Source organism: Magnolia sinica, chromosome 4, assembly GCF_029962835.1.
Source record: "Magnolia sinica isolate HGM2019 chromosome 4, MsV1, whole genome shotgun sequence".
NCBI classification, from domain to species: Eukaryota; Viridiplantae; Streptophyta; class Magnoliopsida; order Magnoliales; family Magnoliaceae; genus Magnolia; species Magnolia sinica.
Window position 1 is genome coordinate 108,393,062 of NC_080576.1, and position 72,089 is coordinate 108,465,150.

The following is a 72,089-nucleotide window of genomic DNA, read 5'->3' on the forward strand; positions in this document are numbered from 1 at the left end:
GTTTACTCAGGCGTTCGACAAAATGGGGATCGAACGATCCATGCTACGCCCGATCGGACCCCGTTAATCGGTTTTTCCGGAGGACAAGTACGCCCGAAGGGATTGTCTCGTTACCACTCACCGCTGGTAGTGCTCACATCAGACGACGATGATGGTCAAATTCTTGGTCGCACTACTATCCTGGTACAACGCAATACTCGGCCGACCTTCATTGAGTCTCCTCCGTGCCGTGGTATCCACATACCATCTTTCATTGAAATTCGACCGAGTCGGGAGTAGGAATTGTCAAAGGAGACCAGCAAGATGCGAGGCGTTGTTACATGATAGCTGTAAAGGGAACCGCCGACAAAAGTCCAATCAACATATCAACGATCGAATCATTGGACCCTTGGGGCGAGAGTCATGAACGAGGGCAGCCGGTCGAAGATCTTATCTTAGTCCCCTTGATCGAAACAGATGAATCCAAGACGATATGATCGGGATCGACCCCCCTTGAAAGAAAAGCTGATAGCCCTGCTCCGTAGGTACGCCGACGTATTTGCCTGGTGTCATGAAGATATGTCCGAGATTGACCCCTCTGTGATGACTCACCGACTCAACATCGATCCGTCATATCGACCGATCCGACAGAAGCGACGACCGCTCGGCCCTGAATGATACGCCATCATTGAAGAAGAAGTCAACAAACTCCTCCAGGCTAATTTCATAGAAGAAATACACTATCCAGAATGGGTCGCGAATGTCGTGCTTGTAAAGAAATCCAACGGGAAGTGGCGAGTCTGTATTGACTATACTGACTTAAATAAAGCCTGCCCGAAGGATAGCTTTCCGCTTCCGAGGATAGACCAGCTAGTAGATAGTACCGCCGGACATGAGCTCCTTAGCTTCGTGGATGCATATTCAGGGTATAATCAAATTGCAATGCATCAAACAGATAAATCAAAAACTACCTTTGTCACCGACAAAGGCCTTTATTGTTACCGAGTGATGCCATTTGGTCTGAAGAATGCCGGCGCAACTTATCAAAGATTAGTTAACAAAATCTTTTCTCGGCTTATAGGCCGAACCATGGAAGTATACATTGACGACATGCTCGTCAAAAGTATACACGCGACAGATCATGTGAATGATTTGGAAGAAATGTTTCTCATCCTACGGAAGTTTCGGATGAAGCTGAATGCCAGTAAATGTGCTTTTGGGGTGGGCTCTGGAAAGTTCCTCGGTTTCTTGGTTAGTCAGCGAGGAATAGAGGCAAACCCTAAGAAGATAAAGGCTTTGATTGATATGGAATCCCCTAAAACCATTAAGAACATCCAAAGGTTGACTGGACGAATCGCAACACTTAATCGGTTCCTATCCAGAGCCACGGATAAATGTCTCCCTTTCTTCAAACAGTTGAAAGGAAGACAAACAATGGGTTGGACGGAAGAATGTGAAGCGGCATTCCAACAATTAAAATCATATCTCGGTTCTCCACCTCTCTTATCAAAACCCGAATCAGGGGAGTCCCTGCTCCTTTACCTAGCAGTATCCGAGGCAGCGATTAGCTCGGCTTTGATACGAGAATCCGAAGGAAAGCAACTGCCGGTTTATTACGTCAGCAAAGCGTTATTGCCAGCAGAAACGAGATACCCAAACTTGGAAAAAGTGGCCTTGGCTTTAATAACTTCCTCTCGTCGACTCAGGCCGTATTTCCATGCCCATACCATCATCGTGATGACCGATCTTCCGCTTCACCAGGTATTGCAGAAACCAGAAGCTTCCGGTCGACTCACGAAGTGGGCTATCGAACTGAGTGAGTTTGACATTCAATACAGACCGAAGGTAGCAATCAAAGGGCAAGCCGTAGCTGATTTTATTGCGAGGGAACACCACCAACCGAACTCCCGGTCAACGATATGCCAAAGGATGTTGCAGTCCCAACAACAACCGCTCCCCCGACCCTACCCTGCCATATTCCCTGGAAACTGTTTGTCGACGGTTCTTCCAACTCGAAGGCAAGTGAGGCTGGGGTTGTGCTGGAAACCCCCGATCATACCTATATACAGTATGCCTTACGACTTGGATTCCAAGCGTCGAACAATACAGCAGAATATGAAGCATTGTTACTCGGCCTCCGACTCGCCGCTAGCATGGGAGTCACGCACCTAAGTATTTTCAGCGATTCTCAGTTGGTTGTTAATCAAGTTACCGGTGTATACCAGACACGGAAAGACCAATTAAGAGCATACATGGAGAAAGCGAAAGAACTTATCAATGGATTTCAACTCTGTCGTGTCACTCGGATCCCTCGTACAGAAAACGGCAAAGCCGATTTATTAGCAAAGCTCACCTCCGCCGATGAAGATGATATAACCAGGTCCGTCCCTGTCGAATACGTCGATAAGCCGAGTATAAATGAACCAATTAGCGAGGCCGTCAATACAATCGACTCGGAACCATTCTGGATCGATCCAATCCGCCAATACCTTGACAAGGGAAAGCTGCCTGAAGATCGTGCCGAGGCTCGACGAGTTGAGATCCGAGCCTCCCGTTACACCATACTCAACGGAACCCTCTATAAGAAAGGTTACTACGCTCCATTGCTGCGGTGCCTCAAACCCAGTGAGGCGAACTATGTATTACGTGAAATCCATGAAGGAATCTTCGGAAACCACTCCGGAGGGCGATCTCTCGCCCACAAGGTCCTACGACAGGGATATTACTGGCCCACTATCCAACACGACGCTCGCAAGCTCGTCCAAAAATGCGACAAATGTCAACGGTTTGCGGCAATTCCGAGGCAAGCCCCCGAGGCACTGACGCCGATGACTGGTTCCTGGCCCTTCGCACAGTGGGGTGTCGACGTCATAGGTCCACTCCCTATGGGAAAAGGTCAGACCAAGTTTGCTGTGGTAGCAGTGGATTATTTCACGAAGTGGGCCGAGGTAGAGCCATTAGCTAAAATAACCGAGCAGAAGATCACCGAATTTGTATGGAAAAATATTATCTGCCGATTCGGAGTACCCCGTACCATTATTACAGACAATGGAAGGCAATTTGATAATAGGAGCTTTCGCGAGATGTGCGACAACCTCAGAATTAGAAACGTTTATTCTTCACCTCATCATCCTCAAACTAACGGACAAGTTGAGGCGGTTAACAAGATTATCAAGTAACATCTTCGGACCAAGCTTGACCGGGCCAAAGGAGCATGGGCCGAAGAGCTCCCGAAAATTCTTTGGGCTTACCGAACTACAGCTCGAACCGCCACAGGAGAAACTCCCTTTTCACTCGCGTATGGCTTGGAAGCCGTCACTCCCGTTGAAATCGGATTACCTTCGGCTCGAATCACTTCGTTCAATGCGGAAGAAAATGAAGAACTCCTTACACTCGGGCTCGACCTTCTGGACGAACAAAGGGAAGTGGCGCGGCTGCGCACGGAGGCACGGCAACGACAAGTGGCTCGGTTCTACAATACCCGAGTTAAGATCAGGAGGTTTCGAATGGGAGATATGGTTCTCCGAAAAGTATTTTCCAATACCAAGGAATTTGGATCGGGTACGTTGGGACCCAATTGGGAAGGACCCTATATCGTCTCGGGCACCATCCGACCAGGAACGTATTGGCTAGAAGATCTAAACGGACAACCATTGCCTCATCCTTGGAACGCTGAGTACCTCAAGATTTACTATCCTTAGCTCGGTACTCAATGTTTAAAGACTCTGAACTAAGAAAGATTAAAGCCAAGTCAAATGAATAAAACTAAGCGCTTTCTTTCATTCATCAACCACATGCGAGTACAACATGTGAATACATCGATTTAAAAAAAAAAAAAACACAAGGGGCCCTGGTTACTGTCCTCCGGTAGGAACGGTACCCGAAGCGTTCTCGCATGTACCGGCTTCATCCCCAGCAGTGACTTCAGTAGCGGCGTCTGGATTCTCGGATTCCGAGGCTACTCCGCCCTCGAGTTCTGAGAGATCAAGGTCAGGAAAAGATTTTTTTATGTCTTTGACACATTCCAGATATCCGCTTTGAAACAAGCGATCCCTCTCATCCTCGAACTCCGCTGACTCAAGGAAAGCTTGGACGGCTTGGTCCCTAGCCTTCTCAGCCTCCCGAGTCTTCTCGTTGGCCTGCTGAATTTGCCCCGCCGCCTCAAGCTTAGCCCGAGCCAAGTCATCTGCACAAGAAGCATGGACTGCGAGAACTCGTCGGTTCTCTTCTTCAGCTCTGGAAAGGAGAGCCAATACCCGAGTAACCTCGGCTTGCGCTTCATCAAGGGCTCTCCTGGAGAAAGCCGCCTCTGCTTTTGCGTCTTCGGCAGCTTTCCGGGCAAGGGCCGCCTCGCCTATCAGAACGCCGACCCGAGTTTCGGCATCCTCGCGTCGCCCTTCGGCTTCCGACAGAAGAGTCCGCAGCCGATGAGTCGAAGATAACTCTTTGCTCGCCTTAACCAAGTAGGGAGCGAGTTCAAAAAGCACCCTTGCTGCATGGCCAATGGTTTCCGATGAAGGAGCGTTGTAGAGACTGATGAACTCTCTTTCGCTCCCATGGGCTAAGGCCCAGGGAACCATCCCCGACACCACCTTCTGCAGGACGGACGGCCCTTCTTGGTTCGTTTCCTCCTCTCTGGAGGATACAGTCCCCGTCTTTTCTTCCCCTCTGGAAGACGCAGCCCTAGTCTCTTCCTCCTGTCTCGGAACATTCGTCGCAACGTGTCCCGAGTCGGGCGCCGCCTGAGGTTCCGAGGCTGCGGCCACCGTCACTTCCACCCTTTCTTCCGGGTCAGAAATTACGACGACAGTAGGGGCAGAAGAACTCGCAGGCTCCTTCTCCTTCCGCACCACTCTTTGTCTCTTCGGCGGCCGAGGCTCCGACAGAAGAACTGATCGTGGAGGAGCCTTTAAATTCGAAACCGCCCTAAGAGGAGGACGAGCTCCAGTCATTTCCGAGGGGGCCGATTCGGGAACAATCCTGAGATGGGGTCGAGCTTCGGGCAAATCTAAAAATAATAAAAAAAAAAACGAAGTAAGTCGGGAAAAATTCAGAAGATACATGAAGATACATTTTCAATTACCTGTGACGGCCGAGTCTAGACCTGCGAGATGAAGACGCTCCGGCTGTAGGAGCACCTTCCAGGACCTATCTGCTGGATCCAACGTCCTCAACTCTTTGATCCGAGCTAAAGCACTGGAGCCGAACTTTTGCCGCTTCTTCTAATATCTATTGTTCTATCCGTCAGACTCAGAATATTACAAAAATAAAGAAGGGCAAGAGAGAAGACCCAAGTCACCTGCTCTCTGGAACGCCCGAGGAACACGAGCCTCACAGGACCCGGACTCAGCCGTCTCCCAGCGACCGCAGGCCCAAAACCAACGTTCTCTCCAATGTTTATTGGAAGTGGGAGGGTTAGTTATTAGGGAGCCGCCTCCGCCCCGCCAAGCAGCGAAGACATAAAAGCCGGGGTAGTTCGGGTTCACGCGCACTTGGTATAAGTGGAGAAATTCGTCGGCTGTTAGCGGTGGCTGTTCCATCTCAGCCCACAACACCGCACACCCGAATAAGTTCCTCCACCCATTTGGAACTATTTGCCCCGGGGCAATCTGAATACGAGATAAAACTCCCCAGACAATGGCCTGAAGGGGCAGACGCAAGCCGCATTGCATCGAGACTTGGTAGATCGCGACCGCCCCAGCAGGAGGACGATCCGGCAAGTCATTCGGACGGGGGAGATAAGTGATAACCGATTCGGGGATGTGATACCCGATTCGGATTCTGTCTAAATCCGCCTCAGTTAAAACTGAAGGAACCGGACCGCTTAGATCATCCCCTGATCCTTCTCATTCAGACTCGGCGTGTGCCGACTTATCAACAGGAACCGGCCCAGAGGTTCCCTCGGTAATCAATATTTCCTCTTCCTCCTCCTCTTCTTCCTCCATGTCCCTTGGAAAATTAGGCCTTCCTGGGCCGGTTATTAAAGACGACCCACCACGAGAAGGATCAACGGAAGCAGGGCGCTCCGCCGGAGCTTCAGTGACCCTCTCAGAAAGAAAAGCAGCGTTCGCATCAACTGCTATCTCTGTCAGTAAGGAAGGCGATTCCGCAACATTCCAAAGACGTTGCGCTTCGCCTTCATCTCCGGAAACTCCCTCCTGGGGACTTCGAGAACCTCTAGCCGCCATTATCACTAAATAAAGAGGAAGGGGAGACTCACTGGAGGGAGGAAGGCAAACGAAAATGGCGAAAGGAGCCGCTGACAGTTAAGAAAGAGGAAAGGAAGAAGACGAAAGACCGAAAAAGCTCCAAAGGAAATGCAAAGCAGGAATGGCAGTAGAAGTCCGAAATGCGGGACTCCCACCATTTTATAAGATTGCCATGTGGCGGAAGCAATTAATGGAAAAATGATTCGACGCCTGCATCGACTCCCCCACTCGACACGTGGCGCACGTTGACTGATGACAATAATGCCCTTGCTACGTGTCCAACCCTCATTGGCGGGATGAGCGATTTGACGGCTGTCGGTGCATGCGATGTCAGAAACTGAACCGTCTCCCGTCAAAGGCGACACAGAATGCATTAAATGACTACTTATTATATCACACTTGTGCAAAATTTTTAGTCATCCAATTTTCTTTAGAAAGAATCAACTTCCTCTTTTCTTTCTTGTTGGGGACAAAAGATACAGAGTTCGGAGACTCGGACTTAATGCCTCGGGTCGCCAAAGGATGTGTCAGATCCGAGGCATGGTTCACTAAACCGAGACAGAAGTTAAGTCGGTTCGGACGACACATCAGCAATCCGGGCATGCATCGGGCCGATCTTCTTATCAGATCGGCCAGCCAAGATAAAGCCTCATCCCGAATATCTTGGGATAAGATCCCCGACCCCGAAGCTCACGGGATCGGATGAAGGCTGGAGATGGGCACGATCCTGTCTCCGTGATACCAGGAGAGGATCCCGCCCACGATATCAGGAGAAGAATCCTCGTACGATTAAATGCTCCAGCAGCTATAAAAGAGGAACCTCCATCGTCTTGTGAGGTAAGGCAAAAATTCTTTCTCAAAACCCCTCAATACATTTAGACCCAGAATCCAGGCCTGACTTTGGCATCGGAGGGTCCTCTGCTCAAGCCAGGGTCTCCTTTGTCCTCTTTCCGTGCAGGTATATGAAGGTCTAAGAGGACGAACCAGATTTTTGCATCAACACTAATAGTCAGTTGCATTTCGTTTCAATCACACTGCAGTTAATTCGCCAATTACACACGTACAAGACATAGCCGAATTCTAAACCAATACATTAGTGATGGACGGTGTGGATATCACCCACGCGACTCTTGGTGCACGAGGTATCCAGCTGCCTCGTCCAAAAAACGTTATTTCAATATAATCTGAATGTAATCGGCGAAAGATCACCACGTTCCGAAAACCGTGGGAAGCCTCTCATTCAAAAGTTTTCCTTTTGACTCAAATGGTTAGGATGATATGTTTGTCCACTTTCTTTTATTTTTCTCTAAAAAGATATGGGACGTCATCCTGGGCCTTTTCATGGATGGACTGTATCCCAGAAATCTCACCATTAAGGACGATCCAGTCATCCAAGCCATTCATGGGGAGGATTTGAGGATCTAAACTGGATGTTACATTACACATCCCTATTGGACAGTTCTCGCCATCCGTCCATCAATAATTCGATTACAAATGTTGTTTGTGAAAGATCTAATCTGTTTGAAGGGCAACATTTGGATGGCTCAGATTCTCCAATTGTCTGAAATGTGATCCCTCAAATGAATGGTTTGGATCATTGAGGAGGTTATTTGTGGCAAAACCCTCCAAGATATACCAAATTCATCTGATGGGCCCGTTGTGTTGGCCAGATATACAGTGAATCACAACCGGCCATTGTTTTCACGCAGGCCCTCCCCTAAAATGGACCGTCCTGATTTTCTCGTATGCATGTCCGCAGGAGCCCGACCTGGTGGCCGACGTCGGACAGCTGTGCTACGTGGGCACGCGAATGCACGACTAGACTCTTGCGTCTGCCTTCGCGCGAATAGCCGTTTGCAGAATAATGGTTGGAGACTTCGAGGCAATCCTATTGAAACGGTCAACAGCCTCAGACGGCACGAGTCGCGAGTGCCAGCGCACTGCAAATCGCACGTGGGTGTTTACTGTGCCCGCGGCGCACAATAGCTTCCTTTATGGACTTCCCGGCGCAAGCTGGCAGACGAGGACCCGGTTTCGCTTACCAGCCAACGGCTAGTGGTCGGTGTTCCGTGGACCCCACCATGATGTATATAGTTCATCCACTCCGTCCATCCATTTTTTCCGATTATTTTATGCTATTATTTAAAAAATGAGGTAGATTCAAATCTCATATGGGCAATATCACAGGAAATGTAGTTCATTGAACGTTCACCATCAAAAACTTCCTGGGCCCACAGAAAGTTTTGGATTTAGATGATAATTGTTTTTTTTTCCCTCCATCTAGATATGTATGACCCAATCAACAGATTGGATGTCAAATAAACATTGCAGTGGCATAGGAGGTTTTTAACGGTGGACATTCAATCACTATTGTTTTCCTGTGGTATGATCCACCTGAGATTTATATATGTCTCATTTTTTATATGCACCCTTAAAATGATCTTAAAAAATAGACGGACCGTGTGGATCAAACAAATACATCATGGTGGCGCCCACAGAGAACCGACCTCTAGCCACCTAGCCAAACCGCGTCCGGTAGTCTCAACCACCCGAAGATTCGTTACCCGTTAGACTCCTGTGTTAGTTTTGCACCATCTTAAAAACGGTGGTGAGTATTCAAGCTCACATATGTCACAATTTTATAGAAATCCAGACCATCCAATTTCCTTAAACTTTTGTAGATGAAGCAGAACCATCTACTTCTTCTTCGAATTTGATCAATCATTTCTTTTGTTCTAGCGACTAATTCGATGGCACCTATTGAATGGTTAATACTGCCTTATCAATTCCATTTTATAGATATAATTCATCCACGGTAAAACAAAAATTTGAATGGTCTGGATAGTTTTATATCATCAGTGCATGCGAGGAGGATGAGTCGCCAACAATTGTTAAGTGGTGTAAAACTAGCATATGTGCCCAGACAGTCGTTGATTATTAATCAAGCAGTTCGATTTTTAATTACTTTTTGTTTTCTTACACTTGGAGCTACTTTAATTAATATTGGATAATTAGCTTAATCTCCGGGACTGCGACTTGAATGTAGCTATGGTTACACAGCTCCCCTACAATCCAAAGCTCTGTGGGGCCCACCACTATGTTTGTGTTATATCCATTCTGACCATCATTTTATTCAGCTCATTTTAGTTTGTGAACCCAAAAATCAAGGAAATCCAAAGCTCAAGTGGACCACACCATAAGGAACAGTGTGGATGGAGACACCCGCTGTTGAAACCTTCTTGGGGCCGACCACAATGTTTAGATTCCATCCAACCCGTTCATAAGGTCATTCCCAACTGGATGAAGGTAAATTACAAGTATAACCCTGATCAAAAACTTTTGTGACCCCACTAAGGTTTCAACAGTGACCGTTCGATCCTCACTCATGTTGCCCAATTTATTTTTGGCTCTCCCTGATGTTTGGGATGATATCTTGAAATGATCTGAAGAAATGGATGGACGGATTTGGATATAACACAAAACAAATCTTGGTGGGCCCCACTGAACTGCGGATTACGGAAGAGCCGGTGTAACCCCGGGAATAAGGAAAGTTGCGTGCAGATTTAGAAGTCAAACCATGTATTATTAAAAAAGGGTTATACCTTTCTTGCCGTGGCAGGAATTAAAAAATGAACGAAAGATTGTCTGGAAGCGATATACTAAAATTAGGGTGTATTGTCGGTCTCGGTCGTCCAATCCAGTAGCGGTTCCCATCTATTATTTTCAGTGGTCCATATCGTTGATCTTATCGTCCCTATTGTCCTTAGAGATTCCTGACCCTTCATTGGTGGCCCATAAATAGATAATTCAAGGGAAAATACAGCAGCAACTTAAAAAGTTCAAGTATTTAACGGCTGATATATTTGAACATGTATGGTCTGGATCGATGATCAGTTGGCCTCACTTGTACGAAAATGCGTGTAGATGGATACAACGTCTCGACTTCAAATTATCCTCACCGTCGAATTAAGGGACCTTTTGCTGGATCATTGCACATGAGTTTTAACTAGCGTTCACTACCAAGCTTCCATTGAACGGATAGGATTATCCAATGGAGTGGATTGGATGGTCGCGATTGATTCGAGGACATCCGTTGGTAGGAATGGGCGCCTGTCTGGGGCAGAGGGAGTTTATACACTGAGGTTCAGTGTATAACTATCCGAACTTTTAAATATATTAAAAAATACAATCCAAAACGAGAAAAAAACCATATGATATATTTTTCTGAACGGTTTGCTTTAGCTGATAAACTGGAATGAGACTTTTCTAGAGTCCATGTTATGACGTTATGACCGTACCGTGTGCTTACTGGGCTTTCTCAACTGGGCCCAACGGCGGATTTTTACTTTCGATCACGACCGTCCAAATGGGCCTAATCTTCATTATCAGGGATTTCGTTGTTGGGCCCATGCCTGTCTGATCTTAGAGTTCCTTTATCAACCCAGTAGCTATATCATGCTTTTCGGAGCATGGTCCGAAAGTGGGCCCCACTGCTATTGTTTCAAGATCATGATCTCAACGATCCATCGAGATCAGGTCTGAAAAGTCTGTCAATAACGTGGACATGATAGCCTCTTAAGTGCAACTTTCCGCCGTTGATAGTTAGCTCGTTGAATATTGTCCGTCCAAAAAGTACACCGTATGCAACCGTACCTTGGGCTTTTTGTCAAGAGGATTTGACAATCCTAACCCTTTGATCGGTGGTCTGGAGTATGGGAAACAAAAAACACATAAATGGTCCACATTAGCTGTCTATAATCTTTCGACGTCGGGGATTTTAAGGGCATGATCAAATAAAATTGGGCCCATCAAATCAACGATCTGGATCACCAAACTATGGTCCCTGCATTTGATAAGGATCGGTAGTTTTTATCCGTACATTCTCAAGCCCGGGCCCTCTAAGTTCCCCTTCCAAACAACACAATGACAAAAGCCCGGTCAATCCCTACAGAAGCCCAGCTCCACCGTCCCTTTCTGTTACGTGATAATAGTTCTAGCTAGATTTCCGCCATCCTCGATGAACGGTATCAATACGCCGTCCATCTAAATCCGACGGCCAATGACTACTGAAGCCGCCACCAGCTCCATCCACCTTCAACTCCCCCAGAGACTGCGAAGCATCCTCCCTCGCATGAGATAAACATAAAGTCTTCGCGGTACACGTGCTGAATGAGACATGCCTAAGATATCCAATCCATTCATCAGACGTTTGACGCTATAGTAACTCATACTGACAGTTCTGATATCATTTAGTATACAATCGTAAGATAAAATAGATGGTTAATATAATGAATAATGGACCATAAATGAATAATGATCCATATTATTTTTATAAGGAATAATCAGATATCTATCTGATGAACGTCACGGATCTCTAACAGGTGGTTCATTATGTCACGTATACTGCGAAGAGTGATGGTCCATCTCACGTGAGCGAGCAGGTTGGTGATCACACGTTCTCTCCCGTTTCCCAAGACCGCGTTGAAATGGCCAAAACTATCCACGAGGATATAAAAAGGAGATAAGAAGATGAGAACCAAGACCATCGCCCGCCATCAAAACTCCTCTCTTTCTCTCGCTCGCTCGCTCGCTCGTCAGGTCAAAGCATAGGAAAGCCCTACCATCTCTTTCTCTCTCTGAGAAGCTCCGAATCTCAACAGAATCATTGAATCAGGACCTAAATCCACAGCTTCCTCAGCTCGAGTTCTCCAGATCGAGGTGATTTTTCTTGTACTTTCTACTTTTTAATTCGTTTCTGGTTAAAGCATTCAATTCCGTGGTCTGAAGCCCTACTTTACGGAAAAGCGATTTTCCACAACACATCTTTGCTTGCTTTCACGGATCTGGTTTGAAACCCTTTTTCTTTGTATTTTTAGGGAGGAGGTTGGTGGGTCAAATCGATTTTGGAGGGTTTTCTTTGGATGGGGAATTGCTGGAGCACTCGGATCAAGGCGGAGAGTCCTTTGCACAGTGATCCGACTTCAGGTAGCGGTTTTCGATGCATGATTTGGTGATTGATGGTTGAGATTTTGTCGGAACTGATGATTTTGTCCGGTCCTTTTTTTGAAGTTTGATTCGATGAATTTGTGCATTTGTGGTTCTCAGAACTGAATTTTGGCAGGATTTAGTGTTTTCAAGCTGTTTGAGCTGGTTTAGTTGAGATTGTGCTATCTTATTTCCAGCTTTTGTGAAATTTGTGGAATGTTTTCTTTTCAATTTGATTCGTGATCTGCACTTTGCTGCAATTTTTTAGTTTGATTTTGCGTAAAGCTATAGATTTTGTTGTGTGTTTCAGTAGCTGCTTCGTTTGGTGAGGTTTTGAGTTTGATGCTCTGTTTGTGCATTTTAGCAGCTGCTGGAGCTGTATTTTTTAGGATTTTGGGTTTTTTTTTTTTTTTTTTCCAGCAGTTTGAATTTCATTGGCTGATATTATGCTATTTTGCAGTGATTTTGATCTTGTTTTTCGGTCAAAATGTTATATATTTGTTAGTTTAATTATTTGAAATCATATATTTGGCAGTAATTCTGTTGCAGTTTTCATCAGGTTTGCCTGGAGCTGCTGATTTCTTGCTATTTTGTGTTGCCCACTGAATTTGTTCATTTTGCAGCAATAGGAAATCAACTCGATTCTTGTTTCTGCCCTCTTCGGTTTGATTTTTTTTTTTTTTTTCTGCCGTCTTGGATTGGTTTGAGTTTGATTTTGCAAAATATTACATTTTTCTAGTTAGATTTCTCCAAAATTCAGCATTTGGCAGCGATATGAATTCAGTTGTTGCTAAGAATTTGTGAATTTTGTTGTAATTTTCCAGGGATTTTCTTGGAACTCTGGATTTTGTTGGATTTTCTGTTTTGATTTGCTTAATTTTATGGCTGTGACAGACTAATTTCATGGACTCCGGTATTGTTTTGATGATTCAGCTTTGATTTACTGATTCTTCATTTTGGAGCAATTTGATGTGAATTTTCCTAAAATTTGGCATTTGGTATTCTTGTAATGGTTTGGTTTTGATTTTGGTGAAGATCTGAACACTTTATTGTGACTTTCTTACAATTTGCTTTGAACTACAGAATTGATGTGGTTTTTGAGTTTTATATGTTGAATTCATGCATTTTATGACAGTATCAAATGTACTTTCAGATAGTTGTAAATGTTTGCCTTGTGCTGCCACAATGATGATGAACATGATTTTTCAGACTTTTTTGTTTAATTGATTGATGTTTTGCATATTGGTAATCCAAGTATGTTATAGCAGAACTCTGTGGTTCCATTACAGTTCTGTAATGTAATTTAATTATACGAAGCAATTCATGTATGGTTGAGTAGGATTTTCTGTTCTTTTTGTGGATATTCTTAGGAAATTGACTCTTTTATCAAGTAGTTGAGATGTATGTCTCAGTTGGACTGTTGCAAGAAAGCTAGTTTTGTAGGATTTGTTTTGGATTTGCAGCTACAAGGATTTGGTTCCAGTTTTTGTTTCTTTCTTCCTTTTTTTTTTCTTTTGAAAATTGCAATTTCTAGTGATTCGAATTCAGTTTGTTAATTTATTGTGCCTTCAAGACGGATTTTTTTGAAAATTTCCAATTTTGACATGGTCAGGGCTTTCTACTGTGAAAGTGAGGATCACTTATTGCCCCTCTCAGATCAACTGAAAATTGTTTATTCTGTTTCTGACCTTGCAATGTGTGATAGAATTTCTACAACTTGATATATTTGTTTCTTATATCGAACTTACATTGATTTATTCTTGGGAGGTCATCGATCTGGTTATGCATTGATATGGATTACGAGTTGTGATGTGTCAATGTTGGCTTGAGGATTTGAAAATTCTGTTTTTCAACAGATTTTACAGGAATATGTGGATTTGATTTTCATTTTGTGAGGTTTATTCTGCAAGTGTGGCCTTTTTTACCCATTGTTACTGAAGTTGAGATTTTGATCACGCTTTATGCTTCTGTTCTTGGATTGTGTAGGGGTCAATTCGAGGTATGTTAGCAGAGATGGAAATGATACAAGTGGTTCAAGCAGCAAGGTTTCAGTAACGCCTGTGCCTGCGACTCCTCGAACCGAAGGCGAGATCTTGCAGTCTTCCAATGTGAAGAGCTTTTCTTTTGCCGACCTCAAAAGTGCCACCCGAAATTTCCGCCCTGACAGTGTGTTGGGAGAAGGTGGCTTTGGTTCAGTCTTCAAGGGTTGGATTGATGAGCATACATTTGCTGCAACAAAACCTGGCACTGGCGTGGTTATCGCTGTGAAGAGGCTCAACCAGGAAGGTTACCAGGGTCATAAGGAATGGTTGGTGAGTGCCATCTGCCATTTCTTGACATTCTTTATGTAGTTCAGTTTGAAGAATTATAGGATCCCAAATCCTGAAGCATCAGAGCCTGTAGTGTCTGGAAAAAAGGGTTAAAGATTGGATGCCTATGATCATCCAATCATAAAGAATTTTGGGGCGTCCTTGATCTTTGGTGGGGCCCATTAGATCAATGGTCTGTATACCAAACCATGAGCTCCGCTTGTACTGTATGGCATATCAGGACTCTTTTCGCACCCGGTTGGGATCAGACCACTGGCCCAACACCATTGTACAAATCTATGGCTTTCCAAATTACTGTCAGTTCTGTAATCGAATTTTCATATGTGGAAATTGTTTAATCTTAGTGGTATTTGTGATTCCATAGGCAGAGGTGAATTATCTGGGCCAGCTATACCATCCTAATCTTGTGAAGCTGATTGGCTACTGCCTAGAGGATGAACAACGGCTACTTGTCTACGAGTTCATGCCTCGGGGAAGTTTGGAAAACCATCTTTTTAGGAGTAAGTTCTCTATATTCTTCTCTAACCAGCTTTTTATACGCATCTCTCGTGTTTCCACTAGTCCTCTTATGTTTTCAATGACAACATGGATGCAGGGGGTTCTTACTTTCAACCTCTTTCATGGAACCTCCGGATGAAGGTTGCTCTGGGGGCTGCAAAGGGTCTTGCCTTTCTCCACAGTGCCGAAACAAAAGTCATATATCGCGATTTTAAGACCTCAAATGTGCTGCTTGATTCAGTGCGTGACTGAAAAAATCTTTTACTATTTAATGGTGATTTATGCTTCACGGTTCTCTCAACCTCTTCCCTTTTCTCCTTCAAATTACAGAATTACAATGCCAAGCTTTCCGATTTTGGGTTGGCAAAGGATGGTCCAACAGGTGACAAAAGCCATGTCTCTACTAGGGTCATGGGGACCTATGGATATGCAGCTCCGGAGTATCTTGCCACAGGTATTTTTCAGACTGTCCTGGCCCTTTTATTATAGCCACATTTGCATGCCTCCATGCATTTTTTCTTCAAGCATGCCTGCATCTGTGTTCGTCTCTCCGGCTTCCATGCATCTTCCTTTTATCTTATATTCTCCATTTTCATCGGCTATGTTTATGCAGCTTGTGAAAACACTGATTTTTTAAACCAGGGTTGAGATTAGGAATTGGGCTAGAGTAGTGAATTAAGTCTTGTGGCTAATTTTTCAAGGAGAGCTTAAGAAAGATGAAAGGCTGTGCTACCTGCTGAAACAGCCTTAGTGCATGCTGGACATGAAATGCAACACACGTTAGATAGATTGCACTTTATAGCTAGGAGCAATAAAAAGTATGCAGAACCAACATGCCACTGGGGCCAGTATACAGTGACAGTGCACTAGTGATTTTTGAAATGTTAGTGACTCATCTCCTGTCCCTGTGGCACACACTCATGCAGATCCTTGTGCTTGTTGGGGATAGAGAATGGTGCAAAAACCATACTGATTGAGCAATGCTCACCATCTGATTTTCTCATTGAATTTTAAACCCTAAACCATAATATTTTTAGGTGCCAATGTGATAGACACCAGGTCGATGGTTGAGATCATCAATCAGCACGATTTTGGGTGTTCATCCCGATACAGTAACAAAGCCCAGTACTAAAAGATAAATGATGGGCCCTATGATTTTGGATGGCCTGATTTACAGTGGTCATCTGTTACCATGGTCTAGCTCCACTTAGATTTCTCATATGCAGAATTACTCCATCCACTCTCAAATTCTATAGAAAGCCATTTGATTACCCAGTCTGATCGGCATACATTGTTTCTGTGGAAGGTCATCTGACTGCCAAGAGTGATGTCTATAGCTTTGGAGTTGTCCTTCTAGAAATGCTATCCGGCCGACGTGCAATCGACAAGAACCGTCCAACTGGGGAACACAATCTGGTAGAGTGGGCCAGGCCCTACCTGACCCACAAGAGAAAAATCTTCCGCGTTTTGGACTCCCGGCTTGAAGGACAGTATTCTTTAGATGGAGCTCTGAAAGCATCGACTCTCGCGCTCCAATGCATATCCACAGAAGCCAAGCACAGGCCTGACATGGATGAGGTGGTGGCAGCACTGGAGCAGCTGCAGGATGCCAAAGACATTGCAAGGAGCCCGCATGCCGGAACAGATGCAAATGGTCAAAGCCTCAGTGGCAGCCATGTGCACAAATCTCGGAGAAGAAGCTTAGATGAAACAGGACACACAAAAGCATCGTATCCACGGCCATCAGCTTCCCCCCTTTATACATGAAGTGGGGGAGATGGACCTAAAGGATCTGTAATATGTTTTGTTTTTTTTTTTACTACTTCTCGGACATTCAGATGGTTTGGGATGAAATTCTCCAGAGAGGTTGAACGTGTATATCTATCGGTGTTGTTAGATTGTTGTACAGTTGGCTTGATTATGAACAGAACGTTTCTTCTCAACCAAGTTATATGATGGGTGGAGCATTTGATGCTCTGAAAGTATAAACAAAGGGTAGAAGATCTGTTATTTTGTGGTGATTATGCATTTAATGTCTAAACGTGTACCTAGGGAAGAAGGTTCTGTTATTTTGCAGAGATTTTGGATGAGGGTGTTTTGTTGTCTCTCTCTCTCTCTCTCTCTCTCTCTCTCTCTCTCATGCGTGTGCATTATTTCTACGAGGAATTGCAGCGAAGGGACCGTTCATTGGTGTCCGCTGTGGATGAAACAGGACCTTGATGGACAGCCGCAATTCTCTTTACCTGCCAGGTCCTTCCCTTTGATGATCGATTCCAAATACGGGCGTGGACAGAAGGGTAGATTGTTCTGGCACCAGAATTTCAAGTAGTCAAAAAGTGGAGGCTGGGGGATAGGCGACTCGTCTAATTCCTACGACTGATTCAAATCCCCCATAAGAGGGGGTATTCTCAGCAAGGGAAGCTTGGACGAAGCAACTTTTTAAAAAATAACTAGCCGGGGACTTAGGTGGGGTCCTGGGGACGGAAGTGCTGCTAGGAGTCCAGCCTAGGGGTTGCAGATTTGGTGGTGAGGACCTCCCACGTGTTGAGATGAGACTGGCGGGGCTCAATGGGGTTAGCAATGGGCCAACTTCGTTCTCGGCCGCAAACCTTAGAAAAGGCTAGGCCCTTCTCTGACAGCATACAGCCCAACAATCATATCTCTCCTCACCACCCAATCTACATCCACAAGGGGGGATGATGACAGCCAGTTTGGGCTGAGCAAGGGTCCGCCATCAACGTATCTGACACGGCAGGTAACAGGTATGGAGTGAAATCCAGTAATGGTGTTGAGCTGGACACGTCCAAAGCTCCATATCTCGGATCTTCTAATCCAAGAGATTTTTGTGACAAGGTCCATCCACTGGGCCTCAACAGATCTATCCTCGGAATCACCAAACCGTTGGCTAACATATCAGCCGTTGGAATTGCCCAAACTGTGGGCCCTACTTGAATATATGCAGAAATTGTGCTAGCCCATCCGTTGCAATTGCCCAAACTGTGGTACCTACTTGAATATCTGCAGATATTTTGGTAGCCCCAAGGTCGCATATATCAAATAAGTGCTCATTTTGCTTTTCACATCTACGTGGGGTTTGTTTGCAACTCTCTCTCCTTCTTACCTGCCATGTGATGATCCACGCCGTTCATCAAGAAGCTCCTACGTTATATGGTAAACATGGAAAGAATCTTTACATGAGATTATCACTTTTTGTGTAAAGCTGACCTAGAAAATGCCTTGCATCCACTGTTTATGAATGATGAAGACGTCTCTGATGAATGACATCTATTCCATGTGAACCATTTACTCTGGTGACTTTTAATGAACGGTCCAGATCATCACGTGGTGGGGCAGAAGAGACGCTCCCTCAAATCGTACAACCCTGGTAGAAGCCACCATCCTTTTCCATTGGCTACGCAATCTAGATACTACGGATCTAGTATTAATGCTGGATAAAAAGAAGTGGAGAAGGACGGGCTACAAGTGGATTATCCGATGCAAGTGGACGAAAGCTTTTCTTGAATTTTGAGGTGGAAAGATGAAAAGGCCATTGGCTTTTTTGGTTGAAGCGGAACCGTTAGATTAACTTTCTTTAAGATAAAACAGTGGATCTGAACCAATCATCAGGCAGCTATCACTTAAAAAGCCATCCCAAGAAAATCACACTGATTTTGACAATCCTAACCATTTATATTGGCTGACTTTGCAGAAATAAAATAAATGATTTTGGAGGAAGTCAACCGGAGTTCATCCATTGTCTGGATGCTCTAAAAGCTGTATGTTGTGATATACGAGCTGTATATGGTTTATCCAACTCATTTTTACATATCAAATGAGGAAAATGGTGAGGGGCCTCGTGTTTTATGCAAGCAATCCAACCCGTTCAAAAAAAGCATCACCTCTTATTAATCCCTGATGCTAAAAATGGGTCCAATCTTGACACAGGGATAAATGTAATGAGGTTATTCACTACTCCAAAATTACAGAGCTTCTCCGGACTCCTCACCAAAAATTTAATTGATTGATAATTGTACGTGTCCCTTCACATCATTTAAAAAAAAATAATAATAATAATAATAAAATAAAAAATAAAAAATTCATAAGAACCAAAAATAGCAAAGTTCTAACTCTAATAAAAATCCTGATTATATTATAACTCTTCTAAAACTAATTCTAAAAATAAAAATTCTAAATAAACTTTTGCTAGTATAGTAATATAAAAAAATGAAATATTATAAAAATTAGAATTATTAAAAATAGTAATTTTTCTGAAATTTTTTGTTGCTGAGCTGAATGCACGCTTTTTCTGGCGAAATGAACAGACACCGTTAGTTCACCTCGGATGGCACGTTACAGTAAATATTGATAGGTTGTGGGCCTTTGTAACAATACCCGGATCAAAAGTCATAGCTAATTTACTGTTCATCTTCTTTTGGTCCAACCATGAGAGGAATGTACTGTGCCACGTACTACGTCAAATCTGACACTAAAGTGGGGCGACGGAGCAACATGGAAGAGGACACCAACCCTTGAGGTTGAGAGAAATGTACCGTGCCACGTCCTACATCAAATCTGACACTAAAGTGGGGCAAGGGAACAACATGAAAGAGGACACCAACCCTTGCACCTCAATTGCAGAACAACCCGAGTTTTGGCCCTGACCAGATGAAAGATCGGAATGGCCTAGGTTCCATGTACACAACATGGTCGGTCCTCCGTCCAAATCAAGGGTGGGCATTCCCTCTCAACTTGTATCCCTTGATTTGTCCACCTCATTCACGGATCAGCATGACGTTCTGGAGGTAACATGCACTGACGCTTTTGATGGAAAGATTGGATTTTATTCATACATCATGTGGGCTCCACATTTGCACGGTACCACTTTTAACTTATGGTGGTCCCACTGGAGCCGGCCCCTTTAACACTTAGGTATCTATTTTGGATACGGACCCGACCCATTGAAATCTATTTTAAGTTTACTTGATGAATTGGGCCCAATATAAGAGGATGCATACTGGCCCATTATTTCATCGGTTGGGTTTGGGTTCACTATAAAAGGCATGGCAGGGTTTCCACAGATAGCATCTACTTAATATGGCCCATTTGATTGACCGGTCAGATCTTGCATCAATGTGCCATATTGGTACATATACTGGGCAAAGCTATACACATGCAAACTAGCTTTTAAATGAAAATTACTGCAGGCTATACTAGGGCTGAAAGTCGGGTGGGTTCAACCTGACAGCCCCACGATCAACCTGACATTGGGTTGGGCTTAGGTAGGATGTAGCGGGTTCAGACTTGGGCTTGAGCTATACAAACACTAGCCCGATAAAACTTGGGTTGGGCTTGGGTTGAGAAATCGGGTCATTGAACCTAACCTGAACCTGATCAATATATATGTTATAAATTATAATTGAGGGTTGAACGTTTGTGTTAAAGGCATAAGAAATTTCAGTGCCACCGGGTTTCATTGGTCAGCATCATTTATGATGACCCAAGCTAATAAGATACGTTAGATTTTTCTCTCCCAAATAGATTGTGTTACACAACACAACTTTCAAAAGAGTAATCATCCTGTATCTTAGCTTTTTGTTTAGACAAAATAAAGTTATTTATGATAAATAACTATATATATAATTAATAAAATTATAGTACAAAAAATAAGATGTTTATTGAAAATATAGTAACGAAAGTATTAGCATGTCTCCACCCGACCAATCCCATCGAACCCACTTGGGTTGAGAACTCCCAACCCAAGGTTGGGTTGGGCTACGGTTGATGTATGGGAACCTTGGGCTGGGCTAGGGTTTGACCACCAACGCGACCCAACCCAACTCGACCCCACCCGATCCGCCCGACTTTCAGCCCCATGTCTAACCATTCTCAGCAAAATTCCCGGGGGTATTATCGACTTTTCGCATAAAGGATGAGGTTTAAGGCTCCGTTAACTGGAAATATCGAGGGAGGAGGAGAGCACAGCGTCGAATGGCCCCTTCAATGGCGATGCTGCAGCATGCGTGCTCCGCTCCCATCGCACGCGTCTTTCCAATCGCACGTGCCATCCGCTCCTGCTCTATCACCATCCCCGCCTCTTCACGCGCTACTCACGTGGATTCTCAGGTGCTCCTCGGTATGTCGGAGCAGGATCTTCAGCAGCTTGCAATCGACTTGGGTCAGGTACTATCCCTTCTATTAATTTAGATTCCTTTTTTATATTCGTATTTTTAGTTATAATATTTAAATTTTTATTATTTAAAAAAAATCAGCAAAAATACAGAGGGAAACAGCTGCACCATCTTCTATACAAGGCCAAGGTCAAAGAAATTCAAGGCTTCAGTCACTGTGAGTATTTTATTTTGTATATCCATCTCTTGTAATTCTAATTTTCATTTCATTTCATTTTTATTTGGATTTTCTGCTTGTTGGTGTTAGCATTGTGACAAATGCCGCAAAGATTTTCAAAATCTCGGAAGATTTTAATTTGCACGAATATGTCGCGAGTTTAAATGGAAAATTATTTAGAAGTTAAAATAATTCAGTTTGTATTTTTATGTTCATTTTTAAATTTTTTTTAGTAATTTATAATAATTATTTTTTTAACATTTTATTTTGAGTGAGATTTTCCTGATAATATTGCGAGAGAAACCTCTCAATCTGAAAATCTCCCGAGAAATACCTGGGCTGAGAAGTTGCTGAAAAAGAGATTTGTCACTAGGGGTGCTAGCTAAATATTTATTTAATTAATTATTATATTTTTATGGTATTTATTTTGCACATTTTTGTTGCATTTTTCATGTGGGATGATGCGTTTCGAAAAATTTTTAATCCAATTTTTGGTGGAATTTTCCAATTGATGAGTGTGGTCCATGGTTCGGCAATCCAGGCCATTGGTTAGGTGTGTCCCACTGGATGGAGCGTGTGCTGAAAATCTCATGGATTGGGAGATCCCATCGATCAACTTTAGTGCCTTTTTCAGTTGAATGTGGACTGTTGTTGTCTTCTGGCTTCTTAGCAGTCTATCTATAGGCCAAAAATTGAAGATGAGGTTGTCCTTTCAAGGATGTTTTTGACACATTGTCCACCCATGTTGGGAAACAATGGAGTAGCGGTTTGGATTCCCAAATTGTGGGCCCCACTTGTCGAACTGAAATCCCGCGTATGCTCCAGTAATGGGGGGCCTGAATCACAAGTTCCTCTTTGAAGAATATGAACTCAATTTTAAATTATCAATTTCCTTTTAATCATTCTTTTGGGTCTTGATATTTAAAATATCAGTTTCATTTTCATCCAGTGATATTGGTTTTCAAAGCTTTTTATTTGGAGATTTTTTTCCCCTTCTTTTGGTTAGTTTTGTAGGTGATGACTGGTGCTTACTATGAAGTGTACACCAAAAAATCTCTATCATACACGTGGCTTTGCATGTTTTCATTAGGACTGTTTCCTTTGGTGGCGAACTACATAAATGGGCCATTTCCCAAAAGACAAGGAGATTGATAGAACTGTTGCTGCCTTCACCCAAAACAAAACTATGGTCGACATTCATTAGGTGGAAGTGGAACTCACAAATGAATGGTCATGGTTGTCTGCTCATTGTGATTCTTGGGCCTATAGCCCATCACATGATGGCTCACCAGATTAACTGTCCAAATCATCGTAGGTGTTTGCATGTGTATGTGAGAGTGCAATGGCATAGAACTTCCACATCACACGTTGTTATGATAGTGTTTCACTTTAGCTTATATTGTTTTCCTTATGATTTGGGGAATAATTCTGTTGAACAGTACCTCAGGCATTTCGGAACGATCTCTGTGAAGCGGGATGGAGGGTTGGGAGGTCCCCGATTCACCATGCGGTTTCTGCAGCTGATGGCACTGTTAAGGTAATATGTTTTCCTTCTTCTTCTTTTTTATTTTTTTATTTTTTTGATGTGGTTTTACCTTTTACCAGTTGATAATGTGGTAACTTGAAATATGTTATTAAGAATCTTGCTGTTATTAAGGATTGGGTTTATCTAGAGCTTTTTGTTAGAACGTATGAATATAGAAATAGATGGCAGCTTTCTCATCGTTGGAATATGTATACAAAGCGAAAAGTGGCTCTTGAAATGGGAGAGGAATTCTTGGAAGGTCACTTCTCAAACTTTTATCGAGGGAGAAGGGATATGTGGACACCATTGCATTTTCGATGATTTTGCATTGGGTTGGTGTAGTTGCTATTAACAAACACCATCTGTCTATTTCTTCATTACGTTGAAGGCCTTTGAGTTCAAGATGGTCCCAAGAAAATGGAGTAAAGAAGTGTTTGGGAAATTTGATGTTAGGAAACGACTGATCTAGATTGGTTGTGTTCTTTTAGGGCCTGTTGGAATGTACATGCAAAATGGGGGGTTGGTGCTGTTATTTCAGCTGGACCAATCCACTCTATGCCAGGGGCAGTGTGGAAAATGGGACCTGCTTTCCTGATTTTTCCACCCCAACAAATTACCTCTTTGATTATTTGGAGCGCATCCCATCTGCTGCCAAATGCACAAAAACCCAAATGAATCCTTAGTTTCTTGAGCTGATGTAGGATGAGAGTCCAACTAGAGCAGTTTGGGGTACTATTGGAGGAAGAGACTCCTTTGAGATAGATGTAGAGCAAAATGTTTGCCAGGGTGTGAATCTATTGCAGGTTCCTTCTATCATGTTGCCATTGGTGGGTGGAGGGCTGTTAGAGGGCTGAGCCTGCGGTTGGCTTTGGCCTGGATTTTGAAAATGTCACATTGGCCAGCTGGTCTGAACCCATGCCCAGGCCTGGCTCATTGACAGCCCTAGCTTGGTGTAGAAGGAATATCTATTACTAGGCGACTAGTTGGCAACTCTGATATTTGAGTTGGTAGGTGCAAGAAAAATAATTTCCTGCAGTTTTTGGTTTATCTCTGATTGAATTGCAGATACTGATCAAGTTGGAGGATAATAGACTGGTTGAAGCTGTTGGAATACCAGTTGAAGATAATAAAGGTTCTTATCGCCTCACTGCTTGTATATCTTCACAGGTAAGGTGCTTTTCATACAGCAACAAATCCATGCTGATCAACTTTTCTTTTCATGCACAATTTTCTGATTGGGAAGTAAAAGGGCTTGAATGTTAGCAAGGATAAATACACATACATATTCTAATCTTCTTTGTATATTTTGTAATGCTTTTTCTCTTAAAATATCCAGGTAGGCTGCCCATTGCGTTGCTCATTTTGTGCTACTGGCAAGGGAGGGTTCTCAAGGAACCTGCAGCGGCATGAAATTATTGAGCAGGTTGAATACTCTCTCTCTCTCTCTCTCTCAACCATGTGGCTTTTTGGTATATTTTCTTTGCTAGGACCACACCCATGACTACGCCAGGTCACCCCTATCTGGCACATCAAAGCCATGCACCAGGGTTGGACTGACTGTCTAGATGGTGACATGGCCCAAGATGAGGCCAGTCCACTCATTAGAAAGCTGGGCAACACCTGCATTGGATGGGGCCATTGGCAATATCTTTGTTTTTTCCCCAAACCACCACTGTTGTTTTCCATGTGTTCCCCACCTGATTAGTGGATCAGTATGGATTCGATGTCACACTCAGATGCCAGGTCGGCAAGTCTACTCACAGGTAGAGGTGTGCATCTGGTGTCCACTTAGCAAAGCTCATTTTAAATTCTGTATATATGAATGTGGGTCTTGGATATAATGGTATATTTAATATGTTATGTCTGTAGGTATTGGCTATAGAGGAGCTCTTCAAGCATAGGGTGACAAATGTTGTGTTTATGGGAATGGGTGAGCCAATGCTGAATCTGAAGTCAGTTTTGGAAGCACATAGGTGCTTGAATAAGGTCCGTATAACTGCATGCATATTATGTGGTGGTGTTATTGATCATTTTTCTTTTTTCGAAAGGCAATAATTTTATCAGATGAAAGGCCAGAGCCTAAAGAATACAGTACATATCAAAAGAGAAAGGAAAATGATAGAAGCTATCCAACAGTTTTAAAAGCATTCACCCATCCCATTACATTCAATTTAGCCCTATTGAATATTTCTACTACCTGACTGCTTTCATTGCAAAAACACCTATTGTTTCTCTCCTCCCACAGAGCTCAGATTCTTGCCGACAGAGATACCTCCCATATTGCCTTCCCTTCCGTACCATTACCTCCCCCATGCCATGCCCAAAAGAAACTTTCAATGGTTCCTGACATGACCCAATAAATTTCAAATACTCCAAAAAATATGGATCATTTTCTTTTAATGAAGTGATTGGATAATCTTAGGGTTGCATCGAACTAATGGGAAATTGCAATGCCTTTTTACATAACACGCATTGATAAACATGTGGGTAATGACTTTTTTAGCCTTCATGGTAAGCATTAGAAAGTGTGCAAAAGAAGCGTAGGTAGCTAACTGGTTGGGCTGTGAGGCCCACAAGTGCAACCATAATCTTTAAAAGGCCTCTCTGTTTAATCACAGCATCTTTTGAAGCGTTTGTAGTTTGTAAAGTGGTACAACGCTATTTCACCATACAGTTGTGTATGTTGGTATCTAGCAAATCTATCTCTAAATATCAGCCAAAAAAAAAAACTAACCGACTGCACCATAGAAAATGCAACATGAAAGGTTGGGGGTCTACGAAATACATCATACCAAATATTATGAAAAGATTGGAAGAGATGGAAGTGTCCTCAAGATGAAAAAACCTAGAGATTGAAAGAAATGAAAAAGAAAAAAGAAAAAAAAAATGGTAGCAGGTCCATTCAGAGCTTACACTCTCATGTTTGAAATTTATCTAATTGAATCACAATGCCAGACCTGCACAATTTGTTAGAGATTGGCACAAGCATGGAGCAAAGAAACTGATGCTAGCAGAGTGTTCCATTCATGAGAAATGAGTCATCAGATCAAGCTGAGAAGGTAGTCAAGCTGTGTAATGGCAGTGGCTGGAAAATCTGGGATAAACTTGGTAGGATCAGGCTGGAGTCTGACAGAGGTGGTGGGAGGTCAGAATTGTTGATTGCCATGGCTTCAGAGGCTAGAGTCTCACAGTGGCCAGAAAATTTGGGTTAAACTCCAATAGTTGTCTACTCAGGGGAGATGAAGCAACAAGAAGGTATGAGAGGAGCTATGTCTTTCTCAAATAATCTAAAGGCCAAAAACATAGGTAAAATTGATCGAGTAAAAGGTAGGGAGGTGGAAGTCGTTACCAGAAAGGTGACATGAGTGGAAGAATGTGAAGGGGTGAACAAATATGTGTGGACTAGGTAACCAAGGAGGAAAGGAGGAAGTTGTGACTTATAGCTTAATATTGTGCAATGCCCACTATTTTGTTGTTGAAATTGCTTTATGTTTGTCTCTTAGATGGGGACATATAGAACTTAATATGAATATTGGAAGACTTTTTGTGCAGGAGATGTGGGTGGAGTTGCAAGATGAGGAAGCGGAATGTTGCTTCAGTGGTGAGCCAATTTGAGAATCCATAGATGGCAGGATTGGAATAAGCAGTCATCATGACGAGAATGGATTTGAGTGATTGCGATCTCTCTTGATACCCAGACTGGAGAAGTAATTTTCTTTATATGGTCTTGCTTAGTAAGGGTTGAGGGTCCTTACTCATGCCTTAGTGGTAGACTCACAAGAGTTTCAACATGAGGTCATGGGTTCGAGTACCCATTGTGGTGAAAACCCACTGTGGTGTGAGTGCGTGTGTAAAAAAAAAAGGGTTTGATGATATCAATGCAAAATCATTGCACAAAGACGACGTTCAGTTTGCCTTCTTGAGAATTTGGAGTTCCATGGAGGAGAAGGTTCATTGCTTCAAGCTTGGGGTGGCTCTACAACGTCAAGGTGGTTTGGAATAAGCACTTGCTTCAGGTAAGAGGGAGAGGTTCGGATCATGAAGGGTGCGATGGGACCAATGAGGTAGATGAAGAAGAAGGTCCACCATCCTCAGTGCGATGTAGAACACTAGAAGGTACAAACAGCGAGCGTGATGTGAATGATATTTGGATGTGGGAATGATGATTTGAATTTTAAATCTCTCTAACTGTCACCAGGTATGACAGATGCATGAGGGTGATAAGGCATGTGAGGTTATAGATGAGGGACATGTGTTAGGGGCAGGAGGTGCAACGAGCACAAAAGGAGAAATGGGTGCTGGTGGCCTTGAAAATTGCAGGGACAAGCATGTAATTAACAGCAAGAGGAAGGGTCGAAGGGCACTTCATTATTTAAAGAGGGGTTTGGTGAGTAGAGTTATGAGAGAGGATTGTCATGCTCCCTTGAGGGTAGCGCATAATGGGATGCATCAAAGGAGGACATTGATGAGAACAAAGGGTTCTGTTATTGAATGGGGTACGTGTAATGACGGGCAATATATCTTGCTTCTATGAATGGGTGGGGAGGATTGCATCTTGTGTTTTCTTTGTATAATTTTAGCACTATATCAGCGCTTTACTAATAAAATTACCATTACCTTTAGAGAAAATAGGGGCAATTGCCAAACAATGGTGGAAAATGATAGGGGAACCTTAAACATATAGGTCTTGTTGAGCTCAAAAAGGGGAATGATTGCAATTCAATCAAATATTGGAGATTGATCTCAGGGGCTTTGGAGAGGACCCAAAGATACCATAAAGAGAGGGTATCACTTGATAGGGTTGGATGGAACGCGGGTAACGATTAGAAAGCCACATGCCATTGATGGCTACAGGGTCTCTATGGTAAATATGAGCTTAGCCAAGGGCAATAGCCAAACAATGGTGGCAAATGATAGGGGAACCTCAAATATATAGGTCTTGTTTGGCTCGAAGAGGGGAATAATTGTAGTTTGATCAAATATTGGAGATATGATCTCGGAGGCTTCGAGGGAGGACCCCAAAATACCATGAAGAGAGAGTATTGCTTAATAGGGTTGGGCGGAACGTGGGTAATGATTAGAAAGCTGACATGCCATTGATGGCAGTAGGGGTTCTATTGTAAATATGAGCTTTGCCAAGGGCAATTGCCAGACAAAGGTGTAAAATGATAGGGGAACCTCAAATATATAGGGCTTGTTGGGCTTGAAGAGGGGAATGATTGCAGTTCGATCAAATATTGGAGATGATCTCAGAGGCTTTGAGGGAGGACCCAAAAATACCGTAAAGAGATAGTATCGCTTGATAGGGTCGGGCATAACGTTTTTTAAAGAGATGGTGGGGTAGAACGTGGTTAACGATTAGAAAAGCCCACATGCCAATGCAACAATGAAATGCAACATCATAGGGAGAAAATGTTGTTGACTTTGAATCCCTTCATTGAATGAGTAATCTTTCAAGATTGATGAGGATTCCAATATAGTTGATGATCCAACCTGTTTACTTTTAGATTAGGGACCACAATTTGATTTCAAGTCTCGAGTACAATGAGGTCAGGGATGGACCGATGAAAGGTGATGTCAACATGGAGGAAACCACAAGTCAGGGATGGTGTGGCTTCAACAGCGTGATGACTGACGAGGGGTTGGGTCAGAGAAACTATGGGCGAAATAGATGGTAGGTGTTACATATGGGAATAGAGAAGAATATCAAGGTTCCTTTCTCTTTCCTAGAAGAATCGAGTGAGGCATGATCTGGCACCCAAATTGCTGAAGATGCCCGAGAGGATGGAAAAAAAGGTCAAAGGAATTGCAAAATTTACTTACATTGGTAAATTATGAAAAAAAACAAAGGATTTGTACCATTTGTATCTTTGGATATGGTGAGTAAGGTATTCAAAATCGGTTACGTTTCAGCCGTAACGGCTGATACGTAACGGTAACGGTATCAACCGTTATGCGATACGGCCCCGAAACGAGGCGCCTCTATTTTTTGCATTCGTAATGGCCGTTACGGGCCATAACCCTAAATAAAAATGAAAAAAATGAGACCTTTTCTTCTTCGTCTTCTTCTTCTTCTTCTTCTTATTGGGCTGCGGCGGCAGCAGTTGCTGCCCCCCCCCCCCCCCCCCCCATTTCGGTCCCCTCTCTCTTCTTTCCCTCTTTTCTTTTCATTTTCCTCCCTCTCTTCTTTTCTTTTTCCAGAAAAAACGAATGGACTGGCGTGGCTGTTTCACAGCCACACAGTTTTATTTATTTATTTATTTATTATTATTATTATTTTTATACTCTGCAGTGTACGCTGCATAGAGCACACGCACTATTTTATTATGTGGGGTGGGGCCCACCTTGCTTTATGTATAGTAAATCCATGCCATCCATAATTTTTCAGGTTCATTTTAAAGCATGATCCTTGAAATGAAGGGATCAAAATCTCAATTGGATCACGCAATTGGGATTGAATGCCCACCGTTAAAATCTTCTTACGGCCCATTATAATGTTTATTTTCCATCCAACCTGTTGATGAGGTCACATGGACCTTCACTTTGATGAAGGGAGAACACAAATAACAGCTTGATCCCAAAACAAAATGCGTTAAGAATTTTTTTTATGGTGGGAATTAAATCATTATTTTGTGATCCACCTAAGATTTGGATCAGCCTCATTTTTTGGTCCATGCCCCGAAATAAGTAGGCAAAAAGGATGGACCACATGGATATACAACAAATGCATTGAGGTGGGCCCCACTTTTAAAGGCATGGTCCAAAATTTCAGGTAGATCTAAATCTTCGGTGGACCACTAGTGAGCATGCCTTAAAATGAGTTGGCAAAACGAATTGACGGCATGGATATACAAATACATCGAGGTGGCCCGCCTGGCGCACTAGTGGTCCAGTTGAGATCTAGATTTACCTCATTCTTTTCCAATACCCTTAAATGAGTTGACAAAATGGATGGATGACATGTATATATAATACATAATCGAGTGAACCCCACGTACATGGCCCTAAAAATTTATACATGAGGTATATATCAACTCAAAATTAACCAATTAAATTTTGGGACCGTTGTTGCTAAGTCACAATCCCAAAATTAAATAACTCCTACAATTTTCACCGTTAGTTTGCAGACACTTGTTTTTTGAAATAGGACCATTTGATATTTTTCATTTTTCACTGTCCAATAAATGTCCACCAATCCATTAGTGGGATAAGTGCCAATAGATTGCATTAATTTGAGGCTAGTTTGGGGCATCAAATGGTCCCCAAATCAGCCCCGAATCGACAACACTATTTACCTCAATTTTAATTTTAATTTTTTTAAAGATCCATGGGGGAAAATGATATCAAATTGCTAGGTAGTTGAATTACATAATAGGATACAAAAGTCCCTAAACTCTATGTATTGAAATGAAATGTATGTGATTCATGAAGTATACAATGCACTAGCATTATAAATAAAAGGAAAACTTGAAAATATAAGATGTTTTAGTATTACATTCATTATAGTAAATTTATATATATATATATATATATATATATATATATATATATATATATATATATATATATATATATATATATATATATAGTTAGTTAGTTAGTTAAAAAAATAAATATAAAAGGTTTGCAGTTAATTCTAGGTTGTCAGGTTCATAAATCCATCAGACAGCCCGATATAGCATTCTCACCAAAGAGTGGACTGTTACACCATCATAAACATGTTCCAAATTATAAATGAATGCATATTTGGAATGCTTAGAATATTTCGGATTTAATCCATATTTTTTCATATTTTTTTGACAAAAAAAAAAAATATTTTGCAACGTTATGGGCCGTTACACCCCCGTATCACCCGATACGGGCTGTATCCGTATAGGTAACGGTGGGCACCGTTACGCCCAAGATATCTTAATGAAGCTTCGTCTGTGATGGAATCCGAAGGAATTGGGATGCCCTCAAGAAAGAGCCCAAGTAAAATAACTTTCTTTGAGCTCTATAGTGATTGGGTGTGTCGAAGCCTCAGGTGGGATCTTGTTTTTTTTTGGGATTCAGATGTTTTGATGAAAGAAGACAATGATGCCTGATTCTTTTATGTTTCAATGCTGTTCAAAGAAAAGGAGATTGGAAATTTATGGTTGTCCGCGGCAGTACATGGTCTTAACTTCTAAGCTTGCAATTGAGTTTTTGGGCAGAATTAGATTCTGTTTGGGTATTAGGATGTTGGAAGAGGTTGGGTCGAGATGCTTTCAGTTGTAGAGCAAGGAAGCTTTCTTTGAGGCACCTTGATTGCCTCTTTGCGTGGGTGAACCACCATTGCATTTGTGTGATGTGGTTATTGAAAGGGAGGAAATACGTCCTTCAAGTTGGAAGAGCTGCGTTCTATTGGAAGTCAAATTAACCTCATCAATTAAGCACTTCCGAATATGTTGGTTTATACATGTCATTAATCAAATGCCCAGCTGGTTTGTGTATAGGTTGGAAAAAAAAAATTTGTTGGATTTATTATGGAATGGCATGACCAAAAAGCTTACATTTCACCTACTTAAGTGGGTGAAATGGATTGTGGAGGTTTGGATCTGTGGAGGACTTGTGGAAGTGTGTAATCCAATGTAAATATGGGACTTCATCTAGTGATAGTTCACTGATCCTTCTCCTTATAGAGCTTCAACCATTTGGAAAGCGGTGTGTGGGTTGAAGTGGGGCTTTCTGATACCTATTGAAGGAAGAACCATTGATTGCTATAGGTTCCCTATTTTTCAGAGGATGCTGTGTGAAAATGAAGCATTGTCCAATGCTTTTCCAGTCTGTACCAGGTGGCACCAGCAGGAGAGATTGTGACATGTCAAGTGTTCAGTTGAAATGAGGTGCCGGAATTCAGAAGAAATTTGACACAAGAAGAGAGCTGAATTTACCAGCATGATAAAGTGATTGTCTTCTTACATAATCTCTGCTGGGACTAGGGATGGTTGGAGATGGAGCCTCAAGGGAACAGTGTTTTAACTGTGAGATCTTTATATGCCTTTTGTCAGGAGGGAGGGGTTTCTCGGCTACCTCTCTAACAGTGCATATTTGGCGATTTTTGGGTCCTCAAGTGGTGGCTCTTGGGTAGTTGGTGGGGAGAGATCAAAACCCACAACCAATCATCTGACATGTTAAAACCTATTCCTAACATGTGTCCTTTTGCCTCATGAGTGAAGAAGTAATAGATCACCTAGGCCCTGGCCTTGGCTCGGCCCTGACCCTCACCCTAGAGGGCCAGGCTGGGCTAAGGTTGGGCAGCGCCAAGGCCGCACCGGCGTCAACCCAACAAGTTAGTGGTAAGTTACATACATGCTACATGTACAATTGTTTAACAATTGGCTAGTGCGTGTTCATGAATCATTATGCTCTTCCAAAGTATCAAGTTTTTCCTGTGGCATACATGTGTCAAATAAGATCATTCATTGGCCAAGTGTATGCCCCATCCAATTATCCACCGTATGCATGGACGTAAATGAGTGCATCAATATACAATTCACCAATCTAAACTAGGGTCCACAATTTGGACATTTTATAAGTGACTGCATGTCATCCACCATAATCCACTATGGTATCAAAGGTTTTCATATTACTATATATACACGCACACAAGTATACAGACTATAGTCTATAGTCTACATTACTAGTACCTATGTACTACAGAAGATACACTAGGGCAATGGGCCAGGCTATTCATCATTGGCCCTGTCCCCCCTGCCCGAACACCAGGCCTAGATTTCTAGCCCAAGCCCAGCCTCAAGCAAAGTTCATTGGTCCAAGCCCTGGGCCTTTAGGGCCAGGTCACCCCAGCTGGGCTGGGCAGCCCAGCCAATTGCCACCCCTAGTTTCAAGCCAGGAAGGGAGGTCTGAAGGGTTTAAAAAGGAGGATTTATGGTGTCTCCATTGGCTGGTCTAAGGCGATTATGGAAGGAATGAGACAATAGAACATAATCTAATATTATAAATTCACACGATGCTGTATTTCAAATTACTAGGAAGAGAGTGGCAAGTTGGGCTTTCAGGCAAAAGGAGTTTGCTGGATGTAATAGGAGGCAATTTTAGCTGATCGTGCAGTGGGCTGACCTTGTTATCCCTTGTCATTGGTTAGCCTTGCATACAAAATGTATATCTTACCCGGTCTATACGGTTGTATACAGAGCCTCAACTGGTTGGTATGAAGCGTCCTAGTTACAACTAGATTCCTTAGTTGCTTTCTTTATACTTATTAGCAACATCTAGAAATAAGATAAATTTTCTTTTCTTTTGTTTTTTGAGAAAACAACTTCATTAAAGCAGAAGAACAGCAGCAATGCAGGAAACAACTGAGGAAGGTGAATCCATCGTCACTCCACAACAAAACAAAATGGAGAAACCAAAGAACAGAAAATACAAAGCAAGAAGCTCAAATAGATCACTTTATGGGGACCAATAGGATTTTATTCTTAGCTCTTTGTATTAAATAGATATTTATGTGAAAAGGCTACTTATGGGTTGGAAGACATGATGATGGATGATGATTATTGAGTGCATGAGTTTCGCTTCATTTAGGTGTTTGTTTCATTCGATTGGATTCAAATCTCTGTTGGTGCATGTCATTGGATTTGCATGGCATGATTCCACGTATTTATCCTTTCATTTGCTTCGTTTTTTTTTTTTAAATCAATTATTACTGATTTTGAATTGATTAGAGTCAAGTGTTTGCACTGACTAGAAATAGATCACTTTATGTGGACCAAAGGGTTTGTTCTTAGCTTTTTGCATTAAATAGGGTTCATGGAGCTGTATGTATGTGTTGGAAGAGTTTATGACGGATAATGATCATCGAATGAATGAGTTCAGTTAGTTTTGTTATTTGTTTCCTTCTATTGAAATGTTTCTGGTCTTGTTTCAAGGATGTACAAATCGGGCAAAGAATGATCACGATTTCCACAGTGGGGGTTCCAAATACGATTAAAAGATTGGCATCTCACAAACTCCAGTCCACATTGGCCGTCAGGTGTGTTTATTTTTTTTTCTCCTGATAAATAATTTTCATGATGCAGTGTTTTAAAACCCAGACTGGACAGTTGGACCAGTTTGGACTGGAACCAGCGACAAAAGAGGGGTCGGTCACTGAAAACAATGGTCAATTGGTGGCCAGCTGTTTCAAAGAAAAAATTGCATTGATCTCCCAGTGGAGCTCAAACCTACAACCTCTACTAGAAAGTAGACGACCTACCCAATGTGCTTGTGGGTTTTTTCTTTTTCCTTTTTATTTTTCTCTCTTTTCCATAGTTACCAAAATTACATGATGCATGCTCAGATTGCAAATTGGGTCGAGCAACTGAAATTGCAGTTCAAGTTGCCAATTTTGATTAAGCGAATTTGGTTGTGAGCTCATGGCAGCACTCCAAATTTGTATATAGTGTTTGATCCCATCGCGGTATATAGGAGCACACGTGCAGTAAATTTTTGTACACAGCCATCTGCTGCAACAATGCACTGGAAAGTTATATCCTTGATATTTGATCCTCTGGCAGAACACATGGGTGCAAAATTTGTATATTTAAAGGTATGATGGGAAAGAGTGTATGTTGATCTGCTACCTGTGACTGTATGCTTAGTATGGTCTTTCATGCTACCTTGTCGCTTGTGTGTAGGACACGCATGTGAACAGTGGGCCATACCATTGAATCACTTGGTGTAAAAATCAGGCTGATCAGTCTTGAGCAGGTCACACCATTGAAATTATAGTTTTGACTCAGCCAACAGTGTGGCCCATCTTATGAGCAGATCAGCCTGATTTTCAAGAGAGAATCTTGATGGCGGACTCCACAGTCCACTATTTACATAGCTTGAATGACTTGCAAAAATGGCACTTTGGCAACAAAGACAGACAGAGCATGCTACACAACTGGCTGTAGGTGATAAATTTTCAATGATATATAGTTTCCCAATCATGATGGAAATCATACGAGTGGAAACACTAAACTCAAGTTATGCCTTCCAAATTATGGGATCCACTGTAGATAGGTCATGGTCCAAAAAGCCAGATTGATTGAACAATCCTAACCTCTGATTAATTGTCATTAGTTTGTTGAATTTGGACCATTGATTATACGTACTCAATCGAACTATGTAGAACTAGAACATCATACTTGTGTGTTAAACTAGATGAATTCAAACTATTGAACCAAGTGAATTATTAAAAGACTAACTACATGAGCCTACCCAACGAACTGAGAATATTTTTGAATAGTATTGAATTGGGACCTACGATTTGAACGTGAATCAGTCAAATTGCAATTCAGGCAACTATGACTATTCCTTTTAGTTTGTTTATTTTATTCATGATACCTCTTGTAGATGGCCCGGGTTAGATGATTTGCACTGGCAGTTGGCTGAAATGCCCACAAAAATCGTCAGTGTCTGGTCTGGGTTTTAAAACACCATCACGAAGTGCTTTTGATAGGTACTTTAACATTCTGAGGTTTTCTAATCGCACATGTACCTATATTCAAGTTCCTCTGCCAATCCATGCCATGTAGTGAGAAATCCATGCCGCTCATCCAGCTGGTCCCACTGTGAAGATGATCTGGCTAAAAAATCACACAAGTGGACCTGAGGTTTAGCTTAATATTGATAGCTTGCTGCATTTTTTTTTTACCATCCATCTTTCCTAAACATGCCCCACCTGATTACTGGATTGGTATGGTTCCCTGGGTCTGGTCATCTATATGGAAGCCCACCAGAACCAGATGAGAAGCTTGGATGTTGCACATGGATGCCACTAGCATGTGGGGTGGTGTGTGACCTCAAAAGGCGCAAATTGCATCACTTATATAGACAAAGCTTAGGATAACTTTGCTAATATTCCAAATAATTTTGCCTTTATTTAGCTGTCATACATCAGTTGCCATTATTTGAGCTTTACAATGACTTTCTGTGAGGATCATTTCCTCTAATGCTCTGTTATTTATATTCTCAACTAATGGGTGTCTATTTTTCATTTCCATTTCTTCCACTTCAGTTTACATGCCCCAAATCAGAGACTCCGAGAAACAATTGTTCCAAGTGCAAAATCATATCCACTGGACGCAATTATGAGGGATTGTAAGGACTACTTCGAAGAAACTGGACGTAGAGTATCCTTTGAGTACACACTTCTAGGTAATTACCATGTATTGTCTGTGCTGTGGCAGGCCTTTTTTCTTGAATTCCTCACCCTAGGTTTTCAGTTTGTACAGGTGGGGCATGTGGCTCTAGGATCCAGACCATTAGTTGGTTGCTATCCACCATAGATGGATCATGCCCCCAAAATCTCCAAATTGGAATATCCTAGCCAGCAATGCTGGCCGCTTTCTTCAGTTAAATGTGGACTGTTATGCTTCTCCTAAATATTTAGTCTGCATGCCACAAGGGACAAATTGAAAGGTTTGGATTGCCCCATAAGGAGATTTTACGGGTATAGCCCATCCAAGGAGGGGCACCACAGATGAATGGTCTGGATAATTGAACAGTACCCAATTGTATAAAACCGAGAACCTGAGGCATGGCATAGCAATCCTTCTCTAAAAAAAGTTAATGGTAACAAAATGTAGTAACAGTGATAAGATTTGTTTTTGGCAGCTGGAATTAATGACAGCACGGAACATGCAGTGGAACTTGCAGAGCTTCTTCATGGGTGGGGCCGTGTTTATCATGTCAATCTGATACCTTTCAATCCCATCGAAGGCTCAGAGTACCGACGTCCATACAAGAAAACGGTATGTTTACAATTCCTTGATTGAGCAGCACTACTTTTGAAACTGCATTCTTCTTTTCTTTTCTTTTTACTTTTCAAGAAACCAGACTTTGATGTTCTACAGTCATTAGGTTCTGACCAATGGCCTCAATAAGACTGATTTTCCGGCCCATGTGCAGAATGCAGTGCCGGCCATTTAACTCGTAGCTGATGTCTGCCATTGTTTTGTCTATGTTCATTGGGTGTATTTGTGTTTAGAAACCAGACTTTGAAGTTCTACAGACATTAGCTTCTGACCAATGGCCTAGAGAAGACTGATTTTCAAGCCCATTTTCATTGGGTGTATTTGCGTAGGGTCATGGCTGGACTTGGTGATGAGTTTTGAGCCCTGATGAGTAATTAGCTTGTGGACGTGGCCTTGATCGACAGCCTGGTCGGGCCCAACTTGTTTAATGTTATTGAAATGCATAGTCGGCTAACAGGCCAGCCTTGGCTTGGGCATAGATGCTCGTGGTGTGGGTGGAGCCTGGGTCTGACATACCAGACACTTTTGCTTCTGCTTCAAAACAACAGCATTGATATGGTTTTTTGGATATGGGCAGGTACTTGCATTTGCAGCTGCTCTAGAATCGCGGAAGATAACAGTGAGCGTACGCCAGACACGTGGCCTCGATGCCAGTGCAGCCTGTGGGCAGCTCAGAAACGACTTCCAGAAGAACCCTCTACTCACAACCTCCAGCAACGATTCAAATGCAGCTTCTGGGGAGCTCGGAAATGACTCCCACCAGAGCCCACTCCTTGCTGCTTCCCTCAGCTGAAACATTTGACCACCCTCCCGAGGTTCCAAGGGTTTGACCCATGTCTCATATGTCAATCATCCACAGTCACCGGTGAAGAAAAGAAAATCAGTGGTTGAGATTCACAAAAGTCAGGTATCATCGACGCTTTTTGTTGAATGAGAGGAAGTAACATCGAATGGTGGGAGACTTGCTAACATGCACATGCTACAACTGGTAGTAAAAGAGGATATGGAGTCTCAGCAGTCAGACATCAGACTTGTACAGGCATACGGAGGAGGCAGTGTGCTGCAAGAGGCAGAGGTGATGTAGAGCTTCTGGTTCATGTTTTTGGGGGACTTGTATTCTTAATGTGCTGTGATCAGTTATTACATTAGGAATGTTTATGCTAGACTGCCTCAGACGTTTTGAGAAGCAACACTACATTGCATCCAAATATGTTTCTTTGGAGCATTGCACCCCCAGGTGGGAGTCTACTAGATGTTTAAGGGCAGGAGAACCACGCTAGCGGAACTCATGGAGTTACACAGCGGGCCGAATGAGTGCTGCATTGACTATGAAATCCAAAATTCAGGCCGATCCAAAACTCAGGCAGGTCACATTACAGTGTGCAGTTGGTATGGGGACCATAGTTCTAAAACTCACTGACACGACTCAAAACTCAGGCGTGAGCTTTAATCAGTCTGAATTTGAAAAGACTTGTCAGGTCAGTTCAACAACTCAGCTGACTCAATACGACTTGGTGTGAAACAAACCCAGTCAACTGCCCAGTCAGGGGCCTTTTTAGTAATAAGAAACAAGACAGCCTTTGAGAATCAAACCTGTATCAATGCACTGTAAGGCAAAATTGTTACTAGAGCTGTACATGAGTCGAACCGAATTGAGCTAGGCACGGCACGGCTCGGCTCGGCTCGGTCCTTGAGCCTGTTTGGCCGGCTCAGTTCAGGCCAGTTCGAGCCTGTGCGGCATTTTCTCAAACACATAGAATGCATCTTCAATTTCTCAAAAAATGTAAAATAATAACAACATTTTTACAAGTATTTTATCAAACACTTGGAGAGTAGCATCAGAATTAAACACCCAGCGTATCCATTCCTTCCTCGCCAACATTTGTTGAGTCATTTCATCAAACACTCGGTGAGCAGCATCCATATCAAAATAACCAATTCACCAAACTGATTCAATCTGAGTCGGTTCAAGTTGAGGTTCAATCCGAGTCGAGTCGAGCTTGGGAAAGCTCGAACTCAGCTCGAAAATATTCAAGCTCCAAAAACCAGCTTCATTCCGTCCAAATCCAATTTCGAGCCGAGGCGAGTCAAGCTTTTCCGAGTCGAATCGAGCAAGCTGACTGAGCTAACTCGATTCGTGTACAGCTCTAGCTGTTACCAACGTTCAACAAACTTTTACGTTGATAAATTTATGTAAGTTTTAAATATTTATTCACACAGTTTGTATTATCCCATTATATTGTAATATTGAGTCAAGTCAATTTAAGATTGGATTCAAGTCATCCGAGTTGACACGACCTGACTAGACACAAAAGTCGAATTTTTTGGGTTCTCGGGTTTCCGAACTATGATGGGGGCACCCGCCATTAGTTATGTATAGAGCTCACTGTGGTGTTTATATGCCATTGAATACCATTCATCATTATGCACATGGGCCACGTGGCATGAATTTACCCTATTCCCAGAGCTGCAGTCGATATTTCATACGAGCATATAGGCTGTAAATGGGGTGTGGACTAGTGCTGCTACTTGGTGTTTGGTTTATCAATCCAAACCTGATTGAGAGGAGCTGAGTACATGTCAGGTTGGGTCCAGTTATCAGGCACACTGAGAAAGATGCAGCACTAGTAGAAGATGCTGCCCAGCCACAAATCCAATCCATGCAGCGAAAATCAATTAGTAGTAGGAACTCAGATTGGGAAAGGTGGGTCAAGCATGGGGAATGCGTGCATGCATTGCTATGGACTGCTGAGCTGTGCATGGTGCATGGTCACTTGGTAACGGATTTCTTTTTTTCTTTTAATGTCCACAAAATCATGGTCCATGGGACCTCAATAACAATGACAGACCCCATTGTAATCAGATTCATTCATTCACATGGGTACAACCGTAGATTGCTTATATCGGCTGTACCAATACGACTGATATTGGTCGATAGAAAGCTGTTACAGGCCTTCTGTTTTTTTTTTCTGTTACTTGACCAGTATGACAAATATGGTTACAATAGGGCTAACAGGCCAATATCAAGATCCAATCGAATACAGCAACTTGGTAGCTGACATTCAAAACAAAGCTTGTACCTGGAGCGATCCACCTAATGAACAGCTTCAACCTATCAATGCAACCTCATATGGGGGGTACACAGACACAGAATTAACAGTAGGTCATCCATGGCAGGCACTGGTTCCATGTGCATATTTGTGTCCAGTGTCCATTAATCTACCTATGAAAAACCCCAATCAATCAAAAAGATATCACGAGAGCCTCACCCTCAAAACTTGCAAGTGCAATTTCGAGCCCAGGTGTCCGGCAATTCACTCGACTAGTAATCACAATCCAATTCAACAGTGTAGCCAAACAAATCCAAAAAGGATTAAGCCATATTGCATAACATTCTTTAGAAAAAAAAAAAAAAAAAGTTTCACTTGCTAGAGAGGAGGAAAGTCATTCAAGTTCGGGAGTGTTAGTTTGCAGGCAAACACATGTTTTTTGGGGCTACAAGAATAGTTTCATAATTCTGATTGGAGTTCCTACTTTCCCTACCACATTTTTTCTTATCTCTAATAACCAAAAAAGAACACACGGCGTGATAAACCTTCATCCCATCTGCAAGACATACGAACACAGATGGAACATTTAAACATTGATTTCGGGTGGTGATAAAAGATAACAAACAAGGCAGAGGAATGTCCAGATACCTTGCAGCTTGTCCATCACCTGCTGTGCCTGGGTGACACGTCAGCAGACCTCGAACGCGATCCCGATGGCGACCTTGAGCCACGCCCTGGTGATCTCCAACGGCCACGTGTATCCTCTCCGTCATATGCAGGACCCCTCCTGCCAACACCATCATTCCATAAATAGAAAAATGCATTGCATTATAATAAATAAGGGTTTCTACCTACTGACATAATCTACTTTGGGGGTGAGGGGGTAATATAGAAATGACCCACTCGTAGTGAAACTCCTCCCAGTTGGCCCAGTCTGACTCAGAGTTTGCATGGTAATCATCTGGACACTTTACAAGACATGTCTGACCAAACAGACAAGTGTCATATCAGGAACCATCTCAAATGAGATTTTTTTTCTAACCTTTTGTTGGATTTTGACCAAAACAGTTCAGGGAGGCCAGACCAGTACATGGATGCAACTTGGGTTCAGCGGGTGGTACCTTAACAACTCGGCTGCAGAGCAGTTACCCGAATCCATGATTTTGTTTTCCTTTACCAAATGCTAAGATACATGACATTTACACATTACAAAATACAGGAATTAGAAAACCCTCAAGCACAGCGACAAAAAACTAGAGGGACCCACTGTCTGGAGACTGCTAATCAACAAGACCAAACCTGTGTCTTGATCACAGAACCATGGACAATCTGTCGAAGTCTGGACCCAAGGATCAAATAATTTCTTAGAGTTCACAAACGATGACAGAAATGAAGAGCCCAAAACTACATGAATTAATTGCCACACGTGAAACAACTTTCACCAGTAAGTGCAAGGAATCCTGACTAGATAGTTTGTATTCTCACTGGTCTTGGAAGCTATCAGTACCTTTCTAGTTCAGGATACTTGCACATGCAGGCCATGGCAAATGAATAGCAGGAATTAAAATTGAAGGCCACAACAAAATTTCGAGGTCTGTATCAAGTGAGAAGCTTCTTCACTCTTTCAATCCCATTGTTGTAGAGAGAGAGAGAGAGAGAGAGATTAAAAGATAGAACAATCATCTGATAATGTGTGGTTTTTGTTTTTTTCTAGAAAATAGCACTGTGGCTAAAGAATCATGAATCAGGGGCTTGTGAAATGTGGATATTTTAACTTACTCGACGTAGCCATTCTCAGCTTCAGCTCGGTTAGCGTTGTCGTAACCTGGAGAGTACGATCTTCTACGGACATGATCCTCCTCTCGTCCTTGGACATGATCCCGCGGGGATCGGGAATGGCCTCCTTGCCTTCTCCCCGGGGAAACATAGAGCTCAGCTCGGCGTCTTGGAGCCGGAGAGTAGGACCTGGCAAATCAACATAGCAAATTAGCCTCTTCTTGGCAATTCCAAATGGCCTTTAAAACAGCATAAGATTCTAGCATGCTTCTGGCACACCTGTCTCTTCAACTAAATTTTAGAGCAATTGCAGCTTACCTTGATCGGTGTCGAACTCGTGAACTTGAAGGGTAGCGAGGAGAGCGTGAACGAGACACCGAACGAGATCGAGAACGAGAGCGCCCTGTATGTAGAACATTAGTCACATAGGAAGTCCCAAGCAGACAAGTCTCAGACTAGATAGTCACAAAGATGCAGATCTATTTTGTATTATTATACTTTGGAAAGAAGCCAATGGTGTGCTAGATTCAAAACAAACTGCATATATGCTGCAAAGTCACAACCATGTAGAGTTCCACCCAGCAGCATGGGTTCAAATTAAGGCTCATATAGTAATCATCATCATAGCCTTGTCTCAGCTATTCTGGATCGGCTTTCTCATAATTGCTAGGCAAAAGTTCGACTAACCACCTAACATTGACCCTCCTTTACACAGGCTACCACATTGAGGCCAAGCTGTGATATTCTTTTTAATAAATAACTAGTAGGAGAAACAAAGGGGGTATAACAGAGAAAACATTGAAATAAAACAATCACAACGAAATCTATTAGCAGAAATGTAAACCAACAAACTGTCAATTAAGGTAGCAACAAGAATCACAGGCAACAATCGTTTCAAGAAGAGTAGCTTGTATGGAAGTTACAATGAGCAACCACTGCTCTCTAAACAACTTTGAAAACCTCAAGAAAATAACAAACGGATAAGGAACCACAGGATTACTGATTCTTTGTCATGTGGGCAATGGTAAAAACTAGAGAATGTGGGAGTCCATGGGAATCATATCTTCAACACCAAGAGATTGAGAACAAAAGGTGAGAATTTATCAGGGATTTTTTTTTTTTTTTTGGGGGAATGAATCCTTGTCAGACTTTCCTGCAGGACCTCCCGTACAGTGTAGCAATAGATAGGCATGGTTCATTTGCGCCCAGGAAACCACATTTTTTATGGTACCACAAACGAAGAAAGGCATGAGAGAAAAGCACGTCAGCTAGTGATTGTGAAGCCCCACGATGCGGACATCACGCGCACACGCACACCTCCCCTACACACGTACGCAAGGAGGAAAACCCCACCGTCGATCTGGATCGATGACGACGTCCAGGGAGGTCCTCCTAGCTAGAGGACTGCGTTTTGGTCCTTTGGAGTAGACCCGATCGTCATATGAATCCCACCATAGGTTCTCATGATCATGGCCCACTATTCTACACGATCTGGTACTTTGAGTTTGATTATTTTTGTTATTAGGAACATCATGGATGGTTTAGATTGCTTTAATTAGTTGTTAATTGTGGTTACTTCATCTCTAGGTAATAGGTTGCACACATGACGCGAGTTTTGGGGTATAGAGTTTTGTTATAAATAAGCACCCCTAGTAGGTTGTTTTTCTCATTGATGATTGAATAAAAAAATACTGCGTTTTGCTTCTCTAAATTCTTTGAGTTATGAAATCTTAATTTGGTAAGAAACCATACCTTCTTCGAAGGGCTAGCTACCGTAGTGCGAAGCCGCGCCCATCTCCCATATACAACCTTCACGCTTCAAACCCACCCTTTTTTGGCAGCCGATCTATCTTCTTCAGCTAACTTGCAGAATCAGGCCCACAGGGGGCAGAAACTTCATCGAAGCACCGCGCACAGACCAATCGTCGTGAAACTTGGGGATTTTGTGCTCCACCCCCGACCGACCAAGGCCAAGTTGGCCTTTTTCTGATTAATGGGCCCCACACACGTGCGGGACACCACCAGCGCACATGCATCAGGCGGGTTTGCTGTCCACACGTGCGGAATCGGTTCCAGGTTCTCTCTTTCCTCTCCTTCACTCCTCCCTCACCTGATTTTCCTAACCCTAACCCTAGATTGTTCTAAATCCCTATTTTCATGCTCTTTTTTAAAACCCTAGGGTTTCTCGAATTGAAATCTGTGAATCCCTTGGATTGGAAAATATTCTTATGCATGTGTGGATGAATCTATTATCCTTTGATCATTGTTTGGTCTATAATTTTTAATCGATCTAGTCCTAACATGTGTAGGCTTAGACTCTTATAGATCCCCTATGTTGAATGCTTGACTTTATGTGGGATGTGGAGTTTTTGTGAGTGTTTCTAATTTAGTATGATCTTAAGCCTGAATTTTTGCATATCGTGTTTAATTTCCATGTCCTACATCACCCCAAGGGATGCCAAAGGCATTTGCCCTTCCATCGCAAGGATAGAGAGAGAGAGGCAAAGCTTTTGAGGTCGCCATGTCATCAAACAGTTGAATAATAAAAAGATGTGGACTTCATTGAATTGATCGGGTTGCGTAATGTAGGAACAAGATTCAAATCTCTCGGTCTTTTGGAATATCTCAGCTACGTATATGATTGCACTTTCACTTGACACCTATCGTCATAATAAACGGTCATCACCTTGTGACCTTATCTTGGCTGGGATACCGAAGGCATGGGAGATATGAGTATTAACTAATGAACGTAAGGCCTTGTTTCTTGCTTGGACGGAACACCAACGGCCACTACCCTTCCCCCTCCCTTTGATAGATAGAGAGGGAGAATTTGGTATGCCATTGAATAGATGAACAATGAGAAAAGATTGTAAGTCCTCATTGAATAGATCAGGTCATGTAAGAACATGGTTCAAATCTGTCTGTTAGAATGCCTTAGTTGCAAACTTCACTCTGCTTCCAATTAACACTAATGAAAATAAAAAACATGTCATCTCGCTGTGATCTTATCTTGGATTATCAACACTTCTGTTGCTCCATCCTGTACGAGTAGAGAACCCATCATTGTCTCAATTGTGCTACTAGAAACTCAGCCCAATGAAACATTTCAAGCCAAATCTTTTAGGAGCCATCCAATTGTTCGAATCCATCATGGATTGCTTATGGTTCTATAAAATCACTTTCATTAAAGAATCCTGACCATTCCATGTATGGTATGGAAAATGGACATCTATAAAATAATAATAATAATAAATTAATCACGATGACAACTTATGCTGGAACCTCCCTATCACGAATTGCTTGTGGTTCTAAAGCATTGCGTTATCAGTGAATCCTAACCATTCTATCCATTGCATAAAAAACAGGTATCTACAAAAAATAAGGCCAACTCATAAAAACCATGCCTATAATTTTATTTTTTTAAAAAAAAAAATGGCCAACTCATGAATACCATTCTATCCATGGCATAAAGACCAATTATCTACCAGAAAAATAGCCAATTATGAATGCATAAGATTCCCTCCACTCCTTGTAGGCTGAAACATCCTCATCATGGATTACTTATTGTCCAAAAGAATTACTCTTATCTGAGAATCCTAACCATTACATCCACAGCTTGGAAACAAGATGGTTATACAAACTAAGGCCAAATTGTGAATAGCCAACTTATCAATAGATAAGTTTCCCTCCTTCCCACCATTTCACTATCCATTTGCATATTTGCCCAGCCAACTACCTATGTATGTATCAACCTAACTATCTATGTTTTTTCATTTTTTTATTTTTTTTTAAACCATTACTATACCTCTTTACATACATACATATGCATGCACGAATGCATGTATATGAGAACTGACACCGACATGTCCAATGTATAACACAATTCTAACCTGCACAGATGTTGGTTCCCGACACGAAATGAATATCACCTCTTAAAAGTCAGGCGGATCCAATTATTTGGTATCAGGTAAGCCCAAGCATAGGTATATGGATATAGCTACTCATATTTTGTTAGGGTTTTCTTTTCTTTTCCTCTGATGGGGGTAATGAACTACAGAAAAGATTACAATAACGACAAAAAATATTACAATTTGAACAAATTCTCCACGAGGTAGGAAAGCCTGATGACAATCTCTATAGCAAGGGCAACAGCATCACTATTAGCATCTGACAAAATGTTTAATTTCAACACAAAGTCCCTAGTTTTTGGTTAGGTAATTTTATACAAAGCCTGGAACCATAGATGTGAAAATATAAGTACACAATCTTTAAGTACTATATTGGTTGGTGAAGTATATAATTATTTTTTTTTTTTGTAAATTACTGGAATGGATATAAAAAAATTAAAAAAATTTATGAATTGTGGATATCACTAGAAACACACAAGTGTGTGGGAGAGAGAGAGAGAGAGAGAGAGAGAGTGTGTGTGTGTGTGTGTGTGTGTTTTGTTTGGGGGGATTACCCATTTAGCATCAATAATGATCACAAAACAATAAAAACAACATCAACTGTTTAAACAATTCAACAAGGGGTTACCATAATAGGAAGATCGTCGTCCATCATAGCTTGAAGGCCCCCTGTACAAAAATAATAATCAGAAGAGCATAAATCACTCAGTGGTTACAATTATAAATTACTTGGATAAATTAACATCAGAAGAGAATAAAATGTCTTAAGAATAGGCTAGCACCTCGTGAAAAATTCCAGAAAGATGACAGTCAAACCATTGAACATACCTAACCCTAGCTCTGGTGCGCATTTCCTCAGGCCTTTTTCTGGTCTCTGCAGCAACAACAACAGTTATCTCCCTTCCACCAAATAGTTGCCGATTCATGTGATACTGAGCCTCTGAGGCATCATGTGGATCGACAAACTGCACAAATGCAAATCCTCGAGGTTCCCTGCAGGGAGATTTATCAAAGCTTCACACTGTAAAAATCAGGAAAGAACACTGGCACCAATGGAATGAAGACGAGCAAGTCCGGAGAGGGATTCACAAACCACAGCAGCATACTAAGTTTCTGTCAGAACCTCGTCACTTAGTATGCCCCCCTACATTCCTGACGCGACCTATATAATCAGCCTTAACAGCACTTCCTTGAAAGAAGTGAAGTGCGCAGTTAATGTAAAAGCAGCTAGCAGTCAAAGCTTTGGTGGCTGACCTTTCTTCTACAGTCATTATGCACGGCAACTTCAAAAAATGCATGAAACTTCAAATTCTTCACATGCTTGTAAAAATATGAAGCACTCGAAACTTGCCCCAAACTTATCTTCTCATGCAACTCACTTTGATTGATCAACTTCTATCTTCTCATCATCAAACTTCTATTGAGGTGAATTATATAATTTCTCTTCACACAGGAACATCTTCATTAGAGTATTGACTCTACATCCTCGAAGAAACCAATATGTTAGGCAATGCTAAACAGTGGCCTTCGTCAGACGCTGGGCTTGTTTTAACTTCAAACCAAAACACTCCCTGACAACCAGTTCAAAAAGCAGCTCACTATAAATGCAAAGGAATGGATGTCATAGCAAAAGCAGAATTACCTCCCTGGAAACAACTCCTCTCTACTGACCCACCCTAATCAAATTACCCGAGGAAAATGCTAGATAAAGCAAGCAACTGTTAAAAGAGATTGTGGTCACATTAAGTTCTGCAAAGGAACTATCTTTCGATAATATCAGTTTGAGATGGGGTTAAGCCAGATAATGTTATAGGAGTTCGTTATCAATTTTTTGTACAAGAATGGTGATCCCATTTTAACCCACACCTTTTTAAAGAACATTTAAAGTATTGGAAGAAAAAGGGATGCATATCAGATCCAGTAAAAAAGAAAGAAAGAATTGAATCAGTTTTGAAAGAATTGAATCAGTTTTGGTATAAACGGCAAATAGCAAGAGCAACAACCATCAATCCTTAGGAATCATAATCATTCAGGCGCCAAAATCTTACCCTGTGTAATAGTCCTTTGGTATATACACATCTCTTACTGGCCCAAATCTTTCAAATGGAACTCGAAGGTCCTCTGGTCTGTGGATACCCATAAAATAAATAAATAAATAAATAAATCAGAAAAACTGCTCCATAGACATGCCAAAATACTAATAGTAACAATAGTATATAAAACAAAATTTGAAATTGCCTTCACAGACAAATCTTCAAGATGCAACCACAAAAATTGAGAATTAAGAATAATGCTATGACATAAATAAGCTTATTTTGGCCAAAAAATCAAGTAGCATGGGAATAAAAATGTCCAGAATAATCTGGGTGACCAATCCCCTCTTTGGGGATCAACTAAAGAATCAGGATAAGCGGACTATGACACCTCTTTCGAAAAATTTTAAAAAATAAAAATAAAAATAAATTGAGAAAAGCATAGGATGATGCATGCACCCATTGGGGAACTAGTAAACTTCACTTTTCCTATTACTTCTACAACTACACAAATAAATATGCTAATATATGAATTTTTTTTCTTGCGACTCAAATGTAAAAACTTGGCAATTACATGGCTAGCTAGCCATGGAAAGCTTTATCTGCAGGTGATCTCATCAGCTTCAGCAACACCTAGGTATAGTTGCATGAAGTTTGAAGAGAAGCTGCAATAGCATTTAAGTGTGAAACTAGGGAAGACATCGGTTTCAAAATGTTAGCAAGGATGCAGGAGTGGGAGCGAAGTCTGAGACAAGATTCAAAGCAGAAGCACCTGGGGAGGAGGTTTGTGCAATTGGCTTATACAACCAGGCAATCACCTAAAGCTGTGGAAAACCACCTAGGAATATAAAGTAGACAACAGACCGTGTTCTGGTCACCTAAGTGATTGCCAAGGGGGGTCGGGAGATCACCTTGACTATTAAACAAGGAACTTATCTATCACCCTTGTCAAAGATGATTTTTTGAATAACTCATTTCTATAATTACCTGCAGTTCAGAGGAATGTTCCGAACCAACAAACTCCCGTTATTTGGCTCCTTGCGCCCACCATACCCTCCGTATCCCCTCCTAGGGGGGCTTCTTCCTCTACCACCATATCCCCTCCTTGGAGGACTGTAGTACGGTGGGCTGTATCTCCTCATGATAGTGCTGGAACAACGCAAATACCATATTAAATACAGAATTGCCTAGATTTTTGAATAGCATACAGAGGTAAGATCAACCAGATATATTAACCCATCCAGAACAAGTAATGCAGATTAAAAGAAGTCATCCAAGGATATATGACAAATGGAACTGTCTATTAGTCATAGTTTAGATTCCTCAACTGATACAACAGGCCTGACCCAAACTAATCCAGATTTCTGCCCTTAGATACGATACATGCATATATCCACCCAAGACAGGTATCATATCAGAAAACTTTCTCAACATTAGAGATTACGCACCACATTATCCAACACGAGGAATTCTGTATCAGGAGCTAACCAATATGTGCTCCACTAAGATTTTGAACCTTGCCATTGATTGTTCTAAAGGCATTCACAATAAGAGTTCTGATATAGCAATTCGTATTTTTAGATTTATCATAATCAGCTAAGAGGAAGATTCTACTGAACAATTGACAATGCAGGCAGTTGCTGATTATTCTAGATTAGTAAAAGCTTGATCTCAATCTCCTCAGAAGACTGTTACTTTCCAATGTGAAGCAAGATTTCTGACATCAAACTGCAGAGTTACCATACATGACAGATCTTCTACCAGAAACGTACAAGGAATAGTAATAAAGAAATAAGAAAAAAATGGAAGGGGCTAATGCTGCAGAACTATTATATATAAAAGAACTTGAAAGCAATTATGACATGGTAAACAAATAATAAGATATTTGTATAGAAAGAAGAACTGGAAATTATTTTTTGAAAGGCAATGAATTTTACTATAGAAGAAAATTGTTTTTTTAAGAAGAAAATACCTGTAATGAAGGAACTATTAAAAGCAACATCAAGACAGAAGGATATATGATGAAAAGTCATCAGCATTGGTAGCTTAAACTGAACATCCAAACATTAATACCATGCTCTCATAATTCCTTCAATTTCATCTCTGCTGCACCCAGTGAAGACGCACAAACTTGAAGCCAACACAATTAACACCATGGCAAATCTATTACTAACTGTCCTGTTATTCGCATCCTTCCATATTGTCCGCATTCCAGAGAGAAGAGTTAATCTCCCCATAGGCCCTCTGGAATCAAAGAGATCCCTGTCACCATCACCCAGGTCAACCCAAAGAGGCTCGGAAAATCTTCATTCTCCTCGAGCCTCTTTTTACCCAAACCATCTGACCTCCGACAGCAAAATAAATTTGGGAAACCAAGATTCCTTTAACAGGAGCTATCTCATACAACAGAGGCTAAATAAAAGACAATGGCAGGTTATAGCACATCAAATCTCCTCTCAGAATTGTCTTCTCAAACCGTCCATGATACAAAAGGTCCCCCCTTTAAGAAGATACCTTTTTTTTTCCAAACCACACACTGCTTTCAGTAAACCTAACACACTCTGAATCAAAGTGGCCATAGTGAACCACCCCCCTTCCCTCACCCCATATTTATTCTATATACCATACTTCCTCATAACTCCTTCCTCAACCCCAATTATCCAGCTATTTTCACAATAACTCAAGATTCATGAATTCCAGCGATTTGATCCCCACCCCTCCTTGCTCCCACATTTTGCAAACCTCTCACCCATTCTAACAAATGAAACTTATGTCTTTGATATGCACCCTTGCAAGGAAAATCCCTGATCATCCTCTCCAACCCATTTATCACATTTATAGGGAATTGGAACTTGGAAGAGGAGATAAAATAGATAGGCATTTTTGGGATTACCAATTTGATCAACAATTCTCCCCTGAAAGATAAAATATCAGCTTTTCCACACGGAGTTTCTTATCAACCCATTCCACAAATGCATCCAATACACGTTTTGACAGCATTACCATACACATAGGCAAGCATGGATAGTTCTAAGGGGGACAAAAGGTGTGGAAGAGAGTTTAAATAGTAAATAGGATGCAGCATAGCACCCAACCCTCTGAAATGTGTAGCGTAAGCTAAACACTGCATCTAGATTTTTAATTAAAATAATAGAAAGAATATGGTAAATGGCAAAAATAAAAATAGAAAAAATATAACAACAAAAATATAATGATTTACATAATTGTTCTTTGAAGATCACGTAGGTTTCACTAAACAAATCAAAATACTTCTTGTTTGAAGTTTTAGTGAAAAAAGAAACCACAACAAGTATCACTAAATGACAATGTTCTTCTTATTTGAAGTTTTATTGTAAAAGTTATGCAGCAAAGAGAAGAAAGGCTTGACTTTTTGTTTGAAGTTTTAGCGAAAAAAGAAACCACAGGTCCACAACAAGTATCAATAAATCAACATACTTCTTGTTTGATGTTTTAGGGGGTGTTTGATTTCCTATTTACTCGTGTAAATAGAGGTAAATAAATGTAAAGAAATCATCATTATTTACAGCATGAAATATAGCCCGCCGCCCTTGTCACATTCACACTTGATTGACTTTGTAGTGATACCGAGGTGGAATTTTTTTTAAAAAGATGGGCCCACCGTGATACGTGTCTGATCCATGCCGTCCATCCATTGTAACAGCTCATTTTAGCGATGGAGCCCAAAATTGAGGTACATCAAAAGCGCAAGTGGACCACATCGCGAGAAACAGGGGGATTTAAACGGCTACCATTGAAAACTTCCCGTGGGCCATAGAAGTTTTGGATCATGCTGATATTTGCGTTCTTCCTCCATCCATGTCTGTGTGACCATATTAACAGGTTGGATCACAGATACACATCACTGCTACACCCACAAATGGTCTCCCTTTCAACGGTGGATGTCTTTATCCCCCTCCTGTTCTGAGGTCCATTTGAACTTATAATCTACCTAAATTTTTTAGTTCATACCCTAAATTGACATGATAAAATGGATGATGTGGATTAGACACATACATCACGATTGGACCCATGGATTTCATCCACGCATGCTTGTCAGTTTTTTAAAAAGGCAACCCAAAAATTGAGGTGCAATTGCGAGGAGGAATTACTCTTTTTCAAACAGGATGAAATGATGATTATTACGTATTTACCACTGGTAAATAGGAAAACAAACACCCCCTTAGTGTAAAAGTTATGCAGCAAAAGAGATAAAAGGGGTGAAAGAAGAATAAGGAGAAAAAAAAAATGAAAGACAAGAACAGATGGACCTAAACTTGCTCTGATGCCAAAATAATGCAAAGACACTCACAAAACAGAGACTAACTGCGAAATCATGAAGCTATAATGCTTTTCAACAGACCTCTAATCGTTCAATAGAGTTACATAAGAAAAGACTACTATCATAAAGTGTATTCATGGGTATGGTTATGAGCCAAATTTATGGAGGTATATACATACTTTCCTTTTCTCTGACAAGACTAGACTGTCCAAAAAATATAGAAGGCGAATATTAAGACTTCTTAGCTGGATTCCCTAAGATACTAGAGAAAGCAAATAAAGAACGACTCCTAAAATTAGAAATCTTCTAAAACAAATCCATGCATATGAAAAGCTACACAGATTAGGAACTATTTCCACGGGCGACCCCTTCTTGCGTAGCTATGTGCCATAAGCACGTGTGGAGTCGGATATGGATTGCATTGCCCCTTAAGCAAATAGGCAGTCGAGCAACCTCCTAACATGTAAATGAAAAACGTGCATTCAGACCAAGAACTTCCAAAATTTTCGATCTTCATAAAACTAAAGATTGGGCAGGCCCACGCGGGAGGCATCAGCTTCCACTTGTGGTTCGGCGGGGCAAACCCCACAGAACCAAGAACCTTGAAAACAAGAAGCCGGGTGCCAGGCCCACCAAATCTCAGTGTTTTGAGAATTTTCTCCAAAGATCCTTGCCCAAACGCAGCCTTAGGTATCTCTCTTTTTTTCCGACAAATCTTTGAGATAGCAGATTACGCAAACAACATTACTTGATCTTGTAAATAGAGAAATAAGACCCTGAATAAATGCCTGCACAAAATTCAAGAAGCCGAAATTGCATAGAGCAACGGCGAGAAGGGGAAAACCCTAGATCGTACCTGAGAATCTGAGATTTACGGAAATTGAAAGCCTTCTACTTCTATCGGCGTTCCTGGAAAGAGATGAAAGAGATAGATTTAATTAGGTATCTGCCGATTATTTAGCATTGGAATGGATGAAATTAGTGTTAGTGTCTCTACCGAATTTCCAGCATTAAAACGGAAGAAATTAGGGTTAGGGTTAGGGTTTTTTACCTGGCGGAGAGAGGAGAGATCAGTCGCTGTTGGAACTGATGACGCTGGAAAAGAGGAGAAAAATCTTGCTTACGGGGTGTAATAACGAGCGAGAGAGTTTTTCGTAGAGATTTGCAAAACCCTAGAAACGCTTGCTCCCGACTGAAACTCGCGTCCGAATGCCTTATATAAACCGTGTGTGACGTACTCGAGGCGCCGATCTGAAATTTATATACTCGGGTTCTCGTTTCCGGCTACAGGGGCCGATGGTTAAGTAATGGTTAAGTAATCACGACCGTTGATATGATGGGCCCAAGGTGGACGGACTGTTCACCAAGACTCGCCCAAAATGGAAGATTCAAAATGGTCCATTCCCGGTGACGCCGACAAACGAGACCGTACGTTAGTTTATTTTTGGGGGGAGCGAGGATCAAATAATATGTGAGGCATCTAAGGGCCACCTACCATGTGGATGGGATCATATGATCCAGGTAGATTTCGAACGGACGCGGAAGTTCATGCGCAAGGATGCTGGGTGGGGCCACCGTGCTGTTTGTGAGAAATCCACTCAGTCCATCCGTTTTTCGAGATCATTTTAAGACATTTAAAAGAAAGATGAGGTGGATCCAACACTAAAATGGGCCACACGAGAGGAAAGAGTAGGAATTCAGTGAGCACCGTTGAAACAATCTTATGACCATAAAAGTTTTCTATTAGGCTTTTTGTTTTATGTTTTCACTTCATCCCAGTGGGATTGACCTTATAAACCGTTTGGATGGCATATAAACATCAAGGTGGAGCCCAAGAATATTTAAATGGTAGGAATCTCTTTCCCCAATTTTCCCTCTCGTGTGACCGATTTGAGCTCTATATCCACCTCATTTCTTTTAGAGTGTCTTAAAACAAGCTCTAAAAACGGATGGACGGGGTGGATTCCTCGCAAACATCACGATGAGCCCCACCCACAAATCCGCCACCATTTCGAACCTATTGCCAAACAAAATAGGGGTGACAGGATGGGCGGTCCCTGCTGCTTCCCGTCGTGTAGCCCACTTTAGTTTTGGATTGCCTATTTTTCTTTTTCTTTGTTTTTTTTTTTTTGTCTGGTTCACTAAAATGTGGTTTTAAAAAACGGCTAAACAGGGTAGATTTCTCCTGAACATCAAGGTGGGCCCCACGACACCCAGATCCATAGCTCAACTGGCAGACTGAGTGAGATACCTCCAGACTGAGTGGAGATACCTAGTTTCAACACTTGAGGTCTTGATATCGATCCCTAGCAGGAGTGGCTAACATGGAGTGTGTGTACGGACATGGGTGTGTACTAACAAGCTAACCCAAAAAAAAAAAGAGGTGGGCCCCACCTAGATTGTGGTAAGCAATCCGCGTCCCAGTTGGAGCTTTCACGAGTGGGGCTATTGTCTAGTTATCCAACCGTTTATATTGTGGGGACCTCTCTAAGGGCCTGTTTGGCCGGCTGGATTAGATGGGCTTAGGTGGGATGGAATTGCATGTGGTCCTGTGCCAATTCCACTCCATGCTACTCCATGTTTGGGAAGAGTGGAAAAGCTTGGAAGTAGGCTAGATGGAACTGTATCGGGTCTCGTGCTAATATTACTCAATGTTAGCAAGTTGTATAGGTCCCACCATGATGTGTGGGCTATATCCACATCGTCCACCCATTTTTTGAGATCATTTTAGAGTATGGACCAAAAATCCAGGTAGATTTAAAGCTCAAGTGGACCCCACGATAGAAAGCAATGGGGATTGAATACTTACCGTTGAAAACTTCTTTGGGGCCACATAAGTTTTGGATCTGTCTCATTTTTAGGCCCATGCCATAAAATGAGGTTGCAAAACAAATGAACAGTTTAGATATAATACATGTGTGTTATTGTCAATAGTTTCAAATGATAGTGGGTATATCCTTTCAATGTACTACCGTATTACAAACAAAAAAGAGGATTAAGCTTATTCCACGATACCAGGCAACAGTACCTGTCATGGGTAATAATGATGTTTTTAGAATCCCATCCCACCTAATACCGTGGGATTGGTCCGGCCAAACAGGCCCTAAATGATCCACGTAGCCAAAATACCTGTAAGCCTGCCTCTCAATAGGCTGAGGACAAACACTGTTACTAGATAGAATGGAGCAACGGCTCCCATTCAACCAATAGAAGGACAAAATTTCTATCGCCATGAGCTTTCGATCAAGGGGAATTTTTAGTGCATGGCACATCCACCGTGAGAACCCCGCTTGTACAAACTAAAAGCCCAGCAAGCGTACAATCTCTCTACCCACGGATCCTCCTCAAATTTACTCTGATTTCGGTCATCCAAGTGAGGTCCATCGTTTAAAGCGACTCATTGTGCATCAACGGCTTTGTATGTGTATATTGTAAGGGGTGTGTTGGAGCCTTTTTACTCTCGATGCAAGCCGAACGCCTATGACTTCAGGTGCCGAAATACATAAAAAGACCATTGGTGGTCATTTATGATTGAAAACTGAAGTGGTTTAGCCAATTATTTAACCACCTGTATGTATAATCAAACAATTTATGAATGTAAAATTTGTCATATCAATAAGCACTTTTTACCTTTCAATTGAAAAAGTTTTTTTTTTTTAATTTTCTTATCATATGCAATGTGAAATTAGAAGGAAGTCAATTGCATTAATTGAAATAAAATTAAAACTTACAAAAATATCTCTCAATGATCTAGTGTCTATGACGTAGATAGCAAGGCCTTAGATGTAAGTCTTACTTGATCCAATGACTTATGCATAGACAAAAAAATTTACACTATTGAAAACAATATAAAAGGTCTTCCTTGCGATCCAACACTCAAACGTATATGCAAAAGAATAACGGTATTCATAAGCTAGGTCACTTCAATGTAACGAGGTAGAAAAACGAGATTTACATTACTTTTATGTTAAAGCTTGTCCAATTTAGCAGTGTAAAAGAGTTGTCTTAAGTTAAGATAAGCAAAAATAAAAGATAAAAGGTAGGTAGAATTGTATTGTACATTTGATTTGACATGTGTTGAGATGGCGATAGCTTAGAGTTCTCTGACCTTCATCTTATTTTATATAATTATGAGACAGTCGAATGGATAAATCTTCGTAACCACTTCATATGTCTATTAATGTATGGATAACCCCTCTACACGTAAAGACAATTGTGACCCATCACACAACACCACGTATGCTAGTTGTTCATAATAGATTGGCAATTGGTTGCCCACACGTTCTACCCCTATTATATGGATGAGAGTTTCTCTTACGACATCATGTATTGGTGGTAATTATCTTTTTCATCATATGAACGTGAATAATGTGCTGTAAAATTATGATAACTTAATATAATCTTTACTCCACTCCTCAAATATTTTTAGTCATATAATCCATGCAAGACGCCATGACATGCTAGCTAAACTCATCCTCTTGTGTGAATGGTCGACACCCAACTTTGGTAATAAACCATTAAGGTGATTAGTTAGCTTTGCCACATGAATAAGATACGTGACACATATGTCCTTGTCATAACTAGCTGATCTCTATAAGTGCATTTGTTTGTCAATCACGTGTGTAAGTATGTTAACAAGTCAGTTCAACCCTTGGAAGTTAAAGACTGGAGACATAAGAAGATTTGAAGCATCAAATATTGAAGAAATAAGTAAATTGAGGTGCCCAGGTGAGCCGAACCTTAAACCCCTTTAGATCCAAAACAACCTTAACTTCTAGATGATATTTTCCCTAATAGGTAAACCTTTATTTGATCATCTCATAACTTTAGGATCTTAATTTGATCATAATTAAATAGGTTTTATGGATGTTAAGCTGTTGTAAACTCATAGCCGAAAACAACAGTTTCAAGTGGATCTAGACAATATTGACAAGTTGTCGATAGGATTCGATACAATTGAAGGTTTTCTCATTAGAATTAAAGAAATAATCCAGCAATCAAACTGCATATATTTTAGATCTTGTCGATCGGATTGAAGGCCCATTCAATCCTGTCAATATAATCATTAAACTAGCCATTTTACAACCGTTGCATTTTTTTTCTATAAAATGGTCATTTAATCCCTGGGCAAATTAATATGTCTTTAGTGTGTTAGAAACCTCTATGCTTGTAACTTTTTTTCAACCATTTATAGACTCTCTACCCAAGTGGCCTAAGTTATCTTCTATGTGATTTATCACTTTAATGAGGATTCCAACATCCTTTATGAAGATGTTCTTGGTCCCTTTCATTTATAGAGATTAAATACAATATTATAGATATATCGTTGTCTAAATTATCTATCATCCTTTATGAAGATGTACTTGGTCCCATCCATTTATAGAGATTAGATACAATATTATACATACACCCTTGTCTAAATTATCTATGACACACACACACACACATGTCAATTTTCGTTTGGAAACCAGTTATCCCATAGTTGTAGAAGAATTAACTTCTCCCTCATTACATTGCCAATCTCATTAAAGCATCAAGTGCAATGTAGCCAATTTAAGGAATAAAAAGAATACCGACTTCAAAGATCGAGGGAGCACAAGAGAAACAAATTCAACAAATGAAGACACATATCAAGTGTGGCGCATCGACATGGCTCAATCCGACAAGGTTAGCATTCTAGAGTCAATATACTATTTCTTTGTGTAGGATTAACTATATAGTTTATGACCTAAACTCGATTAAGTCATTATGTACGCCTCCGACGGGAGTGTATGTATGTAAGTCCTCGAATAAGCTTTCGACGGGATTGTACGATTGTTAAGTCCTTGTGTAAGCCTCCGATGAGAGTGTGTGTTTATAAGACCGTGTGTAAACTCATAACCGAAAACAACAGTTTCAAGTGGATCTAGACAATATTGACAAGTTGTCGATAGGATTCGATACAATTGAAGGTTTTCTCATTAAAATTAAAGAAATAATCCAGCAACCAAACTGCATATATTTTGGATCTTGTTGATCGGATTGAAGGCCCATTCGATCCTGTCAATATAATCGTTAAACTAGCCATTTTACAACCGTTGCATTTTTTTTTCTATAAAATGGCCATTTAATCCCTGGGCAAATTAATGTCTTTAGTGTGTTAGAGGCCTCTATGCTTGCAACTCTTTTTCAACCATTTATAGACTCTCTACCCAAGTGGCCTAAGTTATCTTCTCTGTGATTTATCACTTTAATGAGGATTCCATCATCCTTTATGAAAATGTACTTGGTCCCTTCTATTTATAGAGATTAGATACAATATTATAGATATATCCTTATCTAAATTATCTATCATCCTTTATGAAGATGTACTTGGTCCCTTTCATTTATAGAGATTAGACACAATATCATAGATATATCCTTGTCTAAATTATCTATGACACACACACACACATGTGAATTTTCATTTGGAAACAAGTTATCCCATAGTTGTAGAAGAATTAACTTCTCCCTCATTACATTGCTAATCTCATTGAAGCATCAAGAACAATGTAACCAATTTAAGGAATGAAAAGAATACCGACTTCAAAGATCGGGAGAACACAAGAGAAAAAAATTCAACAAATGAAGACGCATATCAAGTGTGGCGCATCGACATGGCTCAATCCGACAAGGTTGGCATTCTAGAGTCAATATACTATTTCTTTGTGTACGATTGACTATATAGTTTGTGACCTAAACTCGATTAAGTCATTGTGTACGCCTCCGACAGGAGTGTATGTATGTAAGTCCTCGAATAGGCTTTCAACAGGATTGTACGATTGTTAAGTCCTTGTGTAAGCCTCTGATGAGAGTGTGCGTTTATAAGACCGTGTGTAGAACTCCCATGGGAGTGCACGCTTGTAACTGTCATGGATGAATCTATTGAAAACTCATAAGATAGTTAAATCCAATACAATCGAGGAAAGTGTGTCTGCTGAGAGTGGAGTAGGCAAGCAACTGAACCACTATACATTGTTGTGTCTGCGATTACTTATATTAATGCATATTTATTCTTGCTTTTTATTGAATGTGTTTAATTCACATGGATGCATAATTAAAATGTATGCTAGGTATATAAATTGTAACATGCACAATATGTATTTCACATATCTTATTATACATTAGTAGCTCAATTAGTTGAATCTTTTGAAGTATATGTACTTTGATCTACTTAACTTGGAAGTACAAGTGTTAATTATTTTAATTGGCAAATATTTTTAAGTGGTCTTGTTCTACCATCCCCCAAGGCCTTAGCTGTAATTTTAAGCTCGGCTAAGCATATGCATGTCGTGGTAGACAATTCACTCAATTTCAGGCTTATTTATTTTGTATTACTCGTAGCTTTATGGATTTTGACTTCATTACCCCCATTCGAGCAATTAAAGAATTATTTTTCTGATTTGTATTGAAATTTTGATTGGCAAATATTTTTAAGCGGTCTTGTTCATTACAAGTGTTAATTATAAGTGTTAACACTTATAATTAACACTTCATTACAAGTGTTAATTATTTTAATTGGCAAATATTTTTAAGTGGTCGTGTTCATCCATCCACCAAGGCCTTAGCTGAAATTTTGATACCATATGACATTATCTGAGTCGCTAGATTTGACATTATATATAAATAAAAATAATACGTAATATATAAATTCATTTGTTTTCATCAGTGCTCATTCGGGTTGTGATTGTATGATCTGCATGTTTTTTGGTCGTCATTGAGGGTTCCTAGTCCCTTGCGTCTTCTTAACCGTCCACTTGCAGGTTATCAAATGAAAAAACAACCCCTTGCACATCTAGGAGAATTTGGAGGCACGGTTCATCGCACATTGAAGTCTAAAGAACGAAAGGTCTAGATCACTGGATCACGTGGCCTCCTAGTAAAAGTTAAAAACCCATTACATTGTGCATGTACTGAATGAAGCAAATGAGCTTCTCCCTGTCCAGAAAATCAAGCCGGTCCACTGATCAGGTGAATCGCTTATGTATGTGGACCACCATTAATATAGACTGTCCATCCTTACAAGCACCCAAGGCTATCCGATGAGCGAACCCGTTATAACTCTCGGGCCACAGCACATACACAGGCCGAGCATGATCATTCCACTTAAACTTGCTGTCCAACCAGATCTTTCCTGCCAATGTGCCAACCATGTAAAACATCCGTACTATCCAAAGGGCAGGCCCCACCATGAAGATCAACCAGCACAAAATATGGCCAGCATGCTCAATATGGCCGCTATACTTGCTTATGATGAGCTAGACCATAGGTGTGTGCGTGTAGTAAAAAAAAAAAAGAGGTGTGGCTCACCTGATGAGCTGACCAGCCTGATTTTTGCAGAGCGGATTTGGTGAGGCCAAGGGAACACCGAGTTCCATCAGGCCGTGACATGACGCATGTCACACCATTTCATTACGATAAAGCCAACTTTTTAAAACTTACCTTTTAAAAGGGGCCAATGAAATGAGGCCATGTTACAGCCTGATGAAACTCGTGCTACCGTGGCCCTGACCAAATCCACTCACATTTTTTGCACCCGGAGAACTTCATGGTGGGGCCAATCCTGCATTGCACATATATCCTGCGCGGGTGGCATTTTGGTGGGAAAGGGATGATTAGATTGGCATGCTCCCAGCTGTACCTGATCAGTCGTCAATGTGAAAATATTGCAACATCAGCTGAAAAAAGCCATACACTTCAAACTCTTGCAAGCACACACCTGAGAAATTGTTCTACAGAAGAACTACTCACACATCACTGCAAACCTTTGATTCAGCGATGATGATCCAATGGCTGAAATCGCATCATACCTGATAAGAACTGAAAGAAGATGATAATGTCTCTTAAGTATTAACCAGAAAGAAAAAATCATCCCAAGTTCCTGAGGAAAAATAATAATAATATTACATAGCTGTAGCATACATGCTCCAATTATCCAGCATTTCCCAGCCTATATTTACAAAAATTTGGAATGCAAAACAGAAAGAGATCACAAATAAAAAATCGCACATCACCAATCACTTCAATTTTTCTCAATACATACGAAAGACAGATTACCTCTACCAATGGCAAACATATGCCAGTCCATAAAAAGTGCCCCTGAAAACTAACATATAATAGTTAAGGAGGTATTATATGGTGCTAGATGAAACGAAATGTTTTTTTTTTTTTGGACCACCTCAGGGTGATCTGTGACATTCATCTAGCAGGCCCCATTATGAATGAGCCATGACACATATCTCCTTCATCGGATGATCTTAACCATATTAAACAACCAGCAATATTATGCTTTATCCAAGACTCCGAATTCACTAATGAAAAAGAAATTCGGATGATTGTGTTGGTAAGAACTTCCAATCAGAGAACAACCCATTCATGATGGGCCCACCAGATGAACGACCCGAATCACAGAAACATGGGCTGGTCTGTATGGTCGCTGGCCAAATTAAATAATGCCCGTTAATCCAGTAGAGCATTATATACGACCTCCTCCCGCTTAAACTCAGCATTTCAAGTATATATTTGAAATTGCCAGAAAAAAAAGGGGGCGATGTATCTGTCAATCTCTTCCCTCCTGAGCTTCTCACCATGTCCCCACCAATCCTGGTGTCCAGGATCTCCAATCCAACTTCCCCCTGGTTTTGCTTCTTAGGCTTACCATTTCTCTTAAATCAAACACTCTCTTCAGATAATTACCCCCTTCTTTCACAGTTTCTGTGGGCCCCATAGCATCTCCCTTCACATCCTGGACTTCATTAGTGGCCTGCTGGCTCCCTCCATACAATGCGTCGATGATCTGGCCCAGCGCCTCAACCACCTCACTCATCTTTGGGCGGGACTTGGGTTGCTTCATCAGGCATCTGTTGGCCAGGGCGGCTAGCTTCTGGGCGGATTTTACACAGTACTGACTTTCAAGCCTTGGATCTACAATAATGTAGAACTTCCTGGAGTCTGATATGTAGGGTTTCACCCAGTCCAAGAGCTTCTGCTCACTTTTTGGGAGGTTGCGGTCCACTGACCGCCTGCCTGTGATGAGCTCATAGAGAACAACACCGAAACTCCACACATCGCTCTTAGCAGTCAGTCTGCCTGTGTGAATGTACTCAGGAGCTGCATAGCCTACAGTACCCATGACCTGTTCAAAAGAATAGAAAATGACTGCGTGGGGTATTAGACTATATCAGCAACTCTCTTTCCATACACTTGACAAGCATGTACAAGATCAGACCTGATCGTCAGGTAGGCTCTCTGACTTGGATGGGATGTAGCTGAAAAATCACGCTGAGTGGATAATCCTAACCATTTATGTGGTATGTCAGGGGAAAGGTAAACCATGTTTCCTTTGACAGTCCTTTTCATGAAAAGCTTTCCTATCCAAGGGTTAGGACTGTCCAGTTGGTATGAAGTTTGAAATGGAGAATTCAAGGTATGGCCTACCTGATGATCAGTTTGGATCTTGTACACATTTTGTGTCATGTACAAAAAGCGAAACCCTGATAAGTTAAAACAAGAGAAAATGCGAAACAATTCCATGTTTTGTCTGAATGTGCTATATTATTGTTGTGTGTATAACATCTGTTCTAAAACATGATCATGCAAGGTTTATTTGTGCCTGTACCAGAGAACTTCTGGTACAAGAGTGTAGGATGAATACCTACTAGGCGTATGATGCGAAATCACTGTATGGGAAGGAACCAACCAACATACTGAGAATGGAGGTAATTCGTCAGCGTGAGAACTTCCCAAGGTCAGACACAATTCACTAGCCAGAATGCAAATCGGATATTTTTGCGACTGCCCTGTGCACACCGCACTTGTGATCTGATGTAGAAAGAGGTGGAAATGGAAGCCTGCTGGATGCAGGTTCTGCCTTCTGCGCATCCCAAACACAACCAGTTGGATCGACCATCTGACCAAATTGTGTTTGGTGCAACAACCAAATGCCTACTTTAGGGACCACAGTAACATCCTCTCCAGCTTGGCTGTTTAGGAGCAGGTGGAGTAATGTTCCTCTAGCTTGGCTGCTCAGCGTCAAGCTGTTATGGCCATTCTTCTGAAAGAATACATGGTCGAGCAGCCAAGCGGATGTGTCCATTCTACTGAAGGAGCATTCGGTTGGTTTTGCACAACATGGATGGGACTATATTCCATGTTAGGAGATGGTATGAACCTTTGGCAGTCAGCAGGTCAATTGAGAAGGGCATCTGGCCAAAGACAGTGTTGTCTGCATGTTCCCAACATAATCGCAAGAGAAAAAATACACCATGTTATGCTTTATTTGGGGGACAATGTGGGGTCAACCTCAAAAGATGACAAGAGAGCTAGACATGCTTGCAATGAACTGAAGAAATGTTGACAAAGAGACCAAAAATGTGTGATGCAAATCCACAAAAAGTTCTGTTAATACAAGTTTGCACCTCTTGACTCAACGGCTAACCATTCAAAATAATAGGAATAATCAGGCCCAGATGCATCAAGAAAGGAAAAGTCTCCTGATCCAACAGTCCATAGAAGTTATTGACCACGGTTCACTGATCCAGGCCATATGCCTGACAGGCCCCACCAAGGACAGGGCTGCCCCCGAACCCCTCTGAGATTGGAAGGTCCCAGCCCTCTAATAAGTGCACTAAACATTGATGGTTAAGAAAAAGATACAGCAACAGCCTGAAAAAAAAAAAAGAAAGAAAGACCTGACATTGAATGGCTACGATCTTCCAATATGAAATTTTTTATTACATAAACCTGATCCATGGTGGGACCATCATCTCCAGCTGGGCCGTTTGGATATCACCCCATAAGTGACCTTTCACACACACACACACACACACACACATACATACTTACGGCAGCAAAAAAATTACTTTTTAAAGTTAATTTGATAAGCACCATTTCAAAAGTAACTTAACAGCAAACAGTAAGCATAGGGGTGTCAATGGGTCGGGCTAGGGCCTGCAAAATCAGAATGTTGAATAGGCCCGCCCTGACAGCCCGGCCCAGCCCAAAACAGTTCAAAATCTGGGCCAAGACCTTCCCCAGGCCGGGCCCGTTGACAGCCCTAAGTAAGCTCCTTAAAGTTACTTAGCAACAACAAAAAAATCTCGCCTTTCAACTTTTTACCTTTCTACTCTCTCTCTCTCCACATAATGGATAATCCATATCAAAGGTCGCACTGCATGATGGACAACCCACATCAAAGGTGGGGCCCGTACAATGGACAGTCCACATCAAAAGTGGGCTCCACATGATGGGCAGTGGACATTGAAGGTGGGCCACACATGATGGACAATTAGCATTGATGGTGGGTCCACATGGTGGATGACTCATATCAAGGTAGGTCCCACATAATAGATCTCCACATCAAGGGTTGGTCCCTAATGATAAATACCCCACATCCAAGGCAAGCCTTGCATGATGGACAACCCACATTGAAGGTGGGGCCCACATGATGGACAATCCACATCAAAGGCATACTCCACAAGATGGGCAATGGCCATTGAAGGTGGACCCCACATGATGGATGACCCGCGTCAAGGTGGGCCCCACATAATGGACGGTCCACATCAAAGGTCAGCTCCTAACAATGAATGACTGCCATCCAAGGGAGGCCTTGCATGATGGACGACCCACACTAAAGGTGGGGCCCACACCATGAATGGTCCACATCAAAGGTGGGCTCCACATGGTGGGCGGTAGATATTGAAGGTGGGCCCACATGAGTACAGTTCATATCAAAGGTCTGCCCACTTCGAAGTTGGGCCCCACATGATGCACAGTCCACATTAAAGGTGGGCCTTGCATGATGGACGGCCTACATCCAAGGTGGGCCATGCAGATGGATAGCTCACATCAAAGGTGGGTCCTCTCAAGGTGGATGGTCCACATTGAAGGTAGGCCCCACACGATGGATGAATCAAATTGAAGGTAGGGCCAAGGTGGGCCCAACATAATAAACGGTCCACATCAAAGGTAGGCCCCACGTGATGGACAATGGATATTAAGGGTGGACCAAACAAAATTGAGTGACAAGTAGTTATGTGATGTTGGAAACAGAAAAAATAAAAAAATAAAAAATTTCTACTTTTTGTTGATAAGTATGCTGCTTACCAAATGTATTTATGTGCTAAACAAGCAGAAACCAAGATAAGCTACTTGAGGTGTAAGTAGCTTATGTAAAGTAATTTGCGATCCAAACGAGCCTTTCATGTCCTGATGCACCACACCAGGATCCGATAATTCTTTATGGAAACTCCCTTAATTAAATGAAACCACAATTCAAGCAGCATATCAAAATTTAAGCTACAAATCCAAGAAATGAAAAACAAACATAACATATTGAATACTTTCAAGTGTACTTCAAGTAGGCAGGTAGCTGACAGAAATTTAAGGAACAGCCAAAACAAACAGAAGTCCTAGATTTACATTGTAGTCAAGAATCTAACAGCTTACCGACGTTGAAACATGACCAAGTCCCTCAGCTGGTCCCTGCCTGGCCAGCCCAAAATCTGAGAGCTTTGCATTGAAGTCTTTATCTAACAGAATATTTGACGTCTTAAAATCACGAAAAATCAACTGCACCAAACATACATAAACAAATATCAGTCCTGAGGTAACTACACAAGAACTTACATCCCGGAATCCAACTGTAGTCTTGTCCAGAAAGATGCACAACATTTACTTATTTATTTTATTTTTTTTTGTATTTTTTTTTTTTACTGCATAATCTCCCAGCAGGTTGATTATATCCATGTCACAACTGATCCATCTGCTATTTGGAATTCATGCACTAGGTCATTTGTATAGAAATTGGCCACGAATTTTGGCATTCATCGAATAGAGAGAGTGGACTGCCCTCAGCAAGTTTGAAAGAAGCCAGCATTTTATTTGGCTTTCTCATGAAAAAGTACCGTTGGAAAATCATATAAAATAACTAACATGATGTACAGAAATCCAGGTGATGTTCCTGTAGCACTTGGTGATTAAATACTCATTTGACATGGCGTTAACTTAGCCCTAGATGGCTGCAGAGACAGAGGTCCGGACCAAGTTCAGATATTTACAATAATGAACTAAAGAGAAACAATCCAGCAAAGCGATACGAAAGGGAATCTCATGCGCACGAAATGGGCCCCATGGGGTGGGCACCACCATGATGTGTTGTTGACATCCACTCCGACCAAAAGATGCATCACATCCCTGCTAGGGCCAGGGCCCCAAAATCAGCTGATTTGTGATTCAAGTGGGCCACACTAAGAGAAGCAGTTGGGAGGGAACACCCATCCTTGATTTCATTGGGCCCACCTGATGTGCAAAATGGCCTGATTTTTTATATGCAACAGTCCAAATTCCACATAAACAGAACAATGGGCCCCACCTGAATCACGGATCAGCCTTATTTTTGGGCCCTGGGACTAACCTGACAGGATGCATCTGATGCTTGACTCGAATGTCAGCAACACATCTGATGGAGACCACCCCATTTGGTGCACACAAGAGCTCTCATGCAAACCGGTTCTCAGGGAATCAATCCTCATGAACTAAATAATAATATACAAACACATTATAGAATCATGTATATTCTTCCCCCTTTTTTTTTTCTTTTGGAAGGCAAAAAAATAATTCATTACCAAGCAGGGGGCCAAAGGCTCCAATAAAAAAGGTTGAAATGAACTGCATAAGAAAACCAGCGAAATACCTGGAAATCCATTTCCTCATGGAGGTATGCTAAACCACGGGCTGCATCTTGGGCAATTTTTAATCTCATCGCCCAAGAGAGAGGTGATGATGGTACTCGAGCCAATAGGTGGTCCTCCAGGCTCTTATTGGGCATAAGTTCATATACCAAAAGCCGTTGAATTCCTCTCTCATCATCTTCAGCACAGTAGCCCACTAACTTGACAAGATTTGGATGCTTGACTACACCCAAAAAGTTCACTTCTGTAATCCATTCCTTGTGCCCCTGAAAACTAGAAAGTCAGACAATGAAGAAACTATTAGATGACTCATAAATAGAATCAGAGCTTAAGAACTTCAAGTATTAGATTGGACTTGCAAATAAAAGTGGCCAGTTCAAAGTAGGGCATACAATCAATCAGGCATGATCTACATGGGATGATCAATCCAAAAGACTATTAATGTAACCATCAAAGTTAGGATAAGACAGTATGAGTCAGGAAATTGCAATTGGACGGGTGACTAGTTATAGTTTACTATTATAGATTGTTTTATTAAAAAAGAGATACTGATTAATTGATTTGATTTGATAAGGATAATAATTTGGGATTGGTCTATGGTTATAAATATGAGAAGAGGGGATTGTTAAAGCAGGTCCCATGAAATTTTTTTTTTTTTTTCGGTTTGGGGGGGTGGGGGTGTTCAACCCCGTGGAAGTGTAATTATTGTCATAAGATTGGCACACAAGATATTTCTAATTTTACTTTTACTTTAAAGAGGTTCATTACATACCAAATGTAATGAAGTTGACAGAAAAATAAAACAAATAGAAACATAATTAATTTTTTTTAGCCACTTCAAGTGGAGTACCTCCTTACAATGATGCACTTCCTGGGGGTTGGCCTCTTAATAAAATAATCAGACTATTCTTCTTCAAATCTACTTTTAACTGTTCCCCTAGTTTCACATTTATAGACCCAATTCCAAACTAGGAACCCTTTTTCTCGGTAAGGAGCCCAAACTAGGAACCTTAGATCACTTAATCCATATCCCTTCCCTAATAAACTAATCTTTGTTATTATGATATCTGGATCCTTCACAAAACTGAACTATCCAAGTCGGATACTCAAATAATGGTAAGGATAACAGATCCCCCTTCCTCAAAGCCTTTAAAATAATCATCATCATTATCTAAGCCTTATCCCAATTAATTAGGATTGGCGAATCATATTCCGCCATTCCACTCTATCAAGGGCCATACCTTTAGTTAGACCACAAGTCATCCAAGTCTTTTCTTACTACCTCCGTTCACATCCTTTTGGGCCTTCCCCTGCCTTTTTAGAGCCTTCAACTTTTGCCAACTCACTCCTAACCAGCACAGGTCTTGATCTCCACATCTACTAGGATTTTGAACTCAAGTCCTAAAATCTCTATGTACTAGGATTTTTAACTCTAGCATTGTTACTATGGGTAATGCTACCCTGATTTGTGCAATTCGCAAGCCCATTGAAACATGTGTGACTCTTTTTTTGAGAACAAGTATCCAATACATGCAGACACGAGAGTGTTATAGAAGCCGTACAAAAAAAAAAAATCTTTGTGGGGCCATTGTGGTGTCTTTGTTATGTCCACTTTGTCCATTAGTTTGCTAGTTCATTTTAGGACGCCATCTCAAAAGTCATGAAGATCCAACACTTAGGTGGGCCACACCAAGAAAACACTAGGGATATGCAAACCCACATTAAAACCTTCTTGAGGCTCACCAAAGTTTTTGTATGTCTCTCCATTCATCCTGGTGGATTCACCTTATGAATGGGTTAGATGGATATAAACATCACAGTGTGTCTAGGTATTCAATAATGGTAACGGTAGGCGTTACGGCCTTATAACAGTCAATTTTTTTAAAAAGAAAAATGTATTGGCTTCGCCCATTACTGGCTCCTATTGGTCTGTTACGACATGGTTACATAACATTATGGTGGTACCTGCCCTGCAGTATAGGGTTACAACACCCAATTTGAAAAAATAGCCAACAATGAGCTTGTAATGGCCATATCAGTCCGTTATGCCCCCATATCAACCCATAACGACCATTACATGTCTGCAACTAGCCATTTTTTCAAATCGCGGGTTACAACCCTGTACTAGGTAATAGGTACCTCCATTATCATTACATAACGGCCAGTTACATAACCATTGTTGAATATGTTGTGGTGGATACCGGGAAGTTTTCACAGGTAGGCATCCCCATCCCTTATTTTTCTTGTGTTGTGACCCACTTGCATTTTGTATCAGCTTGAAATTTTTATTAACCGCCTAAAATCAGCTGGCAGCCTGGCACAACTGACGGATTATATAGTCGATCCTTCTTATATGTGATAGTCTCATCCGTACTCGGGTTATATTCATAACCCCTTATCTCTCAAAAAATAAAAAATAAAAAATCGTAACCTCTTCATCAGCTAGATATCTTGAGACACACAGTGTCCCAAGTGATTCCTTATGTCTTCATTAAAATAGATTCCCTTAATCATTGGATTTTCCAACATCTCCCAAACAAACAAATCAAACAAAATCCTAGTTCCCCAATAAATTTAGAAGCCATTAAATCCTTCAAGAAAAGCTATTAATAGAAAACAGGAAAGAAACACATTCAATGTATTCCAAAATGGTTAGGTAATGATGATAATTGTTATACGTTACAGGGTTGTAAGGGGCATTACAGAAAAAATGACTTGTAATGGCCCTGTAACAGTCCGTTATGGGGCTGAAATAGGCTGTTTCCAAAAAAAGAAGTCATAATATAATGGCCATTACGACCCGTATACCATTATCGTTATGGAATACCTTGAACATGTTAGGCACTTAGACCCTTAAAAAAAAAAAACACAACCATCTCCATAGGGTCCTTAACAGTCCCCACCCAAATCTCACACACCATAAATCCTTCTACTCTTGCTGCAACTTCCTCTACACTATTTTAAAGTTAGCCCTCAAGGAAAGCATATCTAATTTTAAAATATTAAATCTTTACCCTAAGGTGAGGGCTCATAACTTTGCATTTCCCTTGATTGAATTTTGTCCTCAAAGTTAAGATGTGAGAAGAATGTTGTTAAGGGCTATTTTGATAACTTCCAGAAAGCTTCAGCATTCCCTTTGGCATCCTATAACCTCCCGCTCCCCTTAATAGTCAACCTTGACTTCAAATTTAACTCTTAAAGAAAGTAAGTCTTATTTTAATACAAAATATCTACCACTCCTGATGTGAAGGCTCATCGTGTTCCACATACCTTAAAGGAACTTTGTCGTCAAGGTTGAGATATGAGAATTCTAAAATTAGTCATGGGAGGGCAGAACAAGTAGTTTTGGGATGCATTTGGCCCTTCAAATTATGGTTTTTTTTTTTCTTGTTAATTCATTCTGGTGAGTAATGCACTCCCACTTTCCGTCCTCTTTGCATGTAGCTCGCACGGAAGTTTAGTATTAGAGAGAACATGCAAAAAGACTCAATAGGGCCCATCGTGATGATTGTGTGACATCCACATCAAAAATTTATTGTTTTTGCTTATTTTAGGATGTAAGCCCAAAAATGAGGTAGATCTAAAGCCTGAGTGGGCCACAACATCGGAAAAGGTGGGGATGAGTTGCCCACCTTTGAAACCAACACTTCTCACTTTCTCTCTCTATGTGTAGCTCACACCTACATATCACTCCAAATTGTCCCTCCGTCTCTCCTTTTTTCACTCTCTCCTACTCTCCACTTGCTTGCACATGCCATGCCCCCTGGTTCTTATTAAGGAGACAAATGACAGTTCAATTCGATTTGTGGTTTCTGCTAGAGCATCTAAAAAGTGGGACCTGTCTAATAAACAACTTGAATCTAGCACCAGTGTGCCACATCAACAACTCATGTGACATTGAGCTTTCTATCGAAAATCAAAACTAATTTCGACACTAGAAAATTCTCTTAACCAAGCCATTTATTTTTTCTTAAGTAATGTATTGTAGTTAGGAGAAGATAAGTTCTTTCTTTTATTGCTTTAGGAGCCATGCGAAATGAAAGTCTCATGCATGGTTTTGAATGAGAGAAGGAATTACAAGCTGTTTCTTTCCCAGTTAAATTTTTATCATGCTTCAAAGGCCTAATCCAATCCAATTACGTGAGATAAATTAATAAGTTGTAAACAGGAAAACAAGAGTAAGCTGCGGAAAGCATACTCTTCTATCATTAGAATGAAATTAGATGCACTGGAGCTACCCACTCCTAACAAAAAGAGCTGACGGTCTGAAAGAACCTACCAATGATCCACCTTCAATGTACAAGTGTAGCCCACTTGATGAACAGAGTCTTCCAGGCATTCATTTTCACAAAGAGGGAGCTACCTTGTGCACCGGTCAGATGTCTCACATGCACACGACATGGTAATGTGTGCCAAGTGAAGTGGTGCATGCGGGGTTAACAAACTGCCTATGCTATATGTCTATGGTAAGAACAAGGTGTGCATTATGTGTGAATGGAGACTGATACACGTGTTCCCATATGTAGGAACATGTGTATGAAGTTGAAATCCGTTTGCTCTTGGCATGGTGAAATTCTTGCAGCTAGTTTTAGGAGTTCTATAATTTCAGGAACAAATTTCTAATTTCTCTTTTTTCGTTTCTTTTCTATCCATTATTTTGATTTGGTGATTCAGGCCCATCTTGGGTGCTTTAATTCACCATGGATGTCCGATAATAGTGCATTGATCCAGCATGTACATATATGGAAGCTATTCTTGCTCAAAATTGCAACCCCCTCTCACATATGATTCTAGCAGCAAGTTCCTCTCTCCAAAACAGCTCCAAATCAATGCTGTGAGCAGACACACATCAAAAAGGTCTGTATCACAAGTTCAATCTTTATATAAATTTTAATTCCTTCAATCAACAACAATAAAAACAGCTTTTGTTTTGGACCTGAATCTGTCCCTAAGTGTAATAAGTGGTTTCCAAGCCTTCCCAAATGACTCCAAGATTGGAAGATCTCAAACATCCTTGGTCTTCTTAGTTAAAAGGACATGTTGTATTTCTATTGTTAACTACTTACTAGCAAGACATAAGAGACCGGCTAGAATTTTCCAAACCAGCAGATTTTGGGATGTTGTCCATCCATAATAATGTAGGGGCATTTTCACACCAGGCTCGAGTGGGGTCGCTTGTGGGATGCAAGGGCACACTCAGAGTGGGTGCGGCCCACGGAGGAGGTCTCGTGTTCGAGACTCCTCACCGGGGGTGATTAATGCGCATTTCACACCAGGCTCGAGTGGGGTAGCCCGTGGGATGCGGGGACACACTCGGGGTGGGTGGCCCATGTGATTTGGGGCCCACGAAAGGGGTTCAGCTGAGGTCCTAACTAATGCGATGTGGGGCCTGGGCTATGAGATAAATGGATTAATTCGACATGCTCTAACAGTTCGAGCTTTTAGAGCAAGTGGTTAATTGTCCTGCATCAAATTGGCATCAGAGCAGGAGGTCTCGTGTTTGAGACTCCTCACTGGGGATGATTAATGCAGGGGCATTTTCACACCAGGCTCGAGTGGGGTCGCTTGTGGGATGCAAGGGCACACTCAGGGTGGGTGCGGCCTATGGAGGTCTCGTATTCGAGACTTCTCACCGGGGGTGATTAATGCACATTTCACACCAGGCTTGAGTGGGGTA

General features: G+C 41.4%; 4 protein-coding genes across 6 annotated transcripts in view; 2 read left to right on the forward strand and 2 right to left on the reverse strand.

Annotated features, from left to right (window-relative positions):
- The first annotated feature begins 11,712 nt into the window (after window positions 1-11,712).
- Window positions 11,713-17,103, forward strand: LOC131243733 (receptor-like cytoplasmic kinase 176). Of its 2 annotated transcripts, none has more exons than XM_058243267.1 (7): window positions 11,713-11,906; window positions 12,065-12,173; window positions 14,160-14,485; window positions 14,868-15,003; window positions 15,099-15,241; window positions 15,332-15,455; window positions 15,615-16,301. In XM_058243267.1, the coding sequence occupies exons 2-7, from the start codon at window positions 12,110-12,112 to the stop codon at window positions 15,647-15,649; spliced, it is 828 nt and encodes a 275-aa protein (XP_058099250.1). In that variant the 5' UTR covers window positions 11,713-11,906; window positions 12,065-12,109; the 3' UTR covers window positions 15,650-16,301. The 2 variants fall into 2 exon arrangements, with proteins under 2 accessions (XP_058099250.1, XP_058099249.1); XM_058243266.1 differs by lacking the exon at window positions 15,615-16,301 and adding an exon at window positions 16,308-17,103 and having other exon boundaries at window positions 11,715-11,906.
- A 3,866-nt stretch (window positions 17,104-20,969) lies between these two features.
- Window positions 20,970-37,862, forward strand: LOC131243734 (uncharacterized). The gene is made up of 10 exons (XM_058243268.1): window positions 20,970-21,181; window positions 21,271-21,346; window positions 22,786-22,883; window positions 23,937-24,038; window positions 24,208-24,294; window positions 24,741-24,857; window positions 33,782-33,885; window positions 35,899-36,038; window positions 36,498-36,634; window positions 37,215-37,862. The coding sequence occupies exons 1-10, from the start codon at window positions 20,990-20,992 to the stop codon at window positions 37,428-37,430; spliced, it is 1,269 nt and encodes a 422-aa protein (XP_058099251.1). The 5' UTR covers window positions 20,970-20,989; the 3' UTR covers window positions 37,431-37,862.
- A 2,137-nt stretch (window positions 37,863-39,999) lies between these two features.
- LOC131243735 (serine/arginine-rich SC35-like splicing factor SCL30) lies at window positions 40,000-52,912 on the reverse strand. The gene is made up of 10 exons (XM_058243270.1): window positions 52,756-52,912; window positions 52,561-52,613; window positions 48,392-48,553; window positions 47,420-47,497; window positions 46,200-46,364; window positions 46,000-46,040; window positions 41,782-41,866; window positions 41,467-41,652; window positions 40,336-40,474; window positions 40,000-40,243 (listed from the first exon to the last, which is right to left on the reverse strand). The coding sequence occupies exons 3-9, from the start codon at window positions 48,544-48,546 to the stop codon at window positions 40,351-40,353; spliced, it is 834 nt and encodes a 277-aa protein (XP_058099253.1). The 5' UTR covers window positions 48,547-48,553; window positions 52,561-52,613; window positions 52,756-52,912; the 3' UTR covers window positions 40,000-40,243; window positions 40,336-40,350.
- Window positions 52,913-60,604: 7,692 nt separating this feature from the next.
- Window positions 60,605-72,089, reverse strand: part of LOC131243736 (serine/threonine-protein kinase PCRK1-like) — a 12,933-nt gene continuing 1,448 nt past the window's right edge. Inside the window, exons 2-4 of one of the 2 annotated variants that reach the window (XM_058243271.1) lie at window positions 66,415-66,678; window positions 65,169-65,291; window positions 60,605-61,857 (exon numbers count right to left, since the gene is read on the reverse strand). In XM_058243271.1, coding sequence (XP_058099254.1) covers window positions 61,306-61,857; window positions 65,169-65,291; window positions 66,415-66,678 — 939 coding nt within the window. In that variant the 3' untranslated portion in view covers window positions 60,605-61,305. Of the gene's footprint in view, window positions 61,858-65,168; window positions 65,292-66,414; window positions 66,686-72,089 lie in introns of both variants that reach the window. The other variant, XM_058243272.1, reaches the window with a different exon arrangement.

Bases quoted from the DNA above. Each gene is read 5' to 3' on its own strand.
- LOC131243734 (XM_058243268.1), top strand. From the start codon at position 20,990: ATGGCCCCTTCAATGGCGATGCTGCAGCATGCGTGCTCCGCTCCCATC. The intron at 21,347-22,785 runs GTGAGTATTTTA...TCTGTTGAACAG, and splicing joins AATTCAAGGCTTCAGTCACT to TACCTCAGGCATTTCGGAAC. The intron at 24,858-33,781 runs GTCCGTATAACT...TCTTGTTTCAAG, and splicing joins CACATAGGTGCTTGAATAAG to GATGTACAAATCGGGCAAAG.
- LOC131243735 (XM_058243270.1), bottom strand. From the start codon at position 48,546: ATGAGGAGATACAGCCCACCGTACTACAGTCCTCCAAGGAGGGGATAT. The intron at 41,867-45,999 runs GTAACCCCTTGT...TTCTACATACAG, and splicing joins ACGACGATCTTCCTATTATG to GGCGCTCTCGTTCTCGATCT. The intron at 40,475-41,466 runs GTAAGTTAAAAT...TGGTGTTGGCAG, and splicing joins GCTGAGAATGGCTACGTCGA to GAGGGGTCCTGCATATGACG.
- LOC131243733 (XM_058243266.1), top strand. From the start codon at position 12,110: ATGGGGAATTGCTGGAGCACTCGGATCAAGGCGGAGAGTCCTTTGCAC. The intron at 15,004-15,098 runs GTAAGTTCTCTA...ACATGGATGCAG, and splicing joins GGAAAACCATCTTTTTAGGA to GGGGTTCTTACTTTCAACCT. The intron at 15,242-15,331 runs GTGCGTGACTGA...TTCAAATTACAG, and splicing joins CAAATGTGCTGCTTGATTCA to AATTACAATGCCAAGCTTTC.